The 69,959-nt window shown below is 33.6% G+C and overlaps 3 protein-coding genes across 3 annotated transcripts in view; all 3 read left to right on the plus strand.

Moving 5' to 3' along the window:
* Positions 1-5,821: 5,821 nt before the first annotated feature.
* Positions 5,822-25,851, plus strand: LOC18441240 (uncharacterized). Its single transcript, XM_088851749.1, has 7 exons — positions 5,822-6,107; positions 6,512-6,544; positions 11,864-11,956; positions 12,528-12,654; positions 14,380-14,677; positions 14,774-14,828; positions 25,550-25,851. Exons 1-7 carry the CDS (start codon positions 5,973-5,975, stop codon positions 25,622-25,624), a joined length of 816 nt encoding a protein of 271 aa, XP_088707875.1. The 5' UTR covers positions 5,822-5,972; the 3' UTR covers positions 25,625-25,851.
* Positions 25,852-33,007: 7,156 nt separating this feature from the next.
* On the plus strand, positions 33,008-45,089 carry LOC18441505 (serine decarboxylase). Its single transcript, XM_088851750.1, has 6 exons — positions 33,008-33,578; positions 35,833-36,145; positions 39,805-40,036; positions 40,214-40,407; positions 40,533-40,669; positions 44,393-45,089. The coding sequence occupies exons 2-6, from the start codon at positions 35,836-35,838 to the stop codon at positions 44,957-44,959; spliced, it is 1,440 nt and encodes a 479-aa protein (XP_088707876.1). The 5' UTR covers positions 33,008-33,578; positions 35,833-35,835; the 3' UTR covers positions 44,960-45,089.
* Positions 45,090-66,457: 21,368 nt separating this feature from the next.
* Positions 66,458-69,959, plus strand: part of LOC148779698 (serine decarboxylase-like) — a 13,251-nt gene continuing 9,749 nt past the window's right edge. Inside the window, exons 1-2 of the mRNA XM_088851751.1 lie at positions 66,458-66,601; positions 68,867-69,179. Of these exons, the coding sequence (XP_088707877.1) occupies positions 68,870-69,179 (310 nt within the window). The 5' untranslated portion in view covers positions 66,458-66,601; positions 68,867-68,869. The remainder of the gene's footprint in view (positions 66,602-68,866; positions 69,180-69,959) is intronic.

The raw sequence follows: 69,959 nt of genomic DNA on the forward strand, positions 1-69,959 counted from the left end.
TGAACACATTTACGATCAAAATGCCTAAAAATTTTCACAGATTCATGCCCTATTTGGCATGAAACAAAAGGAAAGACGGAACCCCTAAAACCACAACTTTCATGATCCAAAAACACGGAAATTTTCCATCATTTAATCCTTGAAAAGGTTGAAAAAAGCTACATATAGCCTGAATATTCGATCACATGGCAAAAAAACAAGAAAAATGATAAAAAAAATGACAAATTTTGAGGAATCCCGTGAAGAACACTGTGCAGCCCGTGTTCTTCACGGGACTCGCCGATTCCGTACAGTGAATCGTCAAGTCACTGTACAAAATCGCCCAATTCTCTCTGGAACCGAGCGATTCTGTGTAATTTGCCGGAACTGGCACGTCCAGTGTCGATTCCCGAGTCGAACTGGGCGAGTCCGGTTCGACTCGGCGTTTTTTTAAACACTGGATTTAAAGGTGCTTTCTCAGTTTGGTTGAAATTTGCTTTTGCGGTTCGAGATTGAAACTAAACCGTTGATCTCACACCATCGGTTGGTGGTGACTCGATGTGAGGGTGTAATAAGCTCGGTTGAGGTGATCTCCAGCACTCTTTTTTTGGTTTCTTGCAATCTTATCTTATCTTTATTCTCAAGCATAATGTATAATTGTTTCAATGACATCAAGTTGTTAAGATCTTGGTTTTATTATTATGTTGATTTTATTTTGAAATTTATCTTATTATAATAAAGACCATCTATAAGTGATCGTTTGCCAAAAGAAATAGGTGAAAAAAAAAACCAAAAATGTATTCCCAATAAAAGATCACATATGTCTTTCTTTTCTTTGAGTATGTCGAGTAGGACCAACTTCACTGTACCAAGCTTTTGCTTTAAGTCTTACGGTAGGACCTATGGAGAGGGATCTAGCTACTTGGAATTTGGTTACTTTTCCCTTAGTGTGGCTCTGAAGGGTCCTTTCGCTCAGTGAGGAAGAAGACGATGCTGCACCAATGATGTATAGACCGGACCGGATCGACTAGTTTGAACAAAAAACTGGAGAATAGGTCTCAGGTTTGGTTCAACCTACTAGATGGTTCATTGAATGGGCACTCGACTGGGGCAATCCATTCCCATGTTTGAAGTGGTGGACTGGTCGGTCCACTGGTCTGATGGCCAACCAGCTGGTATAATGCCTTTATATAATTTACCCAGTGTTGTTGGACTCGGCTGAGGTGACTTGGACTCGTCCGAGTTACTCAGCCTCGGTCTATGGGTGCAGCTGATTACCATGTACCAATTTTGTTTATATATTGTTATTCGCAGCCAAATTAACATTGTCTCGAAATTCCTTGTTGGCCAGTGGGTAAGTATGTTGATGCTACCTCAAGTCCGTGGTTCACAGTCTTTTAGGCATGTTTTTTTTTTAATAACTCTTAGTGACGATCTCCTTTTTTTAATTTAAAAATCGTCTTTACATTAAGCTAAAGATAAGAAATTGTTTTGGTCATTAATACTCACTTTTATACTTTTCCATATTTTTTGAAAATTTTTAAGAATAACCTATTCTAATACATTTTTTAATATTATTTACATTATAGTCCTAGGGGCGATCTCCTTTTTTTTTAATTAAAAAATCGACATCTTTTATTTTATTAAAAAAAATCAAATTTCAATATATTTTTTAATATTCTTTACATTATGGTAAAGATTAGAAATTGTTTTGATGATTAATACTCACTTTATATTTTCTCATATTTTTTGGAAAATTTTAAAAATACCCTATTCCAATATTTTTTTTAATATTATTTACATTATAGTAAAGATTAAGGGCAATGATTTCATGCAACCGTTTCGTAATATAATACAACAACCTTAAAAAACCATCTTATGGCCATTTGTTTTATCCAAAATTTGAAATATACACTCTTTTCATTCTAATGAACAATCACAAAAAAGGAAAATTTGAAAAAACTATCGAGAAAGTATCTTTTAGCCCAATTAACATAGGCTGTTCATTTTCGTGACATGCTTAGATCTAGGCCTTAGAAGGATTTTTTCATTTTCAATTTTCTTGGATGGATTTATTATCATTAGATGAACAATATTAAAACAGAAAAAATGATTTTGAGTTTATAAAGACCAAGATATTGAAATTCACAAAATGAATGGTCTAGATTCGTTTTTGAAGGGGACTCATTTTGATCATATCTAGGGTTCAAATTGAACAATTTTTTTTTTTGGGATTGATTTATTGAGATGTAGAGAGTGTATGTGTAAAATTTGAGGCCATACAAATCCCACAAACATGGTTTTCTAAAAGTGTCATTGCATTATACTATGATACAACTATTGCATTAGATCATTGCTCAAAGATTAATGGGGAATATATGCAATGGTTGTATAGTAATATAATCCAACCATCTTAAAAAACCATGTTAAAGACATTTGTTTGACACAAATTTTTAAATGCACACTCTTTTCATTCTAAAGAACAATCACAAAAAATAAAATTTTGAAAAAATATCCTAAAAAGTATTTTTCTAGCCCAATTAATATAAGCCATCAATTTAGTGAGATGGTTAGATATAGGCCTAAGAAAGGTTTTTTCTTATTCCCAAAATTTTTATGTAGCGTTATCATCATTAGATTAACAATGCTAAAAAAGAAAAAGTGATTTTGAATTTGTTAAGGCCTAGATCTTGAAATTCACCAAATGTATGGTTGAGATTCATCGTTAGAGGGTACTAATTTTGATAATATCTAGGGAGCAACTTGAATTTGTTTTTCATAGGATTGATTACGAGGATGAAGAAAATGTGTATGCAAAACTTGGGGTCATACAAATGCCAAAACACATGGTTTTCTTGAGGTGTGGTTGCATTATACGACTATACAACCTTTGCATGAAATCATTTCCCATTAGAAATTATTTTGGTCATTAATGCTCACTTTTATATTTTTTCATATTTTTCGAAAAATTTTAAAAATACCCTTAGGCACATTTAAATTCTATCTTTTTCATTAATTTTCAACTTTATTTGAATGTGTTTTGTTTTAATCATTCTTTATATGTTTTTTGTATTTTAGTAGATTTTTTTTTGTATTTTTTATTTTTACAATAATTTTTTGAACACCCCGGGACTTGCGCGGTTAGAACAGTTGAATCACCCCATTTATTGGTTAGGCCGATTAAACTTCTGACCTCATGTCTAATTAACCGTTTCGGTTCGATTTTGCGAACATTGAGCCAACCTTAACTTTCATGGCGTAGCTACAGCAAAAGGCCTCCGGCTCCCTGTTTGGAGACAGGGGTCGTGCAGTAGACAGCGGCAAAAACAAACACTAAACTAAGTCCGACAGTGCGATTAGTCCACGGTAGGACATCTGCAGCGGGGGAAGGGAGGACCAGACATACCTTTGAATGAGGTTCTCTAATCTCTACTGAAGCCTCATCGTTTTAAGGGCTATTTTCAAGCAATTTTTTATAGCGAATCCGGCCATCAATCTGCCATTCAAACCTAAATACTATATAAATGTTCATCCAATGTTTTGCTTGTTGCTTTGTTTTTTGGAAAAAAATTGGACTTTTTGTGGGTTTTTGTAAGAATCTTGTGATGAGCATTTAATGTCGAGATTGACGAGATTTCAATCTGAATCTAATGTCCATTAAATAGGGGTGCTTTTTCAAGACAAAATTGTTTTTTTTGTGGGTTCTAGGAGATTTAATGTAATTTCTTAGGCCCGGAATTTCTCTTTTTCTTGGTAGGGGTTCCTCAACTACTTTAGTGTTGTTTGCTTTATTTTTATCTCCCATTTCTTTAACTTTTATGGATTTTTGTTCTCTCTTTGTATTTCGACAGTAGTAGTAGTTGCCAAAAAAATTCCCCTGTACCTGGAGGACAACCAAAGAAGAGTCTTTACTTTGTAAGGAAAGATGTTTGAGCCACTGCTCTTGGAATTTTTTTGAATTGTTTCTTGCCGTTCATTTTTTTTTTTTTAAGTTTTTAATGCAAAAAGTTGAAGGCACTAACTTCATATCAAAGAAGTAAGGTGCATCTCAAAAATCTATAGGAAAAAGTTGTTCTGATGCTAAAAAACCTTGTTATTTATCATCTCAACTTTAAAATGATCAGATATTGAAAAAAAAAGCGCATTGCAAGTCCTAAACATAATACATTTTGTTTTATAGTATTTGGACCATCTATTTTCATGAAATTTAAGTGTATAGATCTACTTGATCTGAAATCCTTTCTAGAACTTTAAATTTTACTGTTATAGGTACAAATAGATTCTTATGCTATTACAAGACTTTTAGGCATAGAAACTACCTCTTTCGATATAATTTAGACTTTGATTTTTAAAGGTTGGGGTCTCACCCTTTTTTAATCATTTACTATCTCTATATTTATAAGTTTCCTGGACCAGTCCATCTAGTGAACCGGTCCAATTCGGCTGCTCTAATTGGATCAATGCTCACCCTGATTCATTCACTGGTCTGGTCTTGACGACATTAGCATCAGCCCCCAGTTGTGACACTAGTGGCAATTGTTGCCCATGTTCTTCCCAGGTGGGTTGTCTACTGGTGTGCTCCTTACTTTTTGCTTGCAGAAATGGTGTGGACCATGATATGGTCCGTAACCTCCATTTGTAGCCTGCCATTCAAATCTGCACTTGAACAGTGCCGAGCCCGCGGCTGCACCTGCTGCAGTATGCTGTAGCCCGATAACAACTTTTTTGATACAATTTATATAAGGCTTAGGCCTTATGACAACAAAATAAAGCCTCACCTCGAGGTTCATAAAGCACTTTGCACATAGAAAATCTTTTTACTCTAAAATCAATAAATTTGAAGTTGAACAAATGGTATAGATCTTGTGGATATATAAATACTTATTTAGGACAATATAAATACTCTAGATAATATGTTACCATATATTATCTTTAGGACTTAAAATCCTCCTTATTTTCACAATCATAATGGTCCAGGTTAAGATGATTGTGTTCAAGATTTTTTGAAATCAGAAGTTCTATTTTCGGTAGGGTGTGATTTGCATACGGTTGCAACCTTAAACAATCAAATTAAGGTGCATTTCAAAAAATATAATTTTAGTGTAAAACATTCTTAGGATAATTTGAAAATCTATTTTCATATCTAATTATAAAATTTTAAACTCAAAAAATACTTCAAATCAAGTAAATTAATATACATAGGAAAATCAAGTAGATTTATATACATATGAAAATCTTCAAAATGGACTACCCAGATAATATGCTGCAAGATGTATTATTTTTTAGACTCAAAATCTTTCTTTTTTTCATATTCATATATCTGGATATTGAGATAATCAATTAGAGGGTTTTGGTGCCGTTTGTGTAGAGACTAGGCTTTAAACAATCAAATTAGAGCCTACCTTCAAATAGTATCGAGAAATATGGTTATACTTTCAGCTTTATTTATAAAGTTTAAACCTTCAAAAATAGTATATATCGATAGATCTATGAAAACTTGAAAATCTTGAAAATTGATGGTCAAAAAATTTGTTATAAGATACACTATTTTCATAACTTAAAATCCATTTTTTTCTCATGTTCATCACCTTGAGGTCGAGATTATCAATTTGAGGATATTTGGGCATCAAAACATCCTCTTCTAATGAATTTTTTGAGGTAGGCTCTAATTTGATTGTTTAGAACCTCGGTTCTATATAAACTTTTCCTATATCAAAATAGCCTTTTCCAATATATTTTTAAAATGCACCTCAATTGTGCTTTCTAAGTGTTGTGGCAGGGCTTTACTTTACTTTTCATGGGGCTGCGGCCCGATCAAAACATTTTATGTTTTTTTGTTTGCCGCAGGACTTGCGTGTCTCTCTCCGCAGTTGTCGACCCGCACATTTTCGAAATTGCAGGCACCATCAATGGCCGCCACATGTTACTCTTTTTCTCGCCTGCCTTGATTATTCTTCAACGCTGTTTCCCTCTGTGCTCGAAACAAAGAGAAAATGCAAACACTGAAATGGAAGAGCGGTTTGTTGTTGAATCTCAACGTTTCCGTCGCTCAGTCGCCGCCCAAAGATGTCTCCCTCTTCCATGCCACCTCTGCTTCTCTTGCTAAATGGAAAAGCAAATGGAGCTTTGTATGTTCTTCTCCATCCTCTATCTCTCTCTTTCGTTCTTTTTCTATCTCTAATATTTGCTTTTATCCTATATCTTCTCTCTCTTGAAGATTAGGGCCAAATCAATAGCTCGCTTCCCCCAATTTTTTTGCATTCCGCAAGATTTTATATTTACATTTGATCTTGTTCTTGTAAAATCTGTGTATAATGTGGAATATTTTTATTAAAGTTGAGTTCTGTTTATGTTTGTTTTCTTGTTAGAAGCTTTCTACATTAGGATATCCAAATTTTTGTTCCAACTCTCTCTCTCTCTCTATGTTGTTCCAACTGTGAATTACAATATAATCGATAACTACAATATAATGGAGGTAAACTTTTGCGTTTCCTGTAAAGGGAAGTGACATTTTAATTTTCTGATTTTGCAGACTGAAGAGAAAAGTACACAACCATCATCCAAGGTGTGTGCAATCATAAGTTTTCTTTCCTACTTTCCTCAAATAATTATTTTTCCTATGTTCTTGTGGGATGGTTTAAAATATTAATATATCCATCATAGTTGCTAGTATATGAAGATGCTTAGTATATTTGATTAATTAGAACGAGTTGTTTGTCCTGTTAAGAACTTGTAGAAGCCAAGATTGAAGGAAGTGAATGCTGGTTGCATTGGGATTTATGTTAGAATTGTTCAATTCCACAAATAAAATGTCTATTTGAGCTAGTTTATATCAGAAAACGGACGTCAGACGTGCCCTATGTTGATCCTTTGGGATCCTATAATATTTCTTTTCCTTTTATTAATGTCATAGTCCAAAAGGAATAAAATGAAAGCTTATATTGAAGCAATGGAATCTTATATTACAGTAATATTAAGTTCGCCCTTCTCAATAGTGGGTAACTTATATCGATTGCTATTGCTGGTTGTGATGATCTGGTAAGAAGTTGGTGTATCATTTTAATATCCCCTTTAGGGCCCCTACTACCCATTCAATTTAAAGAACTGATTCCATATATTGATCAGGTCTTCATGCCCTGAAGATAACATGTAAAGAACTAGAATTATTTAAAAAATGAAATACCTCCCATGTTTGCATCCTATATACAGTGATAGCCCTGATTAATTGAATTTTGGTAGTTTGCGAGCTAAAATATATGACTTGTTGTGATCCTCGCCTTCTTCATAATATTTATCTTCAATATGATGAACGTGGGCTTGTTGTCATACGACCTCTCTATGGGAAGTGATTGGTAATGTTACAGTGAGTATTATTGAAGTCGAGGTAGCTAGAGAATTGATATGTTTATTTTTTATTTAGCATTTGCTCAAAATCTACTCTTCTAAGTTGGATCTAAATTCAAAACTTATATGCAAGAACCTTGTACTTAGGGTGGCTCCCATGCTTCAAAAGCTCGATCTTGCTTTCTCTTCTGAACCTTGTTCCTTAGTCACTTTTAATCGTTTAAAATATTGGCATTCCTCTGCTTTGGCTTTTTTCTCTTCCTCTTACTTCTCATCTGTGCAGCTATAGTCCAAACTTATCTTTTGATTAGTGATCACTTATTCATCTCGGTTCCTAATTCGGGTAGGAGGGGCGATTGGGTTCAAGTGGAAAGCTCGAAAAGGGCAAGGGGCAGAATGATGGAATATGACTCGTGTACCCGACCACAAATAGCTGGGATAAGGCTCAAATGATGGTGGTGATGATTAAAAAACAGAACAACAATAATATGCATTTTATATTTTTATCTTTTCTTGAATTTTCTAGTACGCTTGAGGAATATGTGAAATAATTGTAATTATTATCATTCATGTGATGGATAGCAAAACGCTGAGAGAAGATGTGAAGTACTCGCATTGTTAATCGAGTATCCGGCACTAGACAATATCGATATTGGCTATTATAAAAATAGCTAGGATAGGCACATTTGGTGGCATGATAAGTTAGTTCATTTGTGTGTTACCAGTGGTAGGATCAGCTTATGAGACAGTTTGCCACCATAGGATTCGTCATGTCGTAAAATTATTGGAATGAAATAGTTTCTTTCAATAGAACTTCTGAAAAAAAATGCTATTTATGGAAAAAAATGCATTTATGAAAAAAAAATGCATTTATGGAAAAGAAAATCATAATCTCAATATTCAAGTGTTCAACATCATCAAAATGAAATTATTTAATAGTGTAGAAATTTTTGCATGTTACATCTTGTTGGATTGCATACCTCGATGACCAAAGGAGTGATCTCTTGTGCTATACCTTCAACAGAATGATTTTTGAAGACTTTGAAATGCTACCTACAGCATATCTAGAAGGATTTTATATAAATTTGAAGCATTTGCAGGTTTCAGGAGTCTTGAGCACTTGATATGCCAGGTTTTTGGGGTCCTACAATTAGCTCTGATCCATGTCAATAAATTTGAAATATTCCAGAATTCTCTTACTTCTTTTGGTGGTTTTTATGGGTGCTTGTGTGCTGGGAGAGAAGAGAAGGTGGTGGTAGGGACTTCAGTCATGATAACCATAGAATGAGAAATTCCCTTGAGGAATTCAAATAATTTCAGTGCAACTGCAACCATATCAGGTTTAAATGACTGAAGGCCCTTTGAATATATGTACACACTTGTAAAGCATGTTACTCCTCACATCTCAGAGTTTGTCTTATTCTCTCTTGGTTTTTCCTTTATCAACTCAATGATTTCTGCATTGGTTCTATTCCAGTACTTCATGAGGGTTGAAGTTGATTTCACATGGAAGAATTTCATGCATTGTTTTACTCTCTGCCTATGTTCATTGACAAATAAATTATTTATTTCTTCACCATGATGATGAAATGCTCCTCATCTGATATATTTTTTATTGTTATTCCTGCTTTGAGAGTTTTATTCCTGTTTTTATTATTTTTATTCCTGTTTTTTAAACAGTTTTACATGTCATCAAGGGCAAATTAACCTCGTCTTATTTGGCTTCTCCTTGGCTGATTCCCCATTTATAGCATAGCGTTCAGGAGGTCTTTGTCCCCATTTTGTGGGTACTTTTTGTTACACTTTTATCTCAAAAGGGACTCTATAATCTAAATCAGTGAAAATAAACTCAGTTCCGAATAGGAAATACTTGCCAAGTCAACTTATCCAAAAAAATAAATAAATAAAAAACTGATTGAAAACTAAACTCTTTCAATGGGCAATTTTTATGAATGGAAAGCTTGGTATATGCTTGTGTTTTGCTCTAGTTTGGGTTCTTAGGGGATTGGCATTTTAGTACAAGGACGCAAGGATGCTCTTTGCTACTAGCTTTTTCGTCTCTGTTTCTACTTCGAACCATGATTTCATTTTTGTCAAGCTGATGGGCTTTTCTCCATCATTTTTGTTTAGTTTCTTATGAGGTGTCTATTGTGTCTGGTGCTAAGATTTGAGTGGTTATGAAGAGAATTATATGAAGGGCAAGAAAGAAGTGATTCAGTTCCTCTTGGTTACACTTTGAGCATTACGTTGAAACACGAGTAGGGTGAGAGAGAATGAGAAGATGAAGGGAATGGCGAAGAGAGCGACGAGCTTCTTGGGAGAGAATGTTTTTTGGAAAAAGATGATGATCCTTTCTTTAGAGAATCTGAGTAAATTTACGGGCTTTGCTTGAGGATGGCAACCAAGTGAGAATACGTTGCCCGTTTATTTCTTTTTCTTTTGTGCATTTTCGCCACAGTTATCCCAGCTCTCCTTTTAAATTGGGTGGTAAGGAATAGCTAGTTCACATATTCTTATCTGTAGGTGGCACCACATAAATATATATGTGTGTCTGCGTATGTGTGTGTGTGGATCCATATTTTGTGCGGGTCCTATGATCAGTAGAGTCCAATTATATTGGGTGGTGCAGATTTCACCAAAAAATAGAGATAAGGGATTTTCAGAGGCTCCGTCCAATGTAGTTGGACTGCATTGGATGGTGTGGATCTTAGGGCTACACAATAGCATGTGAAGGCGTCAACACACTAAACACTACACTTTTCCTATATATACATGAAAATTCCGCTCACCCCTATCAGTAAATGTGGGCCAATGGATGCTTCATTCTGGGCCATCCAGCTACAACTTTTCCCTAGACCTGTTAGCTGGCCGGCTCGCTCAAAAGATCCTCATCAATATATATATATATATATATATATATATGGAAAATGCTGAGATTAGCCCACTAGTTCATATGAACATATGTGTTCATATGAGCCCAACGGCCCAGATTGAATCGGGGTCGATCTGATAGTCACAACCTCATTTCATATTTGAATTTGAATTTTTTTCTACGAATCCAAATAATTTGAAATTTTAGATGTGTATTATGCAAAAATAGAATAATCTAATAAAAATATAAAAAAAATATTGTAAGAAATAAATTGACCAAAATACCTTTGAAATGTTTCGAGGGTATTTTAGTCAATTTATTTTTTGCAAATTATTTTTAAAATATTTTTATTAGGTGTGCCTTGATGAGAAGAATGGATGCCTAAAATTTCAAGTTATTTGGAAGCGTAGAAAAAAAAATTAAAATTCAAACACGAAATGAGGTCGTGACTGTCAGATCGGTCCAAATTTAATCTTGGCCGCTGGGCTCATATGTTAATATGAACTAGTGGGCTAATCTCAACATTTTCCTATATATATATATATATATATATATGCCTCCTTTTTTTGTGCATATGATTTGTTGGGTACCTATATTCAATGCACCTCTCTACATTTCAGCTCAAAAGTATTGAAAACAAAAAAATAACTTACATACTGGGCATTGGATGTGTGGGAATTGAATCTGAACAATTCAACCGATACTGCCTTGTAGGCCGGCTGGTTCACTAACAGATTTCCTTATATAGCTGATGTGGCTGAAGTAAAGAGAATCTAAAAAAATAATATTTTAGACTTTCTTCCTTAGATGGGCACATTACGTGGAGTAATATATAGAATTCCTGATTCTGAAATCTCCTGATACACTTCTGCCCAATCAATCCTGTAAATTTGATGAGAAAGCTTTCTATGTTCCCCCTTATACAACCGTCCATTTTTTAATGGAGGGCTAAGATTGCCCGAATCACAATGTCACGTCTCTACACTGTTTTATTTTTATTTTTATTTCTATAAACTGTTTTGACACCAAATTTTGGACATCCATTCCTATATTAAACTCGCACCAACAAAAAATATAAAAAAAATGTTTTCAATAAAATAAAATGACCAAAATACCCCTGAAAGATTCAAGGGGTATTTTGGTAATTATTTTTTATCGAAAAATTATTGTTAATATTTTTTATAGGTGCGCCCCAATGAGAAGATGGCACGTACCAAATTTCATATTCAAAAGAATTGTATTAAAAAAAACTAAAAATAAAATACTTTGAGACGTCGGATCTAAGATCAAACGGTGAGTGGCTCTCTTGATAAAAAATGAACGGCTGGATGGTAGGGGGAACATAGAACTTCTATGTTGTAGGGGGAACATAGAAAGCTTTCCCAAATTTGATATCTAGTTTTCCTTATTCTGTTTATTTTTCTATTTGTATTTGAATTTTGTAAATTTCAGTCACAAAAACTCTGGTTTAGCCACTTCTCTTGTTTATTTGTGATAGATGTTTAGAATGCTGTGTTATGAAACTATACCATGGAAAGGCATCTTTGGTGTGCTTTTTGGAGTTCTTTTTATGTAATTGAAGGGATCATTTCATGCAGTTTATCCTTATGGCTAACAACATATAGCTCTGTCATTTCCTTGCTAATTGGAATTGGCATACTTCATCAGGATTATATCAGATATCAAATACGCCAGAAACGTTCAGATGCAAAGAAGGCTTTAAGGGATCTGCTTTTCAAAGGCACGTCATCCAAGCTTCAGGTTCAATTTCCTGCCCTGCTTTGTTGGATGATTCATGTGTAACATTGATCATTTCATGGTATATATTTACCTGTTCAGTTGTTGACTAAATGGGTGATGATTTAGTTTTCTCTAATGACTTTTTCTTTTTCAATAGTTTAGTTCTTGTGATATAAATAGAATGAGCGATTAGAGTTTTGCCCAATTAGCTCAAAAGTGTCAAGCCAAGTTGTGCAAATGATTTTGTTTGAATGAACAGGTTTAAGGCAATTTGTGGCCCCAGTCCTTGTAAAAATCCATAGTAGTCAGGAGATTCTCAGTGTTTCATACATCATATATGTAAATTTATGCTGAGGTATAATACGATATTTGTATGTCGTATGTATCATACAACTATGCATGTGCTAACTGAATTTGAGCAATGGTCAATTTGATATTTGGTTGTGCTTATGGAGTGTAACTATGCTAATTTAACTGTAAATGAAATTATCAACTTCCATGCATGGTGGGGCACATTCATGTTGGGATCCCTAACCCTTTTATGGTTCTGCTGGATAGCAAACAAATTTTGAATTTCATACTTTCTGTCCAGAATGGGAACTTATGGGGAGGTGCAGACATATGCAAGGGGCCACGTATTTCAAATAAGCAAACACAATCTAAGAAGTCAGCAAGAGGAAAATTTCAACATTCATCAAAGCATGCGCAGAAAAATAAGCGTAAGTTCTTGAGTTCTTTTATACCTAAGTTGTTTTGAACTTTTTGTTGTTGTGGTATAATTTTATGGAGTGCCTATATTATGCTCCCAAAGGAGCAAAATATACACTTGGTCCATCAAACAAAAGACCCATTTAGGGGGAATTTTCTTGATCTGAAATTTTAGGATCCACTTTAGAATCAACTGCAGGGTGTTTTTAAAAAAAGGGGAAAAAAAAGGATTTTGAGTTTCTAAAGACCTAGATTTTACCGTCTAAGAACTGGGCATTCTCTATTCAATCCTGGGATGTGATTTCTTTTGGCCAGATCCAGGGTTCATAATCAATGTTCTTTTTAGATTGATCATTAGGTTGCGTGGTTAACATACCCAAAAATTTTGGGTCCTAAAAATACTGCAAGCTAGGGTTTTGCCTAAGGGAGCAAATCTACATTTTGCTCCCCCTGGAGCATAAATTCTTTTCACATTTTATAATTTTTTCACTTGGCAAAGGTAGTTATTGCAAATACCATAGCATTCATATCGGTTTTGGATATGCGATTTACACTTGTTACTTAATGAAGTTTGCTATCCTTGAATATTCTACTTAGTAAGCTCCTGTCAATTTTTCTTCATTTATTAAATGAGCCATGGTATCAATTTTGTATAGCTCATTTTAAACTGTTAACTATAACAGATTTGCTAAGCAGCTAGCAACCCTTTTCTTTTCCTTTCATCATTTCGCTGTACAATCTAAAATGAAGAAAGCTTGATTTGTGGGCCCATCCCCATGCTTTGAACTTAAATCCCAAATGCAAAGTAGGCTGTTGTTCTAGATCATGAGAGTTTTTGTATAATGGATGCATCTGATCCCTATATTTCATCAAGCTCATCCCTATGTTTAGTTTCTGCCTTTCTGGTAAATTATGATTTATCAAAACAATGTATATTAGTGAAAGGGGAAAACAGTTGCCAGTTACGACATTAGAGAGGCATAAAATCCATTCGACTGAAACCTTCTCAGTTGACCACAGGATTTTCCTTTTAAACCACCAATGAGTTGTCTGCCATACTGAAATAGTTTCAAGTTGCAAAAATCGTATTCCCTCCAGCTTTAGGTGGAATTTTCTTTAGTTTTTGTGTGAAGCTATGGATCAATCCTTTGTTGAAATTATGAAAATTTCTCAGGATTGACTTTGGAAAGTGGGGACTTAAAAATATCAGATAATGTATTCAGAGTTTTTTTCTTTGTACTCGATATGTATGGTGTGAGTTTTTGGGCCTTGATATCAGAGATTGTTCATCTCTCTCTCTCTCTCTCTCTCTCTCTCTCTCTCTCATGATCAGTGGGTTATGGTGCTTTTTTTTATTTTCCTCTATCAGTATGCTTTCTTCATCCTTGCTTTTTCTTCAAACTTGCATTCAGCTTTGGTTTCTTCATACAAGAAGCGTTTGCTTGAAAGAGGAGGGAGGGAGCTTTTCTTATTGACATTGTTATTTTTTTTTAAATTTCTTGGTTGTATGACAACTATTTATCGATTAACTATATTGATTTTGTTTGGATTTTTGGATGCTTCGGGGAGGGAGAGTTCTATTCTTTATTGACATTTTTCTTATTTAAGTTCCTGTTATTACAATTATTCATAAATCGACTGTGATTTTGATTAATGTCGGGATGCTTTGCTTGTTTCCAATTATAGTTAGATGTTTTTTGTCTTCTATTGAAGTGTTGGAAAATTCCATGTTACAGAAAAGCAGAGGGTAGCAGATTTCACTGAGGAGTCCGATGAACGAGCCGAACCAAATTTCCATGCGACATTTGGAGGCAGGTGTTTTACTTGGTCATTTAAGGCTTGGCAGGAATCCCGATTCCAGGATTCTACATGGGGCTTTGAATGGAGGGATCCCAACTGGAGTAGAAATACAAGAAGATTTGTAGAAGATAGTGACTCTGATGAAGATTCATGTGTCGTTGGTTCATACTCTGATAGGATTACACTTGGGTTGCCATCTTCGGGTCCTTTGAAGATTGAAGATGTTAAGAATGCGTAAGTGAAAACTTGCAGTGCATTAGATGTTTTTTCCAAATTTATTATAGGCGCTATGTTCCCTTTCATATTTTAATCCTTCCATGTTTCCTGCAGATTTCGAGCTTCTGCATTAAAGTGGCATCCTGACAAACACCAAGGCCCTTCACAGGTTACATTCGTCAAAGTTTCTTCTTTAATTCTTTAATTTTGCATAAATAACTTTTAGAAGGTCGTTTTGCTACTTGAAATAGCAATGTAATATTAAAAAGTATATTTCCCTACATGCAGTAGCTACGCAAGAATAAAGTTTTTTCTTTTAATTGGTAACATATGAACAAACTACTCTTTTGGAAAAAGAATTGAGTACAAATTAATAGAGAAAAAACATATGGTACAAAGAATGAAGGATGCAGGTCTCTTGTGATCTACAGTACCCTTGAAATGTTTAAACAACTAAAGACTTAACTACTTACCAGGACATGTATACGAGAATGTGTCTGACTTGGATTTGAACAATCTGACATGCCTACCTATATTTTGATACGTGCAACATGTTTGTACAATTCCGTACAACACTTATGTGTGTGTGTGTGTGTCTATTATATATATCTATATGTGTGTGTGTGTGTATACATATATCTAGAACTTGTACAATATATACAACATGTTTGTACAAGTCCCTACAACACTTGTGTGCATATATATCCATATATATGCATATGTATGTCATCCTCAAAGCTTTTCCCATCTAATTAGGGTCGGCTACATGAATCTTGGTCTGCCATTCTGCTGCTCCATTATGGGCCATACCCTGAATGAGGCCATAAGTCCTATATCTTTTTTCATTACTTCTAACTATATCCTTTTGGGTATCTCTTGTTCTTTTTTAGCCTTCTACTTAAACTAATTCACATGGTCGCACATGCTAATAAGTGCAGTATTGGGTCTGCGTTGCACATGGCCAATCCATTTAAGTCTTCTTTCTCTCATCTTATAACCTATTGGTCCAACACATAAATTCTCCCAATTGTATTCATTTTGAATGCTATCCTTTCTTGTCTTACCACTTATCCATCTCAACATCATCATCTCAACTATACTCGTTGTATGGATGTGTTATTTCTTGACCGTCCAACATTTTGTCCCATAAAGCAAAGCTGGTCTCATAGCTGTCTTATAGAACATGACCTTCTGCTTCATTGGTATGACGTGATCACATAAAACTTCGGTTGCACATCTCCACTTTTCCCAACTAGCTCTAATTCGATGTGTGGCATCTTCCTCAATCTCTTTATTTTTTTAGATTATCGATCCAAGATATCGAAAGTGCATTCTTTTTGGTATTTCTTGGTTGTCAATATTAATTACTTCCTCGTTTGTACTCCCATTATTTCTAAACTTGCATTCCATGTACTATGTCTTAGTTCGGTTAATTTTAAAACTTTTTGGATTCTAGAGTATCCCTCCAAAGTTCTAACTTTGTGTTGACGTTGTTTTGAGTCACATCGATCAAAACTTGTTGTCCTCGAACAACATACACCACTGTACCTCATATTATAACTTATAAGTGCATAGTTAAGTCGTCTATAACTAAGACAAATAGGTATGTGCTCAATGCTGACCCGTGATGCAGACCTATTGTCTCTGAAACTCACTTGTCTCTCCACTAGTTTTTTCGCATGCAAGTTAGAACTGCCTCATACATATCTCTCACCAAGTCGATGTAGTGTCTGGAGACTTTTTTCTTTTCCAACACCCACCAAATCAAATCTCGAGGTACTCGATCATAAGCTTTTTCTAGATCATTAACGACCATGTGGAGGTCTTTCCCCTTATCCCCAAACTTCTCCATCAGTTGCCTAAGTTAAAAAATAGCCTCAGTTGTTGCCCTCCTTGGCATAAAATTGAATTGGTTTTCTGATACACTCGTTGCATGCCTTAGTCATCGCTCAATCACTCTCTCCCATAGCTTCATAATATAGCTCATAAGTTTGATCCCTCGATAGTTCTCACAATTTTGTATGTTTCTTTTGTTCTTGTAAATAGGTATCATAGTACTTCTCTTCCATTCATCTGTCATTTTTCTTGTTCCAATACCTTGTTGAACAGCTTGGTCAGATAGTCAAATGCCCATCTCTCTTCTGGGATAACCTTACAACCTTTACATTATGGTTGATGTACCTTCTATTTTTTGAGAAAGGTTAACTTAATATTAAAATAGTATAAAAGTACATAAACCACTAAATATATGATATAGGCAGCCCACAAGTGGGTGCTCAAAGTACAAAAGAGGTAGGGAAAAGAGATAAACGAATTACATAAACAAAATCCTTAACTCAAAAAACAGCCGTGACTGGGGATAAAGGAAAGTGGATGCTGCTGGGGGTTGCCTTCAATAGTGAGGAAGAAGGCCCAACTGGCAAAACCAATAGGCCACATGCGAGAAGGGGTATAGAAAAGATAGAGGTAGAAAGTTAAAGGGGAGGGAAAAAGGAGAAGGTTTAAGGGGAGAGGCTAGAGAATAAAGAGAGCGAGAGAAGAATGAGAGTGAGAAAAGAAAAGGGCAATGAAGAGAACACCATGATCGAAAGCCTTGGCTTTGTGCTTGTGAACCAAATATTGGAGAGAAGAAACGGCTCTGAAGAGAACACCATGGTCGAAAGCCTTGGGGCTTTGTATTTGTGAACGAAGAAGTATATCTGGCTTTTATGTGATCCACTTTTATAGGTTATTAAATGTTCATCTCTCTTTTTAAAGTAAATGCTTGCTATTGCTAGGACGTAAGGGTCGTAGGCCATGTAAAAATCTAGAATAGCCTCACTCATCTCATTTCTTTCACCAAACCCATATCCCCCGTCTACTCCTTCATATCCTTACTGTCTTTTCCTTTATGTCCATTTAAATTCCCTCCTAAAAAGGTCCTCTCACCATTTGGTATGTTTTGGACTAGTCCATCCTTGTTCTACTAAATTGTCTCTTAATTCTATCATCTACTCCTACTTGTGGTGCATAAGCACTAATTATGTTAATTATTTATCTTTTAAATCTTTATCTATTATTATTCTTGCGTCATTTCTATTATTACCCTTTCTTGTAAACCAAAGTTTAAATTCATCTATTTTCTTAGCTTTTTTCTTCTTTCCGCTTAGTTTCCTGTAGACAAGCGATGATTACTCTGCTTCAACTCATTGTATCCAGCTCTATACTCTTACTTGTAAGCTTTCTTATATTCCATGTGGCTAGGCGAATCATATTATCTTGGACAAGCTTATTTATCAGAGCTCGTCGAGTATGTCACGGGAACCTTGCCTATTTCTCACCTCAACCGGGCGGCATGTAGTTTTTAAGGATCAGCCTAGCTAGCCCTTGTTCATTTCTCACTGTACTCGGGTTTTGGTACAACGCATCGCATATTATATATATATATATATATATATATATATATATATATATATATATATATATATATATATATATATATATGTATGTACGTATGTATGTATGTATTGCCAAAAGATTTCATACTTCTGAGCATAGTTTTAAAAAACAGACCGCCCAACGCCTAAATGAACCAAAAGGCTTGGGTACATCGCCCAGGACTAAGCGGCCAAACTAGGCGGATATTCCTGGGCGCTCGCCTAGGTGCCTGCCTAAACCCGCCTAGGCGGCCAGCCGCTCAAGGCCTGCGCCCCGCCCAGGGGCAGAAATGCGGCTCCTTGAGGGTAGTTTTGGGTCATTTTTTTAATACTAAAAGGGAAAAATTGTGGGTTTTAGGTTCACTTGAAATCTAAAACCCATTAGAGGCTATTTTAGATAGAGAAAACCCAAAACAAAAAAAAATTTCTACCAGGCCGCCTAGGTTTTAGGCTCCCGCATAGGAGCTGGGCGGCCTGAACCCCCCGACCGCCTAGGTGTCGCCTAGCGCTTTTTGAAATCAGGAGAAAACAGTGTTTCAAAAAGTGCTAGACGGGTCCTAGGCGGCCCAGTCGAATCCATAAAGGATGTCCATTTGAATAAAAAAAGAACATATTGTATAAAAAATAAAAATTAGGTATTTAGGGCACTTATTTTGAGTTTGATTGCTCAATCTTCAAACTTCCACCTCAAAGATGCATCCAAGGACTCAAAATCTTCTAAAAAACCCCCCAATAGATTTATAAAACATTAAAAATTAAATCTAATATCAATGGGTGATGTTTTGATCAATTTTTGTCAACTTTGAGAAACCCTTTGATCTTAAAGAAATCACCAAAAACTAGTTTCTTGAAGGCTTTCTCTCTTTAAAATGGGCTCCAATAAGTTTTAGATTTGAAATGAACTTAAAACCATCCTTCTAACCAAAAAAAAATATTCTGCCTCTGGGCAGGGCGCCCGTCTAGGCGGGTTCCGTATCGCCTAAGCGGGAACAGGCCCTGGGCGCCCACTTTGGGCTGGGTGCCCACCTAGGTGGCCGTCCAGGGACTGCTGCCCAGATTGGCCGCCTAGGCCTAGGCGATGCGCCTAGGCCTTCTGGACCGCCTAGGGGGGCGCCTAGGAGTTGGGCGGTCCACTTTTTGAATCACTGGGAGAAAGCAAGCACCCTATAGACTTCAAATGACCTTTTTCCATTGATAAATTTAGACGAGCTTTTGAGTCCTTAAAAAACTGCTATATCTTTCCTTTCATAATTTGATAGAATAATGAAGAGCCAAGGTCCCTATATCCTCTTCCATTCTTGTCACGCCTCTCTCCCCCTCCAATAACAACAAAAATATTTTCTATTTGTAACCACTCCATTCACTCGAGGGAAAACTTGGAGTGCTTGCAAACTATTCTTAGAGTAACATAGTTCATTTATTACAGGAGGTCCATCTCCTCCATAGCTATCATAATCTCTCACCCTAGATGGCAATTCCGCTTTGGAACCCCGATTTAGCGATTTCGTCAAGGATCTTCATGGAACCCATTTAATTGAAGTTAGGAATCTTGACTCCACCTTTAAGGAATCTCGATTCCACCTTTAAGGAATCTCGATTCAACATTTTTCAAATCTCAATTCAAATATTTATTGAATCTCGATTTGATTTTTTTTTTTGGAATACAGATTCAACAACATCGACTATCACGGTTTGTAGCTGCAATAGAATGCGATTTTGATAGTGCTAGAACTTGGTGGCTATTTCTTAAGGATAATGGTGTATTTGGGTTCGATTCGAACTACAACATAGAGCATCAAAATAACACAAACAAATTGCCACTTTGAACTATATATATGAAATCAAAATCCCAATTTTAAGTATCATCATCATCGCCAGGGCCTTTTTCCAACTAATTGGTGTTGGCTACTTCCAACCATGTCCTTTTGGGCTTACATCTTGCTCAGTTTTAGCCTTCCACTTGATTTTAATTCGTACCTCCTAACAAGTGTTGTATTGGGTCTATGCCGCACATGCCCCAGCCCACCCAAGTCTACTTTCTCTCATCTTAATGCCTATTGGTGCCACACCTAAATTTTCAGGAACATATTCATTTCAAATTCTATCCTTTCCTGTCTTGCTACTCATCATCTCAACTACACTCATTCTATGCGTATATTGTTTGTTGACTGCCGAACATTCTACCCCATAAATCAAAGCTGGTCTCATAGCTGTCCAATAGATCCTGCCCTTCTACTTTATTGGTATGCAACAATCATATAAAACTCCAGTTGTATATCTCTACTTCGCCCAGCTCTAATTCTATGTGCAACATCTTCATCAATCTCTCCATTTTCCATTTTCCTAGATTATCTACCTAAGATATTAAAAGTGCGCTCTTTTTGATATCTATTGGCCGTCAATATCAACTACTTCCTCGTCTCTACTCCTATAATTACTAAACTTGTACTCCTTATACCCTGTCTCAGCCTTGCTAATTTTAAAACCTTTAGATTCTAAAGCATCCTTCCAAAGTTCTAACTTTGTGTTGATGCCGATATGCACTATGGTACTTCATCATGCAAGTGCCTAGTTGAGTTGTCCATAACTAAGACAAAGACGTATGTGCTCAATGCTGACCCCTGATATAGACCTATTGTCATTGAAAACTCACTCGTCTCTCCACTAGTTGTTTGTACACTAGTTAACGCTCCCTCATACATTTATTTCACGAAGTTGATATAGTGTTTGGAGACTCCTTTCTTTTCCAATACCTATCAAATCAAATCTCGAGGTATTCTATCATAAGCTTTCTTTAGATCAATAAAAGACCATGTGGGGGTCCTTTCCCTTCACCATAAACTTCTCAATTAGTTGGCTAACTAGGAAAAGAGCCTCAGTTGTTGGCTTCCTTGGCATAAAATCAAAATGGTTTTCCAATATACTCGTTTGATGCCTTAGTCGTTGCTCAATCTCTTCAAGTATACATAAAATAATATTTGTATGTTTTGTAAACACCATTACCACTTCATAGTGGACTATGAGTGTCTATTAACTATACTTAACCAGAAATAGATATCTTGTTTTTCTTTTCTTTTTCTTTTTTTTTTTCCCTTCACAAATCAACTATTGCTTCTTTTTTATTCAATCCAAAACCTCGAAAATCCTCAAATCTAGTATTATGGCTACTTGACCTTGAATCCAATATTGTGATTAAGGCTCAATACATCAATTTCAATACTAGAGGAACCCATGTTAGGTCTTTTGGGCTTTCATAAATCTTAATCCATTATTAGAGGAACCATGGTTAAGCATACTCAATACATCAATTCTGATATTAAGGGGTTCTTGCACAAATTTACTCTAGAACCTCGAACCTTTTGTCCTATGAAACACCTTTTCGATTGATTTCTGTTGCGGCTCTAAGTTTTTTGGTGCACGATCCAATGGATATAGGATTTTTTATTTTAATTGGGTTGAAACTTACTCCCATAGAGGTAGGAATCTTGATTGGGTTGAAACTCGATTCCGAAATGGTCTAAGTCTCGATTCCAGTTGGGATGAATATCGATTCCAATTGGGTTGAAACTCGAATCTAAAGAGGTAAGAATCTCAATTTTGTGTAGGTTAAACTCAATTCCAATAAAGTAGGAATCTTGTTTCCTGCAATTGATCGTATACGAACAATGATTCCTACAACAAAAATCTTCTAGCTGCCCATGATTCCATGATTATGATTCCTAAATTATTCAGAAGCTTAGGCATTTCGAACAACTTGGGTCTTGTTGATTCAAAAAACCTAAGATCTCCTCCTCTTTCCTAAAGAAAATCTATATTTCTCACCAATTCACATCCCCTTCAAATGCTTAGAGTCATCTTTTTTCTAATTGGCTAGTCTTATCGTTTTCCATCATTTTCCTTTCTCTCTCTCTCTCTCTCTCTCTCTCTCTTTCTCTCTCATACATACACGTTGTGACACTTGGAGAAGTTATTGTCTTCATTCTCTCTGTTTAACCATCAAGAACTAAATATCAAATATTAAGCACATTGTTGTTGGGATCGGGAGCGGGACAGGTATCAAGAGAAGGCATTGTGCATGGCTAGAAGATCCTATGGTTGGGAGCGTTGTCCATACAATGTATTTTAGGTATTGAGATCCTAAATGTTGGGGATCCCTATCTTGATCGTACCCTTTTGGGGATCTTGCTTCTAACCTTAAAAGAGTATTATAGTATGTATATAAATACTCTTTACAATATGGATCTCTTTGTTTTTATCCGGCAAGCAATGGAACTATATTTAAAGTATGGTTAAATTGCTAGCTAGCTTAAAAATCGTAATTTTGGTCGTTATCTTGGTCTTTAAGGTGTGGACAGAGATCCCTAGCAGCAGGGATCGAGATCCGGAATTTAAAAGTTGATATCTCTTGAAGATCTCTTTCCCGAAATGTGGAGAGATATTTTGTGGCAGGATTGCTGCATATGTTGGGCATCCCGGCAACTATTTCAAGCAGTAGTAAGCAGCCATGTTCCAAGAATAAGGATACGAATCTCTGACTCAGAATTGAAATCTGACTCGCCTACCTATATTTTACCATGTACAGTACAAGAGGCTCATATAAATATGTATAATGCATAAATACATATATGCATTTATGTAAAAGTGACATTTCAATATTATAATAAAGGGGAATGATGTGTATTGTAGATATAAATGATTAGAGTGTATCTAAATTTTGGACCGTCCTTTCTAAAAATCTAAAAATATCAAGCACCATTGATTTAGACAGCTTGTCATGAATTTTAATATCCCATTATTTTAGAGTGTATCTAAATTTTGGATCGTCCATTGTAAAAATCTAAAAATATCAAACGCCATTGATTTAGACAGCCTGTCATGAATTTTAATATCCCATTACTTTTGACCTTTTGCCCTTCTGTACCCTTAGGAACCTTCCGTCTTATTCTCTCTTTCCCCCTAAAAACCCTCCCCCCCACCCCCGGCTCTCTCTCTCTCTCTCCCATACTAAATGAGCTTATTCTCACCTCTCTCCTATCTCACTCTTACTTTCTCCTAAGAATTTAGGGAGGGAGAAACCCATTTGCGGGAGAGATACCCATTTACATTGTTAGAGAGAGAATAACATCCTCAGAGGTTAAAGGGAAACACAATTTCAGCTTTAGAGAAAAGAAAACCATTTGCAGCTTTATAGAGAAGCTTTATAGAGAGAAACATCGGCAAAAGATAGAGAGTGAAACTGGAAAATGCCTTCTGCAATAGAAGATAGAGAAACTCGTGAATAATATACGAAGGAAAAGAACCCATTACATTTTTTTTTTTGTTGTTGGAGAAAGAGAGATGAATTCATGGGTTTTTACTGTTAAAAGAGATGCATTTATGGCTTTTTGCTGCCGTTAGAGAGATGAAATTCTGATTTTTTTTCTTGTTGGTAAGATAGGTGCAATTCATGGGTTTGTGTTGTTAGAGAGAAGATGAAATTTATGGAGTGGTGTCGTTTTTTTTGTTGGAGAGATGCAATTCATGGGTTGGCGAGAGAGAGATTGAGAAATGAGAAAGGTGAACATGGACAGAGAGCAGCATTTTGGGCTTCTTTAATAGTAGAGACAGAGAGTTGGATTTAGAGATAGAGAGACCTGGATTTAGAGAGAGAAAGAGATTTAGATTCAAAGAGAGAGAGAGCAAACCTGATGACAGAAGGGGGCTTTCTCTGTGAGAGAGAGAGTGTTGAATGGAGAGAGAGAGGGGTTCTTTAATAGTAGCGAGTGAGCGTTGGATTTAGAGAGAGAGACCTGGATTTAGAGAGAGAAAGAGAGATTCAAAGAGAGCAAACCTGATGACAGAAGGGGGCTTTCTCCATGAGAGAGAGAGTGTTGAACGGAGAGAGAGGGGAGGTAAAGGGTATTCTTTAATAGTAGAGGGAGAGTTGGATTTAGAGAGAGAGACCTGGATTTAGAGAGTTAGATTCAAAGAGAGAGAGAGAGAACCAACCCGATGACAGAAGGGAGCTCACTTCTCTGTGAGAGAGCATTGAACGGTGAGAGAGGAGGTAAAAGGTATTTGTTAAAAGAATGTTTTAAAATACTCTAATACACCATATAGCGGTGTATCTATAATGCACAGGATCATTCCCCTATAATAAAATTAGCTTAAAAAAGCATAAACAAGTGGGTCCAAATTAAAGACAATCATGTCTAAATCATAGGAGACATGCACCCACACATCTTACAAAACGAACGCAGGGGACTTATTTGTCCAATCTGTTGACTCACATGTCTATAGAGAAGACATGTGCCTGCAAATTTCGAAAAGGAAAATTTTCAAACATGTATGTTGACTGGGATTTCCCGTGTATTCGTTTCAACACAATGTCTATGGCGTCGGAGTGTGAGAATCTCCTAAATGCATGCAGCAAATCATGTTATAGTTGCAGAGGTGAACAAAAAGGTTTAAGAAAAAGGTGTATTAGGTTGTCAAGGTTTTTCAGGACAAACTCCAAGGATTTGAACCTTTGAGCTCCCTTACCCAAACTGAAACGTCTACCACTAGGCCAGAGCCTAAGGAACAAGAAAGTTTAGCAATGAGTTCTTAACCAAAGTGGGGACTTGAAATACTCCAATATATAAAATCATGTCTTCTAATTCCCCACCATCTTTGGATAGTATGTACAGGATGCAACTCTTGCCTTCTAATGCCCCATCATGTCTGTTACCCATTTTGTCCTAGGGTCCTATCAATGTTTATTGCAGTTGAATATCAAGGTATTCGTCCTTTTGTCCTCTGCATTTGTTCCCATAATTAGGACATAAACCTTGAGTTAGCAGTTATTCTGTACACTGTGTTTTTGAGGATTTGTCATCTTATGCATTTAATCAGAACAATCTTGCATGAATTTCAAGTGAAGTATTTCTAGTGCTTCCTTTATAAACAGGTAGCATTTGAACTTGTTGGTTAGTAGTAATTTTCTTGAATTCCGATTAGTGCCAAGCCCCTTAAATGGGAAACACTCTGCTCTCCATCAAAAAAGAAAAGAGAAACAATCAAATCGACTTTCCAAAGAGAGAGGTAGTATAAGTGTCTTCTCGAGGGAAGGGGCCTCCTGGTTACTTTAGTCTAGACTCTAGATGCTGGTCCTTCTCAAGCCATTCACCATAATAATAACAAAATTACCTTTGAGATATATACATCCCAAGGAAGCCTAAAACAAATGCCAGTTATTTGATACAGAATCTCTAAGATTGTTTCACTGGATTCTCAAGACCTGCCTTAAGGCATTAACATCCAAACTAACATGTTATTTGATGAATTCTAGTGAAGTCTTCCTGCTTTTCGGTTAAAATGTATGTTATTCCATTGCATACCTTATCAGTAATGTAACTCGCCACCAAGTGTTTTATAAAAATTTTCTTTGTTAATTGTTTATCAGAAAGAGTCATTTTATCTTTTCAAGTTCTGACATCTTTGAGCCAAAAAACAGGCAGCAGCAGAAGAAAAATTCAAACTTTGCGTCAACGCATACAAGTCTCTTTGCAATACTCTTTCTACCGCATGAGCTATTGTTGAAGCTGCACAATATTCTTTCTTAAATTTTCTCCTAAGCAGTTTATTCTTATGTTGTATTATTATAAAATTTTGAGTTATTCCTTGTTTGAGCCCCAGTCCAAGGTGGACTTGTGGAGCTTGCAGTCTAGGAAATCTTTTATATTAAAATTATTATTGTAACTTAGGATTATTGATGGCTCAAATTTTGGTGATAATAAAAGTCTCGTTTGAAGCTCATATCGTAAATTGCTTGCTGCAACATTTTTATTGTTATTGTAATTTAGGATCATTGCATTGCCAGTCTTAGGTGGTAATATTGGCCTCTTTCAATTAATATATTTTAGTGTTTTCTCTGTTAAATTGAATGATGTAACTTGTTCCTTTTAATTGTCTTGAATTCGACACCCTAATTCTGCTGTTGGGTTCATTCTTGAGAGTTTTATTTAAAGTTATGAAGACTCAAATTACATGATATTGGAGTTGTTTATTATCCATTTAAATGGAGGAATTCTTTTGGTGTTTTTACTGTGAATCATTTAAGAAAGCTGAATAAAACAAAAAGGAGAAACATCTCAAATTTTTGCATATTACCCTACCTTATAATCTGAAGATTTACTGAAAAAAATTCTATTGGAAGTTTCTGGGAAGATAATATATATTTGTGATTGATCAGTTAGATAATTGTTTTCATTTTTGATAGAGTACCAGCACAACAGAACCCATTCTCCCGCTCTTCCCTAATAGTGTGATTGAGTTTTGGAAGAGGTGGTTTTGGAAACTGCCATTAGCTATTACTGTAGGACTTACCTATAAATGCTACACATTTTTTTCGGAGCCACGGCATCCCGTAGTATCCAAAACAACATTAAAAGTAGGAAATGGTGTCTTCAATCCATTTCCATAGTTTGGACAGATGAGGTTTCCAAAACTGCACCCTCCCATAATCAAACGCATCATTAAAGTCGAAACCCTAAAATTTTCATCTCTCTACCCCTATATTGACTCCTCTGCTCTCTCTGCTGCTACACTGCAACCACTTCCAACTCTCCAAATCCATGCACAGCTCATTGAAGCACCAAACACACAGACCAAGTTCTATGCATTCAAAATCCTTCTCTCTTCCCAACTCCAGTGTCACCATGCCTGCCTCATCTCTCACCAAGACCCAATATCCATGACTTTCATATAGACTTACACAACAGTTACACAACGCGCTCATCAGATCCTGCCTCATCTCTCACCAAGACCCAATATCCATGACTTTCATATAGACTTACACAACAGTTACACAACGCGCTCATCAGATCCTGCATCAATCATGGCCTCTTCAAAGACCTACTCCTTTACAAGAACTTGCAGAAAGTTCTACAGCCTGATTGCTTTACCTTTCCTTCTTGTTCTCAAAGCCCGTTCCGTTGTCCCAGGAAAAGAAAAAAAAAATCCTTTGATTCCAATCATATCTATCTCTGAAAATCTGGTTTAGAGGCCACTCTCGTGGCTCAAAATGCTAATAGATAGGCAAGTTAGTGAATTGTAAATATTACGGATTTAATTAAAACATAAGGATCGCCAAAAAATTTTGGATTGTAAATGAAACACAATATAAGATTATGAGTTGCTATTGTTGTATGGATATATTATGACAAATTTTTGTCTAAGCTTTCATTAAATATAACAAAGGGATGAGCAAAATCCAGAATATGACTGGTAGAAAAAAATGCCCATTGAATCGATCCCATTGAACCGATCAGTGAAAGAGGAATCCTTCCGGTAGCATTGGCCTTTTGCCTCACGTCCCTCCACATTTCATCAAGTGATCGTGCTAGAGACATAAATAGTCACAAATAATTATGAAAATGATATTTTTTGAATCAATATCATGATCGATTCATTTTTCAAATCCCACAACAGCAGAACATGCCCTTCCTGCATGCCACAAATGATCTACGAATAAGAAAAATCCTAGAACAAAATGAGAAGTAGCTAACCAACTTCTGGGTGAGACATAATTGATTGCATTGATCCCTAGACGCCCATGGAATTTAAAGATAATTTGCTTATTCATGATAATACTTGTGAAATTAAAGTTAAAAGTGCCCAACTCATAATTGGCAAAGTCGCAGGTTCCAGCACGTTATGCCTAGTCACTGACATATCTCCAACTGCCCAATTTCACATTTAACAGTCAAGGGTGTGGTCTGTATAAGGTTGAGGCCCTAAACAATCAAATTAAGGCACACCTTCAAATAATGTCAAAAGATGTCATTTTAGCACTAAAAATCTTTTTGATGGATTGAAATTTTATTTTCATCTCTAATTATGAAATTCTAGCTTCAAAAATAATTTATATGAAGCAGATCTATGAACACTTGAAAATCTTAAAAATTGACACTCTAGATAATGCATCTCAAGATGCACCATTTTCAAGACTTGAAGTCCATTTTTTTTATGTCCATGTATATCTAAGTCAAGATGATCAAATTTGAAGGTATGTTAGCATTGAAACAATTTCTTTTATTGATTTTTTGAGGTGCGTCTTAATTTAATCATTTAGGGCCTCAGCATTATATAAACTTTTTTAAAAAATAAATGGTCATATTATATACATTTCTTAAAAATTAAATTTCCACAACGAATAGAGTTCTATATTATAATTCTTGGGTCAATAAGTGGGGTGGGGTCAGAACCTTTCATGTCACACTGATTTCACAGGCAACCACAGCCAAAAGCCCATTTCCAATTTTAAATGTTTTTAAATAATCTCTTTAAAATGAGAAAAAAAAAAATCTTGTAACTAGAGGGAAAGAGAGTTTCTCCTAGCATTCTCTAGTCCGCAAGCCTACTCGTCAAGCTTTTGTAACCACAGAGAGAGAGAGAGAGATGGCTATATTTCTATTTGAAACACATGTTATATGCGGCCCACTCTACATTTCTATTTCAAACGTGTTATGTATGGTATTGGTGAAAGCTTTCCCCATGCTACATTAATTTCCTCGCATTATATAATTTAAAAGTTATACACAAGGGAAAAGTTTATATAGAGCCGAGGCTCTAAACAATCAAATTAAACCCCCCCTAAATTTTTTTTACTAGATGAGGTTATTTTGATGCCCAAATATCATCAAATTGATCATCTTGATATAAGATACATGGATATGAGAAAAAAAAGGATTTCAAGTTTTGGAAATAGAGCATCTTGTAACATATTTTGGATTGTCAATTTTCAAAATTTTCATTTGTTTATAAATCTGTTCGATCTATACTATTTTTGAAGCTTTAAATTTTATAATTAAAGATGAAAATATATTTTAAAGCTATCACAAAGATTTCCAATATTGAAACTACATTTCGTGATATTATTTGAAGGTGAGCTTTAAATTTATTGTTTAGAGCCTCCGCTCTATATGGCAAAGTTTCTAAAAAGCTTCCTAAATGATCCCATTTCAGCAAATCAACCGTGGGACCATGGCAAAGTCAAGATGCTAGGAAGCTTTTTAAATGATCAGATTTCAATAAATCAACCATGGACAAATCAACCAGTGATTCGATTTCAATTTCAGCAAATCAATCGGGACCATGGGCAAAGTCACCTGGAAGCTTTCTAAATGATCCGATTTCAGTAAATCACCCGTGGACAAACCATCCAATGATCCGATTTTAGCATATCAACAGGGACCATGGGCAAAGTCAAGATAGGAAGCTTTCTAAATGATCTGATTTCAGTAAATCAATCGTGGACAAACTAACCAATGATCCAGTTTCCGCAAATCAACCGAGACCACGGCAAAGTCATGATGGCAAGAAGCTTCCTAATGATCCATTTCCACTAAATCAACGGCGGACAAATCAACCAATGATCCAATTTTAGCAAACCAACGGGGACCATGGGCAAAGTCCAGATGCCAAGAAGCTTTTTAAATGATCTGATTTCAATAAATCAACCGTGCACAAATCAACCAATGGTCCGATTTCAGCTAATCAACCTAGATCATGGACAAAGTCGGGATGCCATGATACTTTCTTTCTTTAAGATCATTACTCTTTTCTTCCCTGCATTGGTTGTAGTTTTTCTCTCTAAAATTTCAATATGCTTTCTCTTTAAGACTTAAAATTTGATATAGTTTATCTCCATAAAAAATTTGAGATAGTTATTCTCTTTAAAAAAATTCAATTAGTTTCTCTCTCTAAAATTTGATATAATTTTTCTCTCTTTAAAATTTTAAGATTCTTTCTCTTGGTAAAACTTTAAATTTGTGATAGTTTCTCTCCCTAAAAAGTTTCAATTATTTTGTGTCTCTAAAATTTGATATAGTTTATCCGTCTTTAAAATTTTAATATATTTTCTTTCTCTAAATATTAAAATTTGAGATAGTTTGTCACTCTAAAATTTTTTAGATAATTTCTCTCTCTAAAAGCTTTTTGGTACGTTCTCTCTCTTTCAAAATTGATATAGTTTATCTCTCTAAATTATAAAATACTTTCTCTAATTATAATTTAAAATTTGAGATAGTTTCTCGCTAAAATTTTTGAGAAAGTTTATCTCTTTAAAACTTTTGAAGCACATTCTCTCCTAAACTTAACATTTGAGATAGTTTATCTCTCTAAAATTTTAAGAGACTTTTTCTTGTTAAAACTTAAAATTTGAAATAGTTTTTCTTCCTAAAAATTTTCACTCATTCATTTACATCTAGGTCTTTTTTTTTTTTTTTACTTTTATAAGAGACATAATGGTTATCGTTCATCAACATTCAACCCATAAAAATATGGGTGACTGTATTAAAAGGGAAACTAATAAAAAAGAGAATTAATAAAAAAAACAAGGGGATGTATCAGGAATTATTTATACACCATTGTTTTACTTCTATGAAATAAGGTATTTCTTCAATAAAAATGCCAACAAATTATTGATTGTGAAAGGGATGCAACGAACACCATCAGTCAAACAAGTTTTCAATATTTATGCATTTTCTTTTGAGGATTGATGTCTGGTATTATGAAAAAATAGATCTGTCAAGGTGGAGTCAAATAGACAACTCCGGAGGGCCGTTAAAAGCCCGAAGAGAGGCCAGGTAGACTCGATGGACTCGGCCCCTGCGAGGGTTCGAGGGCGACAGATCCCGAGGAAATTTTTTTGCATCTGTATATGGGGTATTTCGATAATTTGTACCATCTGCCTGGGACTATATATATTGCTGCGATGGGGTCTTTTTAGGTTAAAGAAAAACAAAGATTTCTTTGTAATATGGAAATAGAGAGAGAGGTGTGAGGAAGAGAGCCATTGAAATCTTATTCTCCATTATCAGTAAAGAAGCTCTCATCTCCCCGTGACGTCGGCACGTTGTCGAACTATGTATATCTTTGTGTTGTGGTTGGATGTCTCTTTCCTTTGTATTTGTTTTTTTTTTTTTGTTTCGTGAATTGTTTTCGTTTTTACATTTTCAACATAATGCAACTAACATATTTTTTTTTAGAAACATAAGAAGCTAGATTTTAAATAAATTTTCGTTATTTTTGGAAGTTCTCTTAGGTCAAAGCTATCCAATTCTCCGATATGGATCACCAATCCATCAATCTAACCCGATTTTTTGATGATCGATCCATAACATCGATCTGTTTTTAAAACTAAAACAATCCTTATAATATATATAAACGTTCTCATACAATCCCTTAAAATAATTTTAACTTAAAATTTAAAATTTATTTTCTTTTAAGATTGATGAATGTGGGCGTATAGGACAAGTTATCTCTCTGTCAAGACAGCTACTTCGCATGCCAAAGACCCATTCTTGTTGAGACCCTTTGCCTTCCACATAAGAGCAATCCCAATGGGACAACACCCATATAACTCCATTTCAGATTACCAAAATAAAAGGGACACGGTTTTAATGAGTCCACGTAGAAATGGTGAGTCCCCTCTTAAAAAAAACTATTTTTGAGATATAATTTTTTACCCAATTTTTAAGGATATATAATTTTTTGGAGATCATGAATATGAAAAAAATAAATAAAATTTTAAATTTTAAAAATAACAATTTTATAAAAAAAATATTTGGACGGTTAGTTTCGACTGTTTTTTAAAATATTTGCATCCATCTTTTTATACCTCGGGGGATGCAAATGTAGAAATTCTTCTCTGTACTCATGAAACAATTTTCCTTTTGCTTTAAAATGTTAAAAGAAAAAGTTTATAAGGTGTCAACCTTATACTCTAAGTAAGGTGCACCTTAAAAACCCACTAGCGAGAAAACCCTCAAATCCGTCATCTCGACCTCGAGATTCATAGACATGAAGAAAAAGCGAATTCTAGTATGAAAAATAGTTCATCTTCTAACACATTATCTGGATTGTTCGTTTTTTAAATTTTCAAGTGTTTATAAATCTGTTCGATCATTCTCATTTTTAAAACTTTAAATTTCATAATTAAGAAAGACAATATATTTTTCATATTGCTTTACGGTACCAAAACTGTATTTTCGCCTAGTTTTGAGATACGCCTCCCATGTTAGAATGTTTATCTGCGCACTTTACGGGAAGCTTACGAAATGATCCCCATCAACCGTCCACTGATGGGATCTCCGGAATGCCTCCCATGTTAGAATGTTTATTTGCGCACTTCACGGGAAGCTTACGAAATGATCCCCATCAACCGTCCACTGATGGGACCTCCGGAATGCCTCCCATGTTAGAATGTTTATTTGCGCACGTTACGGGAAGCTTACGAAATGATCCCCATCAACCGTCCACTTATGGGACCTCCGGAATCAAGCAATTCGACCGTGGACTATGGGAAAATCAGCATAGATCAAAACTTTTTGACCACGTTACGTTGTTCAGACAACTATTGACCACGTGAAGCTGACGTAGCAAACAAAAATTGTTTTATGCGGCATGGACCGCATTTTTTACATTTGCTGCCCCCAGGTAATAAAGCAAGCATCCAAATAGGTGGTCTATTTAAAAATAATTTAAATTAACAGTCTAAATATTTTATCGATAGACTTATTATTTTAAATTTTTTAAATTTATTTATTTATTTATATTCATGATCTCTTGCGTAAAAAAATCTCCCTCAAAAATAGATTTTTAAGAGGTGTCTTCTGCATGGGCTAAAAGAGTGTTCAGCAAATCAACGGTAGACCACATGCAAACTTTTGACACGTAAAAAAAGTTCCATTTTCACCTATTCAACCGTTTGACGACGATTGCCCAAATTTGGGTAGGGTAGGTGTAGTTTGTATGGCGGCGAGGTTCTAAACATTCCAAGTAAACCGCACCTTCAAATAGAAACGTGATCTTAATATTTATGATAGCTTTAAAATATATTTTTATATTTAATTATAAAATTTAAAGCTTTATAGAATATATATATGAAAACTTGAAAATCTTAAAAATTGACACCTAAAAAAATACGTGCATTATTTTCAAAACTTGAAATCTTTTTTTGTTCATGTCCAAGCATCATAATTTCAAGATGATCAATTTAAAGATATTTGAGCATCAAAACAACCTCTTCTAATGAAAATTTTTAGATAGATTTTAATTTGATTGTTTAGAGCCTCGGCTCCACAAAAACTTCTTTTTTATCAATTGAATTGCAACCCATGGAAAAATCAGGACAGTCAAAACTTGCCAGGCTTATAGGGTGGAAGTCGTCCCTCGCTTTCGATGCCCTCTTAAACCAATAAAAAATGTCTTTTAAAAATTGGTCAGATAAGTTTCGCTGAATGAAACCTTCAGCTTTCTTGGTCCTATAAGATCCCATTACGCCTGTGAAAAGCCATTTCGTTCTTCATCCGTGATTTTGAGGCATTTTCATCTAATTTTAGCTGAAAAAGGTCTCGGATCTGAAGCTTTTCGGTGAAATATTGGGGTTTTCGTGGCTTCATTTTGTGTATTTCACTAGCAAGGCTCTGGAGTATCAGTGCCCCCGTTTTAAATCATCAGAAAACGCAAAAAACACCAAGGTATCGTTTGGAATCTTGGATGCCAGGAAATATTGTCTCAAAAAAACTATTTCCTGTGAAATATGTTTCATGGGAAAAGTAGTTCTTGTAATTTCTATTGTTTGGGTGGTACATCCAATCATAATATTTTTCACGGTTTTCGGTTGTATTATTTATTATAAATTCCTTTTTTTTTGTGTGTTAAATTTGAAATGGGTGTTTCTTTTTTTTTTTAAAAAAAACGTCACACAAGTTTCATTGAGCTATGAAAATATTACATCCGCAAAAAAAGAGAAAACTGAGCAAAGGGTAAGGAGGAGGAGAGTTTCTCTCTCTACAACATTTGGCCACGTGAAAAACTGATTAGTGCATGACTTTTGTCGTTGTAATTGGTCGTAGTCCATTTTTTACACCAATTCGTAGCCAGATGGTTAGTAAAAATACTTATACACCTAATCTTATGAGGCAGTTTTTTACTTGAAAATACTTCTCAAGAAATACTTTTAAGTAATTTCATGCGTGCCAAACGTATTAAATTAAGATAGTTTCTCTCTATAAAATTTTCAATTGGTTTTCCTATCTAAATTTTGATATAGTCCGTCTCCAGATTTTAAGATATTTCTCTCTATAAAATTAAAAATTTGAGAAAATTTCTCTCTCTCTCTCTATTTTTTGAGACAATTTCTTTTTCTTAAAATTTTCAATTTATTTTCTTCCTTAAAATTATAGTATATCTCTATAAAATTTTAAGATATTTTCTCTCTAGAATTTAAACTTGGAGATAGCTTCTCTATCTTAAATTTTTAAGATAGTTTATCTCTCTAAAATTTTTTAATTAGTTTCCCCCCTTAAAATTTGATATAGTTTTTCTCTCTAAAATATTAATATACTTTCTCTCTGAAAAGGTTAAAATTTGAGATAGTTTCTCTCTCTAAACGTTTTTAACTACTTTCTCTTTTTAAATTTTGATATAGTTTGTCTCTCTAAATTTTAAAATACTTTCTCTATCTAGAACTTATACAGTGCGGTTCCTATAAGGTTCCAACCTGAAACAATCTGATTAAGGCGCACCTCCAAATTTTATCATAACATACAATTTTGTTGTAAAAAAATTCTTAAGATTATCTTAATCTTTATTTTCATATTTAATTAGTTTTAAACTTCAAAAATAGTAAAATCAAGTCGATTTATAAATATATGAAAATCTAGAAAATGGATGGTCTAGATAATGTGCTGCAAAATGCACTCTTTCTAGAACTCAAAAACCTTTTCTTTTTCTTATTCATAAATCTCAACATCGAGATGATCAATTAGAGAGTTTTTCAACATTAAAATAACCTTTTTGACAGATTTTTTAGGTGCATCTGTAGTTTTACATTTTAAGGTGCACCTTATATAAACTTTTTTCAAACTTAAATTTGAGATAGTTTTGAGAAAGTTTCTCTCTCTATAAAATTTCAGGTACTTTTTCTCAAAAACTTAATATTCGAGATTGCTTTTCTCTCTAAAATTTTAAGATACTTTCTCTTGTTAATAGTTAAAATTTTAAGAAATACTTTTCTTCACAAAAATTTCGATCCAAATGCCAGAAATGTACCATCTCCGTATAAAACTGTTTCTGGAAATACTTTCCCTGGGATCCAAACGACCCCAAAAATTAAAACCTATTTGAAACGTTTTTCCTGCAACTCCCCTTCTTTCAAACGATACAAAACCATTTTGGTGTCTAAATGGGATTTTTTGAGATATGTTCTTAGTAATGGTGGGAAAAAATAATAGAAATAAATGAAATAAAAAATAATGGATTGAAAAATGAGAAGTTTGAGCCTTCTAAATTGAAGCTTGGTTCCTCTTTTTCAAAAGTTGGAATGGAAACCTCTATAAAAAATAATAATAATACCAATAATAAAAAAAAAAAAAGGAAGAGAGAGCCATACGAAAGCTAAATTTTTTAAGTAAATAGCAAGTGAGATTGAAAAATAAGTATATTCTCTCTCTCCCTATAGTCCCTTGGTGTTGTTATTTGAATTTATTTCTCAAATATTATATGAATCAATTTCCCATCATGCTGACGTTCTTCTTTCTCTTCATGTTTCTCTAAATATTTTGATATCCCTTACATTCCATGCTACATCCAAGCTTAGTGCCCAGTCATGAACATAAAAATCAGACATGAAAACTAATTTTTAGGTCCTTTTTCTCAAATTTGTGAGTCTTTTTTATCGGATCTTTTACATTGAAATGACATGAAGCGTGGAGACTGTCTCATATGCAGTGAATGGAAATCATGAAGGAGTATATGGCTGAAAACATTGAGCAATTGCTAGAAAAGTTTAATCCCAAGGAAACTATGGGGCCTTTGAATCTGGAAAATGGAGATGCTCTAGAGACTCTAGACAATGGTGAAAACCGTAGTTTCGATTCAGGTGAAAGGGAGATTGTTCTCGAAAGTAATGTGCACTTGAGTTGCCTTGAAGTTACAGACCCTGATGCAGATGATGAGGTTACAAGAGAGAAGGACGCTTATATGGCCAGCATTTTGGCGAGGTATCAGAAGCTTCTCATCGAGAGGGCCAAACACTTGTTGGGTATGAGTTTCTCATTTCTGTCTTCTATTATTCAAATATGGTATAAATAGAAAATACAAATTTTGGGTTTAGAAATTTGTGGTTGCAACTTTGAACTATTGGAATGTCCATGCTTTGAATTAGGATCTCATGCATGGCTTTCTCTCGATAATGATTTGACCACTGGAAAGCAACAAAGCAACAAAACACTAAAAGAAGCATGACTACTTATTTCATTTAACAATTTCTTTCTGAAATATACATGTCCCTTTCTCTCTCTTTCTCCTCTCATTTATTCCCTCTCCCCAAAATCTAATTACTCTCCTTCTTACATGTAGGTTATATATATATATATATATATAAACTGGGATTAGCCCATTAGCTCATATGAACATATGAGTCTAACGGTTCAGATTGAATCTGAGCCGATCTGACGATTACTGATGTCCGGTAGTGTTTGAATTTTAATTTTTTTCTACAAATTTAAATCACTTGAAATTTTGGGAGTGTGTTTATAAAAAATAGTTGAATCTTTGAAAAATATCAAAACAATATATGAAAAATTGTCTCATGCGGGCTGGACCACATAACTACATATGTAGTAAAAAAAGTGTAAAGCATAGGTGCAAGTAGGTGGTCTATCTAAAAATGATAGAAACTAACTGTCCAAATGTTTTCTTACTAGAATTATTATTTCTAGTTTTAAAAATTTACTTATTTTTTCATATTCATGTTCTCCGTGTTAGAGATTACACGTCCTTAAAAATTAAGTCCAAAAATCCATCTAAAAATTACATTTATTAATAGGCCCACATTTCTACATATGTAGGCTAGGCTGCATAGAAACCGGGTCATAAATATATATATATATATATATATATATATATATATATATATATATATATATATATATATATATATATATATATATATATATATATATATATATATATATATATATATATATATATATATATATATATATATGGAAAACTCTTCCCAACACCTATAGGCGAAAATAAAATGTGGTTTCACCTACCCTCATCAGCATCCAAACTTCATTGTACGGTCATAGTAGTCTGGTATGGTTTTATTTTTCTTTTTTTTTTTAACAAATCCAAATTACTTGAAATTTAGAACGTGTGTACATCTTAGTGAGACTCACCTAATAAAAAAATGAAAAAAAATAATTTGTAAATATGATTTGACCAAAATACCCTCGAAAATTTAAGGGGGTATTTTGATCAATTTGTATTTTGTGAATTATTTTTTTTAATATTTTTATTTGGTGGGCCTCACTAAGATGTAGACACGCTCTAAATTTCAGATCGTTCCAATAAAACATAAATAAAAATTAAAATACTACTGAAAAATTATAACTGTACGATGAAGTTTGGATGGTGATGTAAGTAAACTAAATCATTGTTCATTTTCACCTATAAACGTTTTGTGGTATCTTCCTCTATATATATATATATATAAAAGAGTCGCCTTCAAATAAGATTGGGTGCATGGTGATAGTCATGCTCCATAAACAGCCATAGTGGCCATGGCTAGCCCATTGTTTATTAGATGAGAGAGAAAGGAAGTTTCTAGAGAGATGGACTTATGGAGAGAACAAAGGGGGTTGCAAGGGACATGATACGCCCAGGTGGTGGGTAAGTGGTTTAAAGCGATGTCCCCCCCCCCCCCCCCTCTCTCTAAACTTATTTGCTTTGCTTCACAAGTCATAAAACAGTTACAATCTTTCTCTCCAGGGCGATCACGTTTGCATTATCTAAATTGTTTGCTTTACACACAATACAGGCGTTTACAATTTTTTTTTTTTTGCAAGACCATCATGTTTTTTTCCATAAATAAGTATGTCCATTCCCGTTGTCTTTTGATATTATATATTCTCAAATATCATGTCAATTTTACGAGATGTTATGTGTAAATTTTATACCAATTAGAAAAAGAGTAATTTCGTAGAGGAAAGTATACATTCAATACGAAGTATATGTAAACGATAGAGGCATAAGAAAGTAGCAACAGGCAAAAAACCTTCTCCACCTTTGAATCAGATATCTACCGTAGATGCTCAATAGTAGACATGTACTATAAATGCCGAGAACTTTCGGACGCAACACGTAATTTGACAAAATCTCAGAAAAAATTCATTTCTTAAAATGATCGTTTATTTATTTCGTTCAAATTCTAACTAAACTCCTTTCTACCTTGCTGTAATCAATTATAACTTTAAAACTATAGTGAAAATTTCTTTAAATTTGAATATGTTTAGTTATAATTATTTTTTAGTAGGACTTCAAATGTAGATTTCAAGCCATCGAATTCGCTCGCTGTCCCTAAATAATTGAATGATGCCTTTTTCATTTCAAGAATAAAAATTTATTCAATTATAAATATATCAAATAACTTGCATCGCACTAGTAATGGATTATATGTTGTTTGCAGTGTTTGTAGTAAAATTATATGAGATAAACTCACTAGCAATTTTACATATAAATTTATCTTTTTAAAGCAATTTGATGAAAATCATAGGTTTTTACCTAAAAAAACTAAAAATAGCTGAAAATTATCAAAATCTTGAATAATTAAATAACATTATTTATAACACAAGGTATTTAGCAAACAGCTAACAGACTGATATCATGCAGAATATACTAATAAAAAAGATAATCTACTCCCGATGGGAAAGGGGTTGGGGCTGGCGGTGATAGCACCCCCACACCTTAATCACCACGTTGTGGTTTTCATACCCAGTAAATTATTTAAAAAAACGGGTGGGACCTGTCTTCCCCACTAAATTACCAAAAAAAAAAAAAAACTGCTCCTGATAAGATTAGTTATCATCTAAACAGGCCCAAAGTTTGGTAAGAGTTTGAATGGTTGCATTTACCTAAGCGCTCTCCCCTTAATGAGTTGTTTCATTCCGAAGGTGCGGTCTTAAGTTCATGTAAATCTTAGTCTGGCTTAGCATCCATACTTATCAATTATTAAATCAATTTAGCATCTACACATCAAATATTAGACCAAATGAATGTGCATTTGTTGCCAGCTCAAATGTTGTCTAGTTTTGGCGAATACTTCCACTCTGTTTTTTGACCTGCCCTGCATGAAATATATGCACAATTTGCCTTGTGACTTTCTGTTTCCTAATGTTTGAGAATTATTAACCTGATTATCTGCAAGTTTTTTTGTGATGTATGACTATCATGGGGAATGGTCTGCCAATCTTCATATTAGTGAGATTATCCATTGGATAACTAACTGTGTTTACCAGCTAGATGAATATTTCAATCCTCTGATTATTTTTGGAGTTTGTGAGCTTTAATGGTGTTATTCGGGACGAGTAAATGTTTTTAACCACAGAGGTATTTCCTTATTTGACACTGGTTAAGTTCTTTTTTATAATTCCCTAGGTTCTTATCTTGGTTTAGGGCACCCAATTAGTAATTTACTACCCTATTTTGTTAACAACAGTACTGTGACGAGCATGTCCAATTTTCCTGCTTTCGTTACAGCATTTTCATGTCTCATATTGCTTATAGGTCTTCAATACCACTAATTGTGACAAGCATTTCCAATTTTTTTTTAAAAAAATTCTTTTTCCACTGTTTTAGTTCTATCACTTTCTCTCATGTTTTTCTGTGCTAATATTCTGATCAATCTCATTTCAGGTTATCCTTGCAATATGGACTTAGATTATGGTGCTCTCACACAACTGCAAAATTTTGCTATGAACAACGTGGGTGATCCATTTATTGAGAGCAACTACGGAGTTCAATCAAGACCGTTTGAAATCGGGGTTCTCGACTGGTTTGCTCGTCTCTGGGAATTGGAAAAGAATAAGTATTGGGGTTACATTACAAGTGGTGGAACAGAGGGCAATTTTCATGGCATTTTACTTGGGTCAGTAAACAATAAATTTTTGTTCTATTGTTTGTTCTATTTTAGAATTGGTCTTCGATGCTTTATGAACCCTATTAATCTTGGTTTAATTATTTGGTAGTCTTTTCGAGATTGAGTTTATTGTTTTTTTGGTGTTATTTTGAGGAAGAACTAAATGCCTATTTGCTCCTTTTGCAGGAGGGAACTTTTGCCTCACGGAATTCTATATGCCTCAAAGGAATCCCATTATTCTGTTTTCAAAGCGGCAAGAATGTACCAAATGAATTTTGTTATCGTCAATGCTCTGGTCTCTGGTGAGATTGACTGTATTGATTTTCGAGCTAAACTCCTTCAAAATAAGGACAAGCCAGCAATCATCAACGTTAATATTGGTGATTCCTTAAACCTTGTGTGAATTTAATCTCTCTCTTTTTTTTTAATAAATCGGTGAATTTCAGTCTTTTTTTTTTTTGCACAAATAACTCATTTTCACTATGTTTTGTTCTGAATTGTGCAGGTACAACTGTCAAGGGAGCTGTTGATGATCTGGATTTGGTCATTAAAACCCTTGAAGAGACCGGATTTAACCACGACCGATTTTACATTCATTGTGATGGTGCCCTGTTTGGGTTCATGATGCCTTTTGTGAAACAGGTATTGATCCGACACGCATGCATGCAGAGACCGTGTATTGTATTTCATGTTTTCTTGTTATCTATACTACATTATTAAGCCAAGTTATGTGGATATATGTCGGATGAAAAATAAAGATATCCTAAAATTTGTACATGCTAACCTTAGGAGCTACAAAGATTGGTGCCCACAGATATGATTTAGAATTAAAAAATAAATTATCTTTATTAATTTTTAAGTGAATGAATGAAAGATATTATAGGAATCACAAATATCTACAAATTTTAGAAAGAATGTATGCATGCTAGTAAGGACCTACAAGAATTGGCACGCACAATTAAAAACCAAATAGATAGACATGATATCAAGAGCACTATGGGTTATGTTCTCATGTAGGGATCCACAATGCTTTAAGCAAAAAAAAAAATTATGGGTGTGGTTTCTATAATGTTGCCACCTTAAACAATCCAATTAAGGCGTACCTCCAATTTTTATCATAATATGTAATTTTGGTGTAAAAAATCCTTAGGATTATCTCAAAATCTATTTTCATATCTAATTATAAAATTTTAAACTCCATAAATGGTTAAAATCCAGTAGATCTATAAACATATGAAAATATTGAAAATGGACAATCTAGATAATTTGTTGCAAGATGCACTATTTTTAAAACTGAAAATCGTTTTTTTAATATTCATATATGTCGATGTCTAGATGATCAATTAGAGGGTTTTTCAACATTAAAGCAACCTTTTCTGGTGGAATTTTTATGTGCATCTTTAACTCAACATTTTAAAGTAGAAACCTTATATAAACTTTTTCGAACAGTTATTGCTTTGTCAATTGTTGAGGCCAAACATGGGTGTATTGTTATATTATTTTACATGGTGAATACCTTCATTACCTTCGAAGAAATTACTTTATTTGTTTATCCATTCAATGTTTACATTTTTATTTGATATCCAATGTTGTAAAACACACGTGCGACCATTCAACTAGTGTTTAATCAAGGATTAGTCATCAATCCAAGTCTTGCTCCAAAACATTCTCGTACTGGCACTTTTGCATGCGTTTTCGTGCACGATGTTGGCTTGCATGACTCGGGTCGGGCGACGCCCATCACCCGTTTCGAGTAACTGATAATAACTAAGATAAGTAAAAAAAATTTTCAAAGCAAGACAAAATGCCCCCAAAAAAATGAAAAAAAATTAATATGGATTTTATATATTTTTTGTTATTATCTACAATTATTTTGAAAAATAAAAATTAATGAAAAATGACTATTCAAATGATATCTAATGTAAATTTATTTATGCAGACTTGAGAGATATACAACACAATTTAGAATTTTACATACATTAAATCATTAAAAGGAGTTAAAAAGTGCACCTAATATTGACAAGTAGCAATAAGAGTGTCGATGGGGCTCGGGTATTCTTGTGTCTTGCTGTCAGGGTTCACACTGCCAAAACTCTAAGTGAACCTTTGTGGACTTTGTAGTGCCACAGTTGTATGCCTTTGCCAATCCGCAGTATTTGGCGAATTAGCTCCAAGGTCAAAGCCTCCTAGACTAGTTCATCCTTCGTGCTCTCCTCTACCCTGACATGTGTTTTGGCCCTCAGCAGCTTCATTGTCGTCATTGCAGGGCTCTCTTTTACTTTTAAAAAATTAAAAATTAAAAATAAAACTCCCTATGTGGCTCCAAAAAGTTAACGTCCCAATATTCAACATGAACCGTCCATTTTTCAGAAGGGAAGAGGTGTACAAGAACTCGAAATCCAAACTTTTTTCCATTAAAATTATATTAGATGGAACCAAAACTTTTGGATTAAAAAGATCCTCCTAGGTAGGCCTTCTGCTCGAGGGAGGATGTGTACAATGTATGGATGTTCCGATAGGATAGTAGTATATGCACTCAATCTATTTTCAATTTATTTTCCTTTTAGAGGCTTGTATCATATTGACGCTTGCGAGTTTAGAATTAAAATGAGAGAAAATTGTCCAAAGAAGAAAATAATATTTTTAAAAATATTTGTAAAGACAAAAGCAAGATTGTCCCAAAATTTTTTTAAGGTCAATCACAAATAATAAAATATATTAATAGCCTATAGCCTATAGCCTAAAATATATTAATAGCCTATAGCCTAACCAACCGGGTAACATTAAATAAATAAATGTGAAAACTCGCTCGTTTACAGGTGTTCGTTTTTTTTACATTTGGAAAAAAAAAACCGGTTTTGGACTGATCAAGTTGGGGGTTCCAACCCTTGGAGGGTGGACCCCTGGACTCAGCTAGTGGCTAAGTCTATGTAAACTGGCTTGTTCAAGTTCAACCCGGCCACTGCTCATGCATGTATGGATATCAGGATGATGGAGGAGAATAGGACTTATTTCGGGTTGGGTCCCACTCCTCCATCACCATCCTTCCTTTCTTTAGATGGTGGTACAACAATGGATGAACAATGGTTTTTTATATTCTATTGGCTTATGGTATGTGCAATGATATCTCTTGAAAATGTAATACGTAACTTAAGCAATAGTATATTTGAGATTTTATAGCTATATACTGTAATCAAATAATTGTAATAGCCAATAGTTTCAATAACGAAATCGCAAAGATTCTTTTGATTGTTAAATTAGAATTAAGTTTGGAGGAATTTTAAATTACAACATGCACCTTCCTACAATTGAAAAAAACCACTCAAAAGTAATTATTAGGCAGTTTAACGCAATTTATGGCAAAAAAGAATTAGGAGAGAGATTTTGTATGTTCAAAAACAAAAAAAAAAGAAAATTTGGATCACCATTACGATGGTGAATCCTATAAATACGTGCACACACTCGTGGTAATAAGGAACAAGCTTTTACTAAAGAGGTTGGACTTTTCTTGGGGTGTGGTTTACATAAGTTGTCAACCTCGAACATTCAAAGTAAGGCACACCCCCCAAAATTTATCAATAGATGCAATTTGGTTGCCCTAAACTCATGTGATAGTTCAAAAATCTATTTTTAATACTAACTATAAAATTTAAGGAAAATGTTTATATGAAGCCGAGGCTCTAAACAATCACATTAGAGCCCACATCAAAAATTTCACTAGAAGAGGTTGTTTGGATGCTCAAATATTCTCAAATTGACATCTTGACATCAAGATGCATGGACATGAGAAAAAAAATAGATTTCAAGTTTTGGAAATAGTGCATCTTGTAATGCATTTTTGGGTCGTCAATTTTCATGATTTTCAAACTTTCATAGATCTGCTCGATCTACACTATTTTTGAAGCTTTAAATTTTATAATTAAAGTTGAAAGTATATTTTAAAGCTATTAGAAAGATTTTCAAATTGAAAGCACATTTCTCGATACTACTTGAAGGTGGGCCTTACTTTGATGGTTTAGAGCCTCGCCTCTATAAAAGCCGCACCCAAAATCAAAAGCTCCAAAAATAGTATAGATCGGGTAGATCTAAAAATACTTAAATTTCTTGAAAATGGGTGGTCCAGATAATGTCTTAAAAGAAAATACAATATTTTTAAGCCTTCAAAGTCATTTTTCTTTGTTTTTTCATATCTATACATCTCAAGATCAAGATAATAAGTTTGCACATTTTCCAATTTCAAAACCACTTCTATTGATAGGTTTTTGAGTTCCACCTTACCATACAATATAAGATTGATGCCTTGTACAAACTTTCTCCCGTTTCTTCACTATAAAGCTCTTGTACTGATTATCCTCATGCAAACAGGCACCAAAACTCAGTTTCAAGAAGCCTATTGGAAGCATCAGTATATCCGGGCACAAGTTCATGGGGTGCCCTATGCCATGTGGGGTTCAAATAACAAGGTTGGAGCACATCAAGGCCCTCTCTAGGGATGTCGAATATATTGGTAGTAAGGATGCAACCATCATAGGTGCCCGAAATGGCCATGCGCCCATCTTTTTATGGCACACTCTCAATAGAAAGGGCCATCGTGGGTTCCAAAATGAAGTGCAAATGTGCATAAGAAATGCCCATTACTTGAGAGATCGTCTTAGAAGTGCAGGGGTCAGTGCCATGCTCAATGATCTGAGCAACACAGTGGTGTTTGAAAGGCCACAAGATGAGGAATTTGTTCGAAAATGGCAGCTTGCTTGTCAGAGGAACATTACGCATATTGTTGTTATGCCCCATGTCACTGTTGAGAAGCTTGATGATTTCATGAAAGAGTTGATTGAGAAGAGGTCGACTTGGTTCGGGGATGGGAAGGCTCAAGCTCCTTGCATTGCTGATGAAATTGGGGCTGAGAATTGTACTTGTGTTTGTCACAACTGATGCCTGATTCATGCCATGGCTTTTAGATTCTATTTTATTCGTTGTAATGGTAATAACAGTAGTAGGATGTCAACTTCGGACCGTAACACCAACACAAGGCATTAATTTTATTCACTTATTTTTAATTCAATGTATAATTCTTCCCTTATGAGTTATGACATCACTGACGGTACGGCTTTTAATAGGGTAAAATGATGGACAAGGACTCGTTTAGCCAACCCCAGTTAATTGAAAAAAATCTATCATGATGATGATATAACTCTCCCTTTGTAATTTTTCAGCAACCGGTCTTAAAATAGAATATGCATTTTCCCTCCTTTTATATCCAGACTCCAAGAAGTCTACGCTTATTTTGGTAAACTGATATGGAGTTTATATGGGAGTTGTCCTATTGTTTTGCTTCGAGATTGCCGTTATGTGAAAGGCACATAGGCTCAACAACGATTGGGTATTTGCTCTTGGGCATGCGACCTAGTTGTCTTCCATCAGTGGCTTCAATCTTAAAAGAAAATAAATTTTAAGTTTTAAGTCATTTGAAGGGATTATACACTATATGACGAGTTATATCTAGGAGGCCACAGTTATTCTTAGTCATTAGAGGCAAATTAGACGGTGTGAGGTATGTCATAAAGTTTGAGAATTTTTTTTTAACTGTTAATTTAGTCAAAGACACTCTTACAGCAACGTGATTTAAAATTTGATGGATAAGAGTGATTGTGATTTCTTTTTACAAAAAAAAACAAAAAAACAAAAATTGTATGCAATGAGACCATTTACCTTTCATTCAAGGTAGTCACAATTACTTACAGACATCTGATGTGAAATTTGATAGCTTTGAACCGTCACAAAGTTCGAAAAAATTTATTTTGAAGTTTGAGCTTGGTCAATGGAATAAATACATCCATTCAATTTTACATCCAATGGTCAAGATTAATTATGGCCACTTTTATATCAAAAGTAAATGGTCTCATTCTATACTTTTCCAAAAAAAAAAAAATCTCATTTTATTCTTTTCCTTATTTTAAAGGGTATGATTTGTACAAGTTGCCAACCTCATACTATAAAAGTAAGGTGCATCTAAAAAATCCACCTAAAGGGCGGTGAAACCTTTGCAATTAAAAAATAATAATTATTTTTTCACTTTAATTATGAAATTTAAATCTCCAAATACGGTGCAGATCGACCAATCTATATGTACTTGAAAATCTTGAAAATAGATTATATAGATAATGTGTTATAAGATGCACTATTGTTAAGACGTGATATCCATTTTTTCTTTCATGCTCATACATCTCAAGGTTAAGATAATTAATTGCAAGGTTTTTTTACATTGAAATAACTTTTTGGTTTGATTTTTTAGGTGTACATCACTTTAAAAGGATGAGGTTGACACCTTATATAAAGCTTCTTCTATTTTAAATTCTGGCTTTGGACCTTCTAAACTGTTTATTTTAATTCTTTTGGATTATTAAACTTGAACTTCTACCAAAATGCATCTAAAGCAACTTAGGAATGTTTCATATCGTACAGCCAAAAGATTTTATGATATCATGGGAGTACATTTTTCATGTACTCTCTTGAGTAAAACCCAATTTAGGAGTAATCTTAAGAATCCAAATTTTGATGATGCAGCCTCTTCAACATATAGATTAAACTCAAGAAGAAATATTCTAAATCGCACTCTCTATGCAGTTAAACAAAAAAAAAAGAGGGCCAAAGATTGACCAGAGATGGTCTAATTTTTGGAAGGTGCGATCTACTGTTAGAACATTCAAAAACACACAAACAAAGAGAAAAGAACTGTGTTAGAGAACTCAAAATTTAATTTTATATTTTAAAAATAATCATCCATTCATTATTTGGTGCTTTCTAAAATTTCATATTAAAAAATAAATAAAAATCTGATAGGGCTGCAGTTCTATGATAATAACAAGGGCTGCAGCCTCCACGCGGCCCATTAATTTGGACGGTCCCTATCATTTCCACAGTGAATCTCAGTCGCTCTAAATTTCCTCTCTTCTCCCTTAAATCCCTCTCTGATATCCTTGAAAAATCTGAAGATTCATTATATTTGTACTCTTCATTTTTCCTCTCATCTCTCTATGTACTTCTCCATATCCATACCTCTCTCTTCCAAATGCCCGGCTTTCGCTATGATTGTCTGTTTAGATGAGCGGTGTAGAAGGCTGCAGCTCAACTCTAATAAAAAGGGGTGCAGCCGCGGCATCTTTTAAAAAAAGATAAGCTTTAAATGCTTCCTCTACAGCATAAAACTTATATATTTCTTCTTATCCAACCATCTATTTTGAATGGAGCGCTAAGATTGTTCCAATCATAATGTCACGTCTCTAAATTATTTTATTTTTAATTTTTTTTAGAAACTATTTTGAGATCAAATTTTGGACGTCTAATCCTCTATTTAACTCGCATTAGAAAAAAAATATAAAAAAATTATTTCCATTAAAATAAAATGACCAAATATTCCTGAAAGTTTCGAAGGGTATTTTGGTTATTATATTTTATCGAAAAATTATTTTTCATATTTTTTTATAGGTGCGCCCCAATGAGAAAATGGCATGTACCAAATTTCATATTCATACAATTTGTACAAAAAAAATAAAAATAAAATACTTTGAGATGTTGGATCTAAGATCAAACGGTGAGTGGCTCTTTTGATCAAAATTGGACGACTGGATGGTACGGGAAAGAGAATTCTTATGTACAATAGAGAAAGTATAGAAACCTTTCCCGTAAAAATTTTCCAAATTAATTTTCGGCACGAGTACGTGTATATCCATTCGTAGATTTTCCCAATATGCCGGATTTGGACCGCACCTCGTGTAAGCACTCGATGCGGTTTCTATGCGGCCAGACCACATATTATAGAAATGCAAGCTTGGCAATAAATATACTTTTTAAATATAGTTTGATCCTAATATTTAGATCATATATAATTTTTAACATGGAGATCATAAATACGAAAAAACGTAAAATTTTAAAAGTTAAAAATAATAATTATATCGAGAAAATATTTGAACCGTTAGTTACCATTGTTTTTAGATGGACCACCTATTTCCATCCATCTTTAGAATGGATGCTTGAATACCTCGGGACACCGCCGTAAGGAAGAAATATTGTCCAGCCCGCATGAAACAATTTTCCTTAAGCATTTCCCTTATGGGTGCAGTTGGCATAGGGATGCATCCGTAACGGTAGAGGTAACGTTCACCTTCAAATTTTATCATGGTATACATTTTTGATATAAACTATTCCTAAGATTATCTCATAATCTATTTTTATATCTAACTATAAAATTTTAAATTTCAAAAATGGTTAAAATCAAGTAGTTCGATAAACATTTAAAAATCTTGAAAATGAACGGTATAGATAATATGTTGTAAAATATATTATTTTTTACATTTAAAATCTTTTTATTTTTCATGATCATACACGAGATTATATGATTAATCAAAGGGTTTTTCAACAATAAAATTACGTTTTTTCATGGATTTTTTTAGGTGCATCCGTAGCTCTACAATATAAGGTTACATCCTTATATAAATTTTTTCCTAACCTTTTTCACAACTTGGACGTTAATGATCGAGAGAGTACAATTATTGATGATTGCCATTGCTCACGTCACGTCAGCATCGTCGTGGACATATTGAATATTCAAGGACTCCTACGGGCCGCCGCGTCGAATTATTGAGTCGCTCTACTCCCACTCTTCTCTCGTTTATTGTTTTTTGAAAAAAAATATGGGTGGCCCTGATCGGCCACCCCAAAAATCTTTTCCAATCCATCCATCCATGATTCGAATCGGGCAGATTCACAGGTTTCAATTCAAAAAACCTTCGTAAAATATCACTAAAAATTTTAAAACCAGTGTTTTTTGAGTTTCCCAAAAAATTAAGGATAGTACATTATGTATTTTCATTATTTTATAAAAATACATGAATATTGAGACATCGTTACCTTGTCAAGATGCCTATTAACGGTTCATTCATACTACTGAAAAAAGAGCTTCTAAAATACAAACTAGAATAGAGTATACAACAATCAAAATACAAACTAATACTAAAATGAAAGGTGGTGTCGTTTTTTCCTTTTCATCGCAATGATGCATTTTAGTAAATTCTTTCAACAATTCATTAAGTCGATTCATGTACGCTTCAAAATCCTCGGTGCCAATCTGACTATACTCACAACCCCCGCGATTGGAGAACTATTGCTCTTATTGCCCGAAATCCCCTTGTCCAAACATCATCATAACCTCTTCGTTCTTGCTCATTATTGTTTCTCTTAAAATAGAACACATGCTTGCACATTGCATCTAAGTAAATAAACTTATATGCTTTATGACATTAAAAAAAATTCATCAAAACAATATTGCATAAAAATCCGGTAAAAAACTGTTAATAAAAAATACTACCATATTATCTAATTAAAGAAAAAAGACATAACTTTCGTAAAAAAAGATATGTTATTGATAGAAGGAATATATTGTCTACAATAACATAACTGGCTATATATATATATATTGCGGTTTGTATAGAGCGTAGGCTCTAAACAATCGTATTAGAGCCTACCTTCAAATAGTGTCAATAAATGTGGTTTCAATATTTGAAATCTTTGTGATAGCCTTAAAATATAATTCCATATTTATTTATAAAATTTAAAGCTTCTAAAATAGTGTAGATCGATGTATCTATGAAAACTTAAAAATCTAGAAAATTGACGGTCCAAAAATGATTTACAAAATACACTATTTCCAAAACTTGCAATCAACTTTTTTCTCTTGTCCATGCATCTTTATGTCGAGATGATCAATTTGACGATATTTGGGCATCAAAATAACCTCTTCTAGTGATATTTTTAAGATAGGCTCAAATTTGATTGTTTAGAGCCTCAGCTCTATATAAACTTTTCCTTTTATATGTATATATATGCTTATTATCTATCCTAAAATGTAGTGTATGATTGCATATTAATGCATCTAAATAAATGAATAAATATATTTTATAACAATTTAAAAATCAGAAAATATTGCATAAAAAATTCAATTAACAAAAAGACAATAAAAAATACTACCATATTATCAGATTAAGTCACTAAAGTAAAACAACATACATGCATAAATTTTAAATTTTATTGCATTAAAAAATTGAAGATAAAATAAAAACTACAAGTTTTTTTCCATGAAATTGTAAATTCATGAGATAAAATTAAATATAATTACAAAAAAAAAATTGAAAACAAATACTAATTCTCATGTTGTATATATCAAGAGCCTATATTCGTCAAAATCCCTAATTTTATTCAGAAAAATAATTAAAAAATAATTAATTGGAAAAACCCTATAATGTATCAAGAAATATTTTGACAAAATTGACCACGAATCTTTGTAATAAGACAAATCCACTTAATGATCGTGTGAAATACTAGATTTTCTTCAAAATGCAAAAAATTGATACATAATAGTCTAAATCGAGCTCAAAATCATAGGATTGGAAATTTTTTCAAAACCACGAGAAAAAACATAGAAAAAAATCATAACAAAAATAATATAAAAATTACGAAACAATAAATCAATATCCGGATAGATTTGTGAGATAGATTTGTGAACTGAAGCTATGAGGATCAAAATGCATGCCTTAGTTTGATCAAAATTGACTTGATTATCAAACGGGTTGTTCAAGTTGGATCACCGTCAAAATCAAAATTTCGAACAAAATTAACCTTGAATATTTATGCAATCGAACAAATCAACCCAATGATCGTGTGACGAACTAGATTTGCTTGAAAACGCACAAAATTTGACATGGTTCTCAGCCCGAGGAAAACTCATAAGACATGGTCACCAAAAATTTCATATATATTTTTTCAATTGTTAGATCATTGTTTTATAACCAATATACAGTCAATTCAATTCAATAACACACTGAAAATATCTTAAGAAAGCTTCAAAATCTCTGAAAAAGGCATCCAAAGAGGACCCCGTGATTTCAAAAGCTGTGAAAAAGCCACGATAAACGGACTTGGAGATTCATTGTAACGAATTGCCGATCCGGATCGCGTGTAACTACATTTTGTAATATGGATCATCTAGATTCCAATATATTGAGGGATCTGGATCTGGATCGTTATCAGTGATTCTCAATCTAGATCTCAATATATTGAGGGATCTGGATCGCTGTCGATGATTCTCAATTTGAATCCCAATATATTGAAAGATCTGAATCGCTATCGATGATTTTCAATCTGAATCGAGCAATTCCGATATGAATCATTGAATTTTCAAACCCTAATTGAAACGGTTCAACATAGCCAACACGCAACAAAATAACACAACACTTGCATGATCACAAGTGGCAAAGTACTACAATGAGGAGAGAGACAAAACATCCTTCACTATGAGTAACATACACCGCCACTAAAAGGAGCACACGAGATGTAAAATATTAATTATCAGAAATATTTATTTAGAAATTCAAAAATTATCTAAAAATTTCTAAAACTACATCGATACCTATTTTCCCATACTTTTATTTTTTTATTTTCTGAAATACCTTTCATGTATCAACTGCTATACACCCCATACCACTCTGCTTCACCCTATATGAAGAGAAGCATCATGACACTCACAGTGCGGCAATGCTCATAAAGTAATAGAGGGAAGAGAGTATGGGGTGAAACAAGGAGTTATATGATGGGTATTTTGGAAAAGAAAAATAAAAGTGTATAAATATAGTTTTAGAAAAATTTAGGTTTTTCTCAAATTTCAAGAAAAAAAAAGCAATCTATTTTTTATAATTACCCTATGTAAAATATGATAATTGTTTAAAACAAAGATTCAAAATACTAACAAATTAACATTTCATGCACCCAAGCTATCTAGAACTGCACATTGTACATCTGATATTTAGGGTTGATTGGCATGCATATCTCGACTCGCAGGCGCACTTGGAGGTTGTCAATCGAGTTCTCAATATTCATATCTTCCGAAGAAAGCAACCATGCTAATTCTGGTTAACTTTTTGTAATCAGATCATGGAACTGATGCATGAATTGCATAACAGATTGGCTCCACATTTTCTTAAAGAGACGATCACAAGGTTTAGAAGATTCCCTCGGCCAAGGTACTCCGCCCCTGACCTAGGCGAGTAATTCAACTGCATTTGGACTAGGCGGAGTTGCGTAAACCCAAACAAATTTTTTTTTTTTTTTAAATAAAGGGTAAAATAATTACTAAAAAATAGTTTCAAAAAGGAAAAATAAGAAAGTTTATATAAATTATTAGATGGCTAAAAAGATGAAAAAAAATCTACAAAAGATGGAAATGTTTAGTTAGATCTTGAATATTTCTAAGCAAATTTAGACAAAGAGAAAATAAATACGCAAGTTCCCAAATCACTTTAAGAAAACTATCAAAATAATCTAAAAACTTAATTCTAACTAATTTAGTGGCATTTTCTAAAAAAATTGCATCTTTTTTATTTTTATAATTTTTACGTCTTTTATTGGGGTGGAGCAAACTGTCATGGAGCTCGCCCCAACTTTTCCTACACATATTACTTGGCCGAGCCCGAGTGGACTTCGCCAAGTTTCTAAACTGTGCTTCAAAGGTTCAACCGTGGACCTCACTTGTACAAATAAAGTCGATTCGCCACAAGACCAATGGCCACACAATATCAAGATAAGGATTTAGCATAGGACAATAAGATCATTACTTTTGGCTCGTACCGCATGCTATCCGATTTTGCATTTACCATCAATAATGATGACTATGACCTCCTTGTAACAATTTAATATCTAACTAATAAAGGTGATCGGGACCTCACATATGATCTTGTAATATATTATTTTTTATTTGTTTTATAGTTTAGCTGTATTGTAGAATCAAACAAATGCATATACACCAATAGATTACAAGCAGGTGTTATTTAGAATGCGTCTTTTTAGTGGACACCAGGGTTTTAAAAAACGCCGAGTCGAGCCCGGCTCGACTCTGGAATCGCCACAGAACGAGCCGGTTCCACACATAAAACGGGAACGGCTCGTGTTTAGAGAGAACCGGGCAGTTTCAAACGGTAAATCGCACTCCGACACGTGTGACAAGCAGACACGTGCACATGGACACGTGCGACAAAATCACGTGTGAGGTTACCCCAATGTTTCCGCTTAAATACCTTAGTTCATATTACATAGGGTGAGCTGTTGAGTCCGAGTATCCCGGATCGGACTCGGGTATCTTAAAAAATTTCAAATAAATTTTAAGAAAGAGTAATGATCCTATAGGATCCTCTCCCATCCATGTGTATAGGACCCTAAAGGATCACCATTAAATTTGACGATAAAAATTTATTTGTAATATATATTTTTAATGTTTTCTATCATTTTGACAAAGATTGGAGATTGTTTTGGCCATAAATATTTATTTTTACATTTTCCCTTCGTTTTGAATTATTTCTAAAATACCCCCATTATGTATATTTTTTTAATAATTTATTTTTCACTGCGATGCATTTTGTTCATTTTTACTTGAAACATTTTTTTCCATTTTTTGGACTTTTTGTATTTTTATCTTTTTAACATTTTTTGGCTTGGCTGTATGTGGCTTGAGTTACTCGGCTTGCCCATGGGCCAAGCACCGTTTTGAGCACTGGTTCAAACAAGCAAAATTATACGGGACAAGGACACACGGAGCAGCTACAATGTGCAATAGGGGTGGTAATGTATCGGGTCAGGTTTGGGTCGACCAGGACTTAGACCCGATCCATACCTAACTTGGATCTAGGGTTTTGGACAAGGTCCCAACCCATCAAGACCAAAACTTGGACCCAGACCCAACCCCAGTTCGGGTCTGAGTTTAGAACCTAACAAAAATATTTCGAAACAATATTCAAAAAGTATATTTCAAATACCATCCCTTAAATTTTCCCTTCACTCACCCTAAGCGCACATAAAGGAGATGAGTTCCATTCGGTAGCCAGCTAATGTACTTTGCCACATCTTATCATGAATCTTGAACCTATGTGTGGCTTTTGATAGAGCAAAATGGCGAAACAGGATTCGTGTAACAGACCCCAAATGTTTGGAAACAGGCTGTAATGATGATGATGATACACACACACATCATACGTATTGTCATTCCCCAAGATTTATGAAACTCGAATCTCTGAGATATAACAGTCTATCTTTTGACAAAATGAAATTTTTTCTACTTCACCATTTATTGCACCATTTTTTCTACTTCACAAAATACCCTACTGGCGTCCCAAGTAGGTCACCTATATACCCCACCAGCGTCTTGGATGGGTCCAAACAACCCCTGCAGGTCCAAACATTTCTTACAGGCGTCCCGAATATGTCCAATAGTTCCTATCGGCCTAACCATATAGGTCCAAATAATCCCTGTAGGTCCAAACATACCTCATCGGCGTCCCGATGAGTCCAAATAGTCCCTAGAGGCATAAACGGATAGCTCCAAACAATCCTTGCAGGTCCAAATGTACCTCATCGACGTACCGGATGAGTCCAAATAGTCCTTATAGGCGTCCCGGATATGTCCACATATACTTAAATTATCTCATAAACTCTTTAACATCAGTAAGCATCAACATCTTATATTCAAAGTATCATTGAAATCATTAACAGGAATTCACTTGAAGCAATTTAAACAATTACTTTCATTGAAATATTTGTAAGTAACCAATCAAACAATTTGGATAAAAATTGCAGAAAGGTAGCAGATCGAACATGTATATTTGAAATGGAATCCAACAGGCAATCGATTATCAATTTAAGAGCTTTTATTGAAATCCAAGGTTAAACACATAAATATCACAATTTTATGGAATGTAATTTCATAATTAATTAATTTACAGGAATAGGTAAACTTATAGTATCTAAAATTCATAGATAAACAAAAATACAATTAAATGCAGAAATGCGTAAATCTCACAGTATTGGCAGTATTATAATTAATTGTAGAAATATCAATTTTTCACATAATAATTTTACCAGAAATGACATCACTTACACATAAATTTTACAATGTCTAAAAGTCATAATAATAGGCAGAAATTTTATTTTTAATAATTTACAATGTCTAAATCTCTAATAAACAAAAATAACAGAAAAAAAAATGATACCATACGCTCATAAAATTACAGTACAAAAATGGTGAACAGAATATTTTTCAAGATAATGAGATCATTTACCTATAATATTTGAGAGGGAATTTTCGGTAAAATTCGGCTAGAGAGAAGTTCACTGCGTTCTTTAATTCATTAAAAGGGCTCAACGTTACTGAGAGGGAAGGGCGTAAGTGAGAGTGTTTTTGCAAAGAAAGAATCAAACTCGTTCTCCTCTTTTTAAACATTAAAAAAATATTATTATAATATATTATTAACCCACCTCATACATAAGCTGTATAGAAGGTGTTACATTAACACTTAAAAGCCCACGTCCCTAAAGAGCATGGCACAAGAAACAAAAGGTGAAGGTATAAAGAGTCAAAAAAAAAAAAAAATGATGGTCCCGAAAGACCAAATTATTTGTATGGACCATCAAAGGTAAAAAGTTTTTTTTTTTTTTTTTTTTTTTTTTTTTTTTTTTTTTTTTTAAAAAAAGGTTTGGGATTGTTACACATATATAGGCAAATTTAACAAAATATCTGGTATATTGTATGTGTGTGTATATGTATCAATAAGTAGTGATTTCATGCAATGATTGTGTGGTAATATAATGCAACAACCTTCAAAAACGATGTTATGACTATTTGTTTGATCCAAATTTTAAATTATATATTCTTTTCATTTTAATGAACAATCACAAGAAAGAAAAATTTGAAAATACAACTTAAAAGGTTTTTTTTTAGCCCAATTAACATAAACCATTCATTTATATATATATATATATATATATATATATATATATATATATATATATATATATATATATATATATATATATATATATATATATATATATATATATATATATATATATATATATGTGGCAATTGTTTCATGCAACGGTTGTATCACAGTATAATGCAACCACACCTCTAGAAAACCATGTTTTTGGCATTTGTATAGCCTTAAAACTTGCACACACATTCTCTTCATCCTCATAATAAATCCTACGGAAAAAAAAATTCAATTTACACGTTAGATATGGTCAAAATTAGTACCCTCCAACAATGAATCTCGACCGTCCATTTAGTGAATTTCAAGTTCTAGTCTTTGAAAAATTCAAAACCACTGTTTCCTTTTATAGCATTGTTAATCTAATTATGATAATGTTATATACAAATTTTGGGAATACAAAATTCTTTTTAAGGACTATATCTAACCATCTCAATAAAATGGACGGCATATATTAATTGGGCTGAAAAAAACTATATCTAGGGCATTTTTTCAAATTTACCTTGGATACAAAGTGGTCACAATTCCTTACAATCATTTGATGTGAAATTTGATAGCTTGGATGTGTCATAAAGTTCGAGAATCTTTTGAAGTTTGAGCTTGGTCAATAGAACAATTGCACCTACCCAATTTCACATCCAATGGTCAAGATTAATGTGACCACCTTGTATCAAAGGTAAATGATCTCATTCTATACTTTCCCTTATTTTTAATTTCTTTTCATGATATTGTTTGTAGGGAGTGTGTATGAGCTTGTTATTTGTTATCCTATCCAGCCGAAAAATATTGTCCAGAATGGCAGGGTCTAGAGTTTTATTTTCCCAAGTTAACAACATTAATCCCAAAATTTAATAAAAAATAAAAATTGGAAAATGGTTTGATAGGGCTGCATCCCCGTCTAAATAAGTAAAGCCTTACTTCATAATTCATTAAAAATTGCAATTCAAGTGTTGAAAAAACTTTAAATCGATCATCTCTGCTTGAACATGATGGTTGTGCAAAAAATTTATGATTTCAAATGCTAAAAATGGTGTATATTACAATAAATCTTCTAGACCACCCCAAAAAATAAGTGTTCACAGATCCACAAAATCAGTACTATTTTTTAAGTTTCAAATATTATTATCGATGTTGAAAATTAATTTTAGAGCCATCATGGAGATTTCATATACCAAAAGTGCTTTACAAATGAGGATTTGAAGTGAGGGTCTTTTTTATATATATAAAGCCTAGGCCCTATAAAAACTTCATCAAAGAAAAAAAAAGAGCACAGCCCTACATTACTTTGTGTGTGCGTGGGGATTTACCACGAACCAAGGGGACCATGAATTGAAAGGGATGGAACATCTGTACTTTAACATGGGTTGGCGAGAGAGAGATTGAGAAATGAGAAAGGTGAATATGGACAGAGAGCAGCATTTTGGGCTTCTTTAATAGTAGAGACAGAGAGTTGGATTTAGAGATAGAGAGACCTGGATTTAGAGAGAGAAAGAGATTTAGATTCAAAGAGAGAGAGAGCAAACCTGATGACAGAAGGGGGCTTTCTCTGTGAGAGAGAGAGTGTTGAATGGAGAGAGAGAGGGGTTCTTTAATAGTAGCGAGTGAGCGTTGGATTTAGAGAGAGAGACCTGGATTTAGAGAGAGAAAGAGGGAGCAAACCTGATGACAGAAGGGGGCTTTCTCCATGAGAGAGAGAGAGTGTTGAACGGAGAGAGAGGGGAGGTAAAGGGTATTCTTTAATAGTAGAGGGAGAGTTGGATTTAGAGAGAGAGACCTGGATTTAGAGAGTTAGATTCAAAGAGAGAGAGAGAGAGAGAGAACCAACCCGATGACAGAAGGGAGCTCACTTCTCTGTGAGAGAGAGAGAGTGTTGAACGGTGAGAGAGGAGGTAAAAGGTATTTTTTAAAAGAATGTTTTAAAATACTCTAATACACTATATAGCGGTGTATCTATAATGCAAAGGATCATTCCCCTATAACAAAATTAGCTTAAAAAAGCATAAACAAGTGGGTCCAAATTAAAGACAATCATGTCTAAATCATAGGAGACATGCACCCACACATCTTACAAAACGAACGCAGGGGACTTATTTGTCCAATCTGTTGACTCACATGTCTATAGAGAAGACATGTGCCTGCAAATTTCAAAAATGGAAAATTTTCAAACATGTATGTTGACTGGGTTTTCCCGTGTATTCGTTTCAACACAATGTCTATGGCGTCGGAGTGTGAGAATCTCCTAAATGCATGCAGCAAATCATGTTATAGTTGCAGAGGTTTAAGAAAAAGGTGTATTAGGTTGTCAAGGTTTTTCAGGACAAACTCCAAGGATTTGAACCGTTGAGCTCCCTTACCCAAACTGAAACGTCTACCACTAGGCCAGAGCCTACGGAACAAGAAAGTTTAGCAATGAGTTCTTAACCAAAGTGGGGACTTGAAATACTCCAATATATAAAATCATGTCTTCTAATTCCCCACCATCTTTGGATAGTATGTACAGGATGCAACTCTGGCCTTCTAATGCCCCATCATGCCTGTTACCCATTTTGTCCTAGGGTCCTATCAATGCTTATTGCAGTGGAATATCAAGGTATTCGTCCTTTTGTCCTCTGCAATTGTTCCCATAATTAGGACATAAACCTTGAGTTAGCAGTTATTCTGTACACTGTGTTTTTGAGGATTTGTCATCTTATACATTTAATCAGAACAATCTTGCATGAATTTCAAGTGAAGTATTTCTAGTGCTTCCTTTATAAACAGGTAGCATCTGAACTTGTTGGTTAGTAGTAATTTTCTTGAATTCCGATTACTGCCAAGCCCCTTAAATGGGAAACACTCTGCTCTCCATCAAAAAAGAAAAGAGAAACAATCAAATCGACTTTCCAAAGAGAGAGGTAGTATAAGTGTCTTCTCGAGGGAAGGGGCCTCCTGGTTACTTTAGTCTAGACTCTAGATGCTGGTCCTTCTCAAGCCATTCACCATAATAATAACAAAATTACCTTTGAGATATATACATCCCAAGGAAGCCTAAAACAAATGCCAGTTATTTGATACTGTAACAGAATTTCTAAGATTGTTTCACTGAATTCTCAAGACCTGCCTTAAGGCATTAACATCCAAACTAACATGTTATTTGATGAATTCTAGTGAAGTCTTCCTGCTTTTCGGTTAAAATGTATGTTATTCCATTGCATACCTTATCAATAGTGTAACTCGTCACCAAGTGTTTTATAAAAATTTTCTTTGTTAATTGTTTATCAGAAAGAGTCATTTTATCTTTTCATGTTCTGACATCTTTGAGCCAAAAAACAGGCAGCAGCAGAAGAAAAATTCAAACTTTGCGTCAACGCATACAAGTCTCTTTGCAATACTCTTTCTACCGCATGAGCTATTGTTGAAGCTGCACAATATTCTTTCTTAAATTTTCTCCTAAGCGGTTTATTCTTATATTGTATTATTATAAAATTTTGAGTTATTCCTTGTTTGAGCCCCAGTCCAAGGTGGACTTGTGAAGCGTGCAGTCAAGGAAATCTTTTATATTAAAATTATTATTGTAACTTAGGATTATTGATGGCTCAAATTTTGGTGATAATAAAAGTCTCGTTTGAAGCTCATATCGTAAATTGCTTGCTTCAACTTGCATATGAGAATCATTTTTATTGTTATTGTAATTTAGGATCTTTGCATTGCCAGTCTTAGGTGGTAATATTGGCCTCTTTCAATTAATATATTTTAGTGTTTTCTCTGTTAAATTGAATGATGTAACTTGTTCCTTTTAATTGTCTTGAATTCGACACCCTAATTCTGCTGTTGGGTTCATTCTTGAGAGTTTTATTTAAAGTTATGAAGACTCAAATTACATGATATTGGAGTTGTTTATTATCCATTTAAATGGAGGAATTCTTTTGGTGTTTTTACTGTGAATCATTTAAGAAAGCTGAATAAAACAAAAAGGAGAAACATCTCAAATTTTTGCACTAAATCAACGGCGGACAAATCAACCAATGATCCAATTTTAGCAAACCAACGGGGACCATGGGCAAAGTCCAGATGCCAAGAAGCTTTATAAATGATCTGATTTCAATAAATCAACCGTGCATAAATCAACCAATGATCCGATTTCAGCTAATCAACCTAGATCATGGACAAAGTCGGGATGCCATGATACTTTCTTTCTTTAAGATCATTACTCTTTTCTTCCCTGCATTTGTTGTAGTTTTTCTCTCTAAAATTTCAATATGCTTTCTCTTTAAGACTTAAAATTTGATATAGTTAATCTCCATAAAAAATTTGAGATAGTTATTCTCTTTAAAAAAATTCAATTAGTTTCTCTCTCTAAAATTTGATATAATTTTTCTCTCTTTAAAGTTTTAAGATTCTTTCTCTTGGTAAAACTTAAAATTTGTGATAGTTTCTCTCCCTAAAAAGTTTCAATTATTATGTGTCTCTAAAATTTGATATAGTTTATCCGTCTTTAAAATTTTAATATATTTTCTTTCTCTAAATGTTAAAATTTGAGATAGTTTGTCACTCTAAAATTTTTTAGATAATTTCTCTCTCTAAAAGCTTTTTGGTACGTTCTCTCTCTTTCAAAATTGATATAGTTTATCTCTCTAAATTATAAAATACTTTCTCTACCTATAATTTAAAATTTGAGATAGTTTCTCGTTAAAATTTTTGAGAAAGTTTATCTCTCTAAAACTTTTGAAGCATATTCTCTCCTAAACTTCACATTTGAGATAGTTTCTCTCTCTAAAATTTTAAGAGACTTTCTCTTGTTAAAACTTAAAATTTGAAATAGTTTTTCTTCTTAAAAATTTTCACTCATTCATTTACTTCTAGGTCTTTTTTTTTTTTTTTACTTTTATAGGAGACATAATGGTTATCGTTCATCAACATTCAACCCATAAAAATATGGGTGACTGCATTAAAAGGGAAACTTAAAACTTAAAATTTGAAATAGTTTTTCTTCTTAAAAATTTTCACTCATTCATTTACTTCTAGGTCTTTTTTTTTTTTTTACTTTTATAAGAGACATAATGGTTATCGTTCATCAACATTCAACCCATAAAAATATGGGTGACTGCATTAAAAGGGAAACTGATAAAAAAGAGAATTAATAAAAAAAACAAGGGGATGTATCAGGAATTATTTATACACCATTGTTTTACTTCTATGAAATAAGGTATTTCTTCGATAAAAATGCCAGCAAATTATTGATTGTGAAAGGGATGCAACGAACACCATCAGTCAAACAAGTTTTCAATATTTATGCATTTTCTGTTGAGGATTGATGTCTTGTATTATGAAAAAATAGATCTGTCAAGGTGGAGTCAAATAGACAACTCCGGAGGGCCGTTAAAAGCCCGAAGGGAGGCCAGGTAGACTCGATGGACTCGGCCCCTGCGAGGGTTCGAGAGCGACAGGTCCCGAGGAAATTTTTTTGCGTCTGTATATGGGGTATTTCGATAATTTGTACCATCTGCCTGAGACTATATATATTGTTGCGATGGGGTTTTTTTAGGTTAAAGAAAAACAAAGATTTCTTTGTAATATGGAAATAGAGAGAGAGGTGTGAGGAAGAGAGCCATTGAAATCTTATTCTCCATTATCAGTAAAGAAGCTCTCATCTCCCCGTGGACGTCGGCACGTTATCGAACCATGTATATCTTTGCGTTGTGGTTGGTTGTCTCTCTCTTTTGTGTTTGTTTTTTCTTTCTTGTTTCATGAATTGTTTTCGTTTTTACATTTTCACCATAATGCAACTAACATATTTTTTTTTAGAAACATAAGAAGCTAGATTTTAAATAAATTTTCGTTATTTTTTGAAGTTCTCTTAGGTCAAAGCTATCCAATTCTCCGATATGGATCACCAATCCATCAATCTAACCCGATTTTTTGATGATCGATCCATAACATCGATCCGTTTTAAAACTAAAACAATCCTTATAATATATATAAACGTTCTCATACAATCCCTTAAAATAATTTTAACTTAAAATTTAAAATTTATTTTCTTTTAAGATTGATGAATGTGCGCGTATAGGACAAGTTATCTCTCTGTCAAGACACTAGATGGATTTGCATGTGGACGCCATTGATCAAAGACAGCTACTTCGCATGCCAAAGACCCATTCTGGTTGAGCCCCTTTGCCTTCCACATAAGAGCAATCCCAATGGGACAACACCCATATAACTCCATTTTAGATTACCCTACTCATGAAACAATTTTCCTTTTGCTTTATAATGTTAAAAGGAAAAAGTTTATAAGGTGCCAACCTTATACTCTAAGTAAGGTGCACCTTAAAAACCCAATAGCGATAAAACCCTCAAATCTGTCATCTCGACTTCGAGATTCATAGACATGAAGAAAAAGCGAATTCTAGTATGAAAAATAGTTCATCTTCTAACACATTATCTGGATTGTTCGTTTTTAAAATTTTCAAGTGTTTATAAATCTGTTCGATCATTCTCATTTTTAAAACTTTAAATTTCATAATTAAGAAAGACAATATATTTTTCATATTGCTTTACGGTACCAAAACTGTATTTTCGCCTTATTTGAGTACGCCTCCCATGTTAGAATGTTTATTTGCGCACTTTACGGGAAGCTTACGAAATGATCCCCATCAACCGTCCACTGATGGGACCTCCGGAATGCCTCCCATGTTAGAATGTTTATTTGCGCACTTTACGGGAAGCTTATGAAATGATCCCCATCAACCGTCCACTGATGGGACCTCTGAAATGCCTCCCATGTTAGAATGTTTATTTGTGCACTTTACGGGAAGCTTACGAAATGATCCCCATCAACCGTCCACTGATGGGACCTCCAGAATCAAGCAATTCAATCGTGAGACTATGGGAAAATCAGCAAAGAAAACGAAAATTGTTTTATGCGGCATGGACCGCATTTTTACATTTGCTGCCCCCGAGGTAATAAAGCAAGCGTCCAAATAGGTGGTCTATTTAAAAATAATTTAAATTAATAGTCTAAATATTTTATCGATAGACTTAATATTTTATATTTTTTAAATTTATTTATTTATTTATATTCATGATCACTTGCGTAAAAAAATCTCCCTCAAAAATAGACTTTTAAGAGGTGTCTTCTGGATGGACTAAGAGAGTGTTCAGCAAATCAACCGTAGACCAACGGCAAACTTTTAACACGTAGAAAAAGTTCGATTTTCACCTATTCAACCGTTTGACGACGATTGCCCAAATTTGGGTTGGGTAGGTGTAGTTTGTATAGCGGCGAGGTTCTAAACATTCAAAGTAAACCGCAACTTCAAATAGAAACGTGATCTTGATAGCTTTAAAATATATTTTTATATTTGTTTATAAAATTTAAAGCTTTATAGAATATATCTATGAAAACTTGAAAATCTGGGTAGGGTAGGTGTAGTTTGTATAGCGGCGAGGTTCTAAACATTCAAAGTAAACCGCACCTTCAAATAGAAACGTGATCTTGATAGCTTTAAAATATATTTTTATATTTAATTATAAAATTTAAAGCTTTACAGAATATATCTATGAAAACTTGAAAATCTGGGTAGGGTAGGTGTAGTTTCTATAGCGGCGAGGTTCTAAACATTCAAAGTAAACCGCACCTTCAAATAGAAACGTGATCTTGATAGCTTTAAAATACATTTTTATATTTAATTATAAAATTTAAAGCTTTATAGAATATATCTATGAAAACTTGAAAATCTGGGTAGGGTAGGTGTAGTTTGTATAGCGGCGAGGTTCTAAACATTCAAAGTTGTCACACCCCAAGAATTTACAATACTGATATTCTTGAGATGTGGCAGTCAAAACATATATATACATCTCTTTTTAGAACAAATTTACAGTGGCGAGGTCTTACAAAGTAAATAAAGAAAGCTAGCACAACAACAGTATCTTCTAAGGTTGATCTTGACTAGCACTCAAAATGAAACGCAGTTATCCTGAAAAATGTTTACCATAGTTTGATGAGTTTGGCTACTCAGTAAGTGATCATCATAATCCTAAAAATAATCATGGTCGAAAGATATCAATATTTTCCAAAATGAGATCTATTAACAGAAATGCATCAACAGTTTCACTTTCAATAAATGCATAATTAAGTATAATCCGAATAAGTGAAATGCACATAACACTTTAACGCGTCAATGCATAATTCAAAGGATTTAACGAAATACCCTACTGGCGTCCCAAGTAGGTCACCTATATACCCCATCAGCGTCCTGATAGGTCCACTTAATCCCTATTGACGTCCCAGATAGGTCCACTTAATCCCTGCAGGTCCACTTATACCTCACCGGCGTATCGGATGAGTCCACTTAATCCCTACCGGCGTCCCGGATAGGTCCACTTATACTTCACCGGCGAACCGGATGAGTCCACTTGCATACTTAAATTATTTCAAAATCTCTTTAAACATTCGAAAGCAGCAAATATCATGTACTCAACATATCACTGAAATCACTAATATGAATTTCACTAAAACCATTAATAACAGTCACTTTCAATAACATTTCAACCAATCAAATATTTTGGGCTCAAATTTAGAAAGGTAGCAGTTTGTAAAAGCATTCTAGCGTAATTTTCAATTTAATATGTATAGAAAAACTCTTATAAAAATTCAAAAATACGGAATTATCACAATTTATGGGATATTAATCCACAAATAAACATTTCACAACAATACTATAATCAATTGCAAAAATGTCAATTTTTTAAAATAATAAGACGGTCATTTGCACATGAATTTTACAATGTTTAAATATTCAAAACAGTAGAAAGAAATATCACAATTTGACTAAAAGCAGAAATATCACATTTATTTCTAACAATAAACAAGAAAAATAAATAAATTTATTTTTCTAATTTACAGCATTCAAAATTTCTAACATAGATAAAATATCACAATTTTTATCTAAAAGATTACTTTTCAAGATAATGAGGTCACGTGCGCATAAAATTTATCGCGCCTAAAATTCATGATAATAAGCAGAAATAATTATTTCATTTTATTTTTAAAAAGAATGGATTATTTTTCGAGACAATGAGGTCACTTACACACAAAACTGATAAAATAAAGATTTTGGACATAAATATCACTATTTATTAAAAACAGACTATTTTTCAGGAAGACGATGTCACTTACACACAAAACTTATAAAATAAAGATCCTGGACGGAAATATCACTATTTATTAAAAACAGACTATTTTTCAGGAAGATGATGTCACTTACACACAAAACTTATAAAATAAAGATCCTGGACGGAAATATCACTATTTATTAAAAACAGATTATTTTTCAGGAAGACGATGTCACTTACACACAAAGCTTATAAAATAAAGATCCTGGACGGAAATATCATTATTTATTAAAAACAGACTATTTTTCAGGAAGACAATGTCACTTACACACAAAACTTATAAAATAAAGATCCTGGGCGGAAATATCACTATTTATTAAAAACAGACTGTTTTTCAGGAAGACGATGTCACTTACCCACAAATACTTAAGAAGGAGCTTCCGATAAAAATTCGGCTAGAGAGAGGAGTTCACTGTGTTTCGATCAGAGAGAAAAATCTCATAAGTTTTCTAAAGTAGGAGTCCTCATCTCTCTGAATTTAAATTCTACTAATATATTATTTTATTTTTTTATTACGTTACAGGTGTGAACGTTAGCTTATGCCTTAAACGATTAAAGCCCACATCGACGTGGGAAGAGCAAAGAAGCAACAAAGCTTTTAAACCAAAAGCTTTGAAAAATAGAGATGGTCCCTAAGGACCATCATGTTCAAACGAATCATCATGTATTAAAAGTTTATTTTCTTCTTCTTTATTTTTTTTTCAAAAGTTTAGGATTGTTACAAAAGTAAACCGCACCTTCAAATAGAAACGTGATCTTGATAGCTTTAAAATATATTTTTATATTTAATTATAAAATTTAAAGCTTTATAGAATATATCTATGAAAACTTGAAAATCTGGGTAGGGTAGGTGTAGTTTGTATAGCGGCGAGGTTCTAAACATTCAAAGTAAACTGCACCTTCAAATAGAAACGTGATCTTGATAGCTTTAAAATATATTTTTATATTTAATTATAAAATTTAAAGCTTTTATAGAATATATCTATGAAAACTTGAAAATCTTAAAAATTGACACCTAAAAAATACGTGCATTATTTTCAAAACTTGAAATCTTTTTTTGTTCATGTCCAAGCGTCATAATTTCAAGATGATCAATTTAAAGATATTTGAGCATCAAAACAACCTCTTCTAATGAAAATTTTTTGATAGATTCTAATTTGATTGTTTAGAGCCTCGGCTCTACATAAACTTCTTCTTTATCAATTGAATTGCAACACATGGAAAAATCAGGACAGTCAAAACTTGCCAGGCTTATAGGGTGGAATTCATCCCCCGCTTTCGATGCCCTCTTAAAGCAATAAAAAATGTCTTTTAAAAATTGGTCAGATAAGTTTCGCTGAATGAAACCTTCAGCTTTCTTGGTCCTATAAGATCCCATTTCGTTCTTCATCCGTGATTTTGAGGCATTTGCATCTAATTTTAGCTGAAAAAGGTCTCGGATCTGAAGCTTTTCGGTGAAATATTGGGGTTTTCGTGGCTTCATTTTGTGTATTTCACTAGCAAGGCTCTGGAGTATCAGTGCCCCCGTTTTAAATCATCAGAAAACGCAAAAAACACCAAGGTATCGTTTGGAATCTTGGATGCCAGGAAATATTGTCTCAAAAAAACTATTTCCTGTGAAATATGTTTCATGGGAAAAGTAGTTCTTGTAATTTCTATTGTTTGGGTGGTACATCCAATCATAATATTTTTCACTGTTTTCGGTTGTATTATTTATTATAAATTCCTTTTTTTTTGTGTGTTAAATTTGAAATAGTTGTTTTTTTTTTTTAAAAAAAAAAAACGTTACACAAGTTTCAATGAGCTATGAAAATATTACATCCGCAAAAAGAAGAGAAAACTGAGCAAAGGGTATGGAGGAGGAGAGTTTCTCTCTCTACAACATTTGGCCACGTGAGAAACTGATTAGTGCGTGACTTTTGTCGTTGTAATCGGTCGTAGTCCATTTTTTACACCAATTCGTAGCCAGATGGTTAGTAAAAATACTTATACAGCTAATCTCATGAAGCAGTTTTTTACATGAAAATACTTCTCAAGAAATACTTTTAAGTATTTTCATGCCTACCAAACGTACCACATTGAGATAGTTTCTCTCTATAAAATTTTCAATTAGTTTTCTTATCTAAATTCTGATATAGTCTCTCTCCAGATTTTAAAATATTTCTCTCTATAAAATTAAAAATTTGAGAAAATTTCTCTCTCTCTCTATTTTTTGAGACAATTTCTTTTTCTAAAAATTTTCAATTTATTTTCTTCCATAAAATTATAGTATATCTCTCTAAAATTTTAGGATATTTTCTCTCTAGAATTTAAACTTGGAGATAGCTTCTCTATCTAAAATTTTTGAGATAGTTTATCTCTCTAAAATTTTTTAATTAGTTTCCCTCCTTAAAATTTGACATAGTTTTTCTCTCTAAAATATTAATATACTTTCTCTCTAAAAAGGTTAAAATTTGAGATAGTTTCTCTCTCTAAACGTTTTTAGCTACTTTCTCTTTTTAAATTTTGATATAATTTGTCTCTCTAAATTTTAAAATACTTTCTCTATCTAGAACTTATACAGTGCGGTTTCTATAAGGTTCCAACCTGAAACAATCAGATTAAGGCGCACCTCCAAATTTTATCATAACATACAATTTTGTTGTAAAAAAATTCTTAAGACTATCTTAATCTTTATTTTCATATCTAATTAGTTTTAAACTTCAAAAATAGTTAAAATCAAGTCGATTTATAAATATATGAAAATCTTGAAAATGGATGGTCTAGATAATGTGTTGCAAAATGCACTCTTTCTGAAACTCAAAAACCTTTTCTTTTTCTTATTCATAAATCTCAACATCGAGATGATCAATTCGAGAGTTTTTCAACATTAAAATAACCTTTTTGACAGATTTTTTAGGTGCATCTGTAATTTTATATTTTAAGGTGCACCTTATATAAACTTTTTTCAAACTTAAATTTGAGATAGTTTTGAGAAAGTTTCTCTCTCTATAAAATTTCAGGTACTTTTTCTCTAAAACTTAATATTCGAGATTGTTTTTCTCTTTAAAATTTTAAGATACTTTCTCTTGTTAATAGTTAAAATTTTAAGAAATACTTTTCTTCACAAAAATTTCGATCCAAATGCCAGAAATGTACCATCTCCGCATAAAACTGTTTCTGGAAATACTTTCCCTGGGATCCAAACGACCCCAAAAATTAAAACCTATTTGAAACGTTTTTCCTGCAACTCCCCTTCTTTCGCACAATACAAAACCATTTTTGGTGTCTAAATGGGATTTTTTGAGATATGTTCTTAGTAATGGTGGGAAAAAATAATAGAAAAAAATGAAATAAAAAATAATGGATTGAAAAATGAGAACTTTGAGCCTTCTAAATTGAAGCTTGGTTCCTCTTTTTCAAAAGTTGGAATGGAAACCTCTATAAAAAATAATAATAATACTAATAATAAAAAAAAAAAGGAAGAGAGAGCCAAAGCTAAATTTTTTAAGTAAATAGCAAGTGAGATTGAAAAATAAGTATATTCTCTCTCTCCCTATAGTCCCTTGGTGTTGTTATTTGAATTTATTTCTCAAATATTATATGAATCAATTTCCCATCATGCTGACGTTCTTCTTTCTCTTCATGTTTCTCTAAATATTTTGATATCCCTTACATTCCATGCTACATCCAAGTTTTAATGGTTTCTAGCTTAGTGCCCAGTTATGAACATAAAAATCAGACATGAAAACTAATTTTTAGGTCCTTTTTCTCAAATTTGTGAGTCTTTTTTATCGGATCTTTTACATTGAAATGACATGAAGCGTGGAGACTGTCTCATATGCAGTGAATGGAAATCATGAAGGAGTATATGGCTGAAAACATTGAGCAATTGCTAGAGGAGTTTAATCCCAAGGAAACTATGGGGCCTTTGAATCTGGAAAATGGAGATGCTCTAGAGACTCTAGACAATGGTGAAAACCGTAGTTTCGATTCAGGTGAAAGGGAGATTGTTCTCGAAAGTAATGTGCACTTGAGTTGCCTTGAAGTTACAGAGCCTGATGCAGATGATGAGGTTACAAGAGAGAAGGACGCTTATATGGCCAGCATTTTGGCGAGGTATCGGAAGCTTCTCGTCGAGAGGGCCAAACACTTGTTGGGTATGAGTTTCTCATTTCTGTCTTCTATTATTCAAATATGGTATAAATAGAAAATACAAATTTTTGGGTTCAGAAATTTGTGGTTACAACTTTGAACTATCGGAATGTCCATGCTTTGAATTAGGATCTCATGCATGGCTTTCTCTCGATAATGATTTGACCACTGGAAAGCAACAAAGCAAAAAAAAACTAAAAGAAGCATCACTACTTATTTCATTTAACAGTTTCTTTATAAAATATACATGTCCCTTTCTCTCTCTTTTTCCTCTCATTTATTCTCTCTCCCCAAAATCTAATTACTCTCCTTCCTACATGTAGGTTATGTTACATTTATATATATATATATATATATATATATATATATATATATATATATATATATATATATATATATATATATATATATATATATATATATGTTATATATATATATATATATGAAAAAGCTGGGATTAGCTCATTAGCTCATATGAACATATGAGTCTAATGGTCCAGATTGAATCTGACCCGATCTGACGATCAGGGATGTCCGGTAGTGTTTGAATTTTAATTTTTTTCTATAAATTTAAATCACTTGAAATTTAGGGAGTGTGTTCATAAAAAATAATTGAATCTTTGAAAAATATCAAAAAAATATATGAAAAATTGTCTCATACGGGCTGGACCGCATAACTACATATGCAGTAAAAAAAGTGCAAAGCATCTGTGCAAGCAGGTGTTCCATCTAAAAATGATAGAAACTAATTGTCCAAAACTCCAAATGTTTTCTTACTAGAATTA

Source organism: Amborella trichopoda, chromosome 11 (assembly GCF_054954075.1).
Source record: "Amborella trichopoda isolate Santa Cruz 75 chromosome 11, AtrichopodaSantaCruz75HAP2 v2.0, whole genome shotgun sequence".
In the NCBI taxonomy this organism is placed as follows: domain Eukaryota; kingdom Viridiplantae; phylum Streptophyta; class Magnoliopsida; order Amborellales; family Amborellaceae; genus Amborella; species Amborella trichopoda.

Excerpts from the sequence above, each read along its gene's own strand:
- LOC18441505 (XM_088851750.1), top strand. The coding sequence starts at position 35,836 with ATGGAAATCATGAAGGAGTATATGGCTGAAAACATTGAGCAATTGCTA. Across the intron at positions 40,408-40,532 it reads AATCATCAACGTTAATATTG|GTACAACTGTCAAGGGAGCT; the intron begins GTGATTCCTTAA and ends TGAATTGTGCAG. Across the intron at positions 40,670-44,392 it reads TGATGCCTTTTGTGAAACAG|GCACCAAAACTCAGTTTCAA; the intron begins GTATTGATCCGA and ends TCATGCAAACAG.
- LOC18441240 (XM_088851749.1), top strand. The coding sequence starts at position 5,973 with ATGCAAACACTGAAATGGAAGAGCGGTTTGTTGTTGAATCTCAACGTT. Across the intron at positions 11,957-12,527 it reads GCACGTCATCCAAGCTTCAG|AATGGGAACTTATGGGGAGG; the intron begins GTTCAATTTCCT and ends CTTTCTGTCCAG. Across the intron at positions 14,829-25,549 it reads AACACCAAGGCCCTTCACAG|GCAGCAGCAGAAGAAAAATT; the intron begins GTTACATTCGTC and ends GCCAAAAAACAG.